Source organism: Zea mays, chromosome 2 (genome assembly GCF_902167145.1).
Source record: "Zea mays cultivar B73 chromosome 2, Zm-B73-REFERENCE-NAM-5.0, whole genome shotgun sequence".
In the NCBI taxonomy this organism is placed as follows: Eukaryota; Viridiplantae; Streptophyta; class Magnoliopsida; order Poales; family Poaceae; genus Zea; species Zea mays.
Genome location: NC_050097.1, coordinates 110,169,088 through 110,240,914, shown reverse-complemented (window position 1 = coordinate 110,240,914; position 71,827 = coordinate 110,169,088). Strand labels below are relative to the sequence as shown.

The following is a 71,827-nucleotide window of genomic DNA, read 5'->3' as shown; positions in this document are numbered from 1 at the left end:
CTCCGCTCCGCCCGACCCCAGGGCTCGGACTCTGGCTAAGACCCGGAAGACGACGAACTCCGCTCCGCCCGACCCCAGGGCTCGGACTCGGGCTAAGACCCGGAAGACGACGAACTCCGCTCCGCCCGACCCCAGGGCTCGGACTCGGGCTGAGACCCGGAAGACGACGAACTCCGCTTCGCCCGACCCCAGGGCTCGGACTCCGCCCTGGCCTCTGCCGAACGACCTCCGCCTCGCCCGACCCAGGGGCTCGGGCTCGGCCTCGGCCACGGAAGACAGACTCGACCTCGGCTTCGGAGGAGCCCCCACGTCGCCCGACCTAGGGCACAGGCCCACCACGTCAACAGGAAGCGCCATCATCATCCTACCCCGAGCCGACTCGGGTCATGAAGAACAAGACCGGTGTCCCATCTGGCTAGCTCCGCCAGATGGGCAATGATGGCGCCCCACAAGCTCTGTGACGACGGCGGCTCTCAGCTCTCTTACGGAAGCAGGGGGACGTCAGCAAGGACTCGACCGCTCCGACAGCTGTCCCTCCGCCAGGCTCCGTTGCTCCTCCGACAGCCACGACATCACGCCAGCAGGGTGCCAAGATCTCTCCGGCTGCCACATTGGCATGTACTTAGGGCGCTAGCTCTCCCTCCGCTAGACACGTAGCACTCTGCTACACCCCCATTGTACACCTGGATCCTCTCCTTACGCCTATAAAAGGAAGGACCAGGGCCTTCTTAGAGAAGGTTGGCCGCGCGGGGACGAGGACGGGACAGGCGCTCTCTTGGGGCCGCTCGCTTCCCTCACCCGCGTGGACGCTTGTAACCCCCTACTGCAAGCGCACCCGACCTGGGCGCGGGACGAACACGAAGGCCGCGGGATCTCCACCTCTCTCACGCCCGTCTCCGGACACCTCGCCTCTCCCCCCTTCGCGCTCGCCCACGCGCTCGACCCATCTGGGCTGGGGCACGCGGCACACTCACTCGTCGGCTCGGGGACCCCCCGGTCTCGAAACGCCGACAGTGCCCTTTTACCCTTACTTTTGTTATTTTTGCACAAGGAGTATCTGAATTAATTTCAACCTCAAATTTTTAGAATAAACCACAGAGGTTAATGTCTACCCACTGTAATTTTTGTAACATTTTTAGAAAATGTTAAATTGCCATGATAGTTCAAAGGAACTCAATAAGAAACATAATAGAAAGTAAAATGAGAATTATGGGGGAAATTAGTGGTGTGCAAATTTAAATCCTCCAAGAGCCCAAAACAAACATCTAAGGGATGACAAAAGTTTTAAGTTCATTCAAGACCCTAAAATAGGTATATGAAACCCTTAAGGCCGACAAAGAAAACCCTAGTGTACCCACTATTTTAATACTGTTTCACCATACTTAGTGTGTACAAATTGGCATATCATTAATATATATGTACCTTATTGCATTCGATAGATTGTAATCTCGCTGACGGAGAGTACATCCTCGTTCCGGAGCAAGGAGTTGCTCATGAGGTAGTCCAGGAGCCAGCACCAGAACCTGCCATCGAGGATCTGCCTGCCCCAGCTTTGGAAGGCAAGCCCCGGTCTTATGCATAACCATTATATATGCTATTTTACTGCACTTAATGTTTGTAGGCTTGTACTGTGCACTTAAGTGTAGGAGTTGACTGAAACCCTAGTTGCATGAATTCAGGATTCCCTTTGAGATGGATACTAGTATGCTAGGTCGAGTAGCTGCTTTACTAATTAGGGCTCGCGGTAGAAGTCGAGTGATTTTTCTAGCACTCGCGCGAGGTCAGGAATTGATTGTATCCATTTTTATATCGGAATGATGATGGTCTGTGGACAACGGTCCATGGGGATGCGTTGTTTACAAGACGAAAATTGGAATAAGGATTAAGGTGTGGTACCGTGTGTCAAGCGTTTGAACGTACTAAGCACATGCCGAGAAATATGGTAAATCGGTAAGCCTAGTACCTGAGTGAACCTGGCAACAGACTTTATCCCTCATGCGACCTGAGACGTGGTCTCCCATTCCGGTTATGGTGGGTACAAGTGCGGTCACTGCACGACGGCAGTCGGGGTCAGTGATGCATTGTACACCAAGGCGGTGAGCCCTGTTCTATTGACGGGGAATCGATGGGGACGGTTGATGTGTGTGGGGACGGAGTGCCTCGCCACGTCGTGTGTTTAGGTTTACCTTGCAAGGTTTAAAACTCGATTCGAATCGTCTGCTTCTCACAGCTAATGAGAATGCTTGATCCATGCTGCTACATTGAGTAACAAGTGGAAATGTGTTGATTTGGCAAAAGATGTTGATTGATAAAAATGTTTGATACCATGTATGAATAGCTAGATACACATTTAGTCTTAAGAGAGTCACACTAAAACTTGAAAAGCTAAAACTTGATTTTAGACTCAGCTAGTGCTTTTGGCAAACCAAACCCCTCAGCCAAACAGCTGCATGTCTAGAGGTAGAGGAGTAGACTCCTCACATCGGGTAAGTCTAGCTGAGTATTAGTATACTCAGCCTTGCTTGTGGCATAATTTTTACAGGTTCCCTGGAGGATATGGTTGCTGGAGTGACTTGGACGTCCATCTTGCCACCGGGTTGGACAGTCGAGTGGGACCCTACCTCAGCAGGGGATGAGCCAGACTTCCCCATCCCTCCGTTTATTTACCGTTAGTTATATTCCGCGGCATTCCGAACAATGATCACTAATTTTGCAAAACTTCGTGTGGCGGAACTGCCCGAATCATTCCAACTAAAGTGCCTAAGCCCCGCTTTAGAGGTTAGACCGCACTTAAATGGGAATAACCCGTCAATCCCTCGGATCTAGTCCGACACGGCCACTGACAGGATCAAGTACCACAATCTCACTCGATGGTGAGTCACAGAGCAAATACAATAAAGCATAAAACCATACATGCCAGAGTATTAAATTATTACATCGTCATCATCGTCGGAGTTTTTGCAAAAGTAACCGTCATTGTTCGAAGTGCAGCGGAAATAAACTAACGGTAAATAAATAGAAGGATGGGGAAGCCTGTCCCATCACTCCTCATGCTCCTCCTCAGCCGAGGCAGGGTCCCACTCGACAGTCCAACCCGGTGGCAAGGTGGACGGCCAAGTTATTCCAGCAACCATTTCCTCCAGAGAACCTGTAAAAAATTATGCCACAAGCAAGGCTGAGTATACTAATACTCAGCTAGACTTACCCGGTGTGAGGAGTCTACTCCTCTACCTCTAGACATGCAGCTGTTTGGCTGTGGGGTTTGGTTGCCAAAAGCACTAGCTGAGTTTCTAAGTCAAGTTTTAACTTTGTCAATTTAAGTGTGACTCTCTTAAGGCTAAAAGTGGACTATCTATTCATACATGGTAGCAAGCATTATTAGCAATCAACAGCTTATATCAACTCATCACATTTCCACTTGTTACTCAATGCAGTACGATGGATCAAGCAGTCTCATTAGCTGCGAGAAGCAGACGATTCGAATCGAGTTTTTATCCTTGCAAGGTAAACCTAAACACACGACATGCAGGAGCACTCCGTCCCCACACACATCAACCGTCCCCATCGATTCCCCGTCAGCAGAGAGGGGCTCACCGCCTTGGCGTACAATGCCTCACTGACCCCGACTGGCCGTCGTGCAGTGACCGCACTTGTACCCACCATAACCGGAATGGAAGACCTCGTCTCAGGTCGCGTGAGGAGGGCAATCTGCTGCCAGGTTCAATCAGGTACTAGGCTTACCGATTTACCATATTTCTCGGCATGTGCTTAGTACGTTCAAACGCTTGACACAGGTATCCGCACGTTAATCCTTATTCCATTTTCCCATCTCGTAAACAACCAATCCCCATGGATTGTTGTCCACCAACTAGTATCATGATAGTGTGAAAGTGGGTACAATCAATTTCCTGATCTCGCGCGAGTGCTAGAAAAATCACTCGTCTTCTACCGAGATCCTAATTAAATAAAGCAACTACTCGACCTATCATACTAGTATTCATCTCAAAAGGATTCCTGAGATCATGCAACTAGGGTTTCAAACAATTCCTACACCTAAGTGCACAATCAATCCTACAATCATTAAGTGAAGTAAAATAGCATAAATAACAGGTTATGCATAAAACCGGGGCTTGCCTTCCAAAGCAGTGGCAGGCAGGTCCTCTGGTGCAGGCTCGGGTGCTGGATCTGGGGCTACCTCCTGAGCAGCTCCTTGCTCCGGCACGAGGATGTACTCTCCGTCAGCAAGGTTACAGTCTATCGAAATGCAATGAACATGTATGTCATGATTATGCAAGATTTAATAACATTAAGCTAAAAGAAACTAAGTCAAGAATTAACTTAGGGTTTCCTGGTTATGTGGGGCTTCTAGTGGTATATATATACATAGACTTATTACCTTTTAAGCTTAGGTTTTCTTTTAGGATAACATAGTGGATTTGTATTGTCTTTATAGATTTCAGTGGACAAATTTATAAAGGTTTTAGGATGACATTAATTTCCATTATTCATTTTCCTTTCTTTAATTTCCATTTAGGGTTTCTAGTGTAGGTTTGAACTACGACAGTGTTTTAATAATTTCCAAAAATTCTGTAAAAATTACAGTGGGTTGTCATTTGCTATTCTAGCCTGTTTTAAGAATTTGAGGCTTAAAGTACAAAGGCTAGGCTTGAAACAAAAATAACAATAGTTATGCAAAATGGGCCACTTTACACTACATCTCTTAGTTAGGGGTAGGTTCTGTCCTAAAGGTTATTTTTGCTGGCATCCCATAGTAATAATAGGCTTCTGTGCTAAAAATCACAGAAAACTAAGGGGTGGTTATTTAGTTATGATTTTCTTAAGTTTAATGTCAAAAAGGCACTTTCCACTACATTATTATTTGAAAAATGTCAAACAGCAGATTTCATATTTTTCCTAAATTCTCCTTAATAAAACATTAGTTATCCCAAGGGTGGGGGTGTTTTTACCTTGGGGTTATTTTTGTAGAGTTTTTCTAAGTTTCACTTGTTTTATTAAAACAAAAGGTATCCTACTTATTTTATACTAAATCAGGGTATGATATATTTTTCCAGTGAACTACCTTAAATAAGTATCCTAACAAAAATAGAGGTGCTCTCTGGTTCTTTGTTTAAATTACATTTTCTATTTTTCTTACCCTTAAGCATATTATGAAATAAGGGATAAAAACTAACTTAATGGAGTGGACAGAGAGGCTTAACATTTTCATTTGGGTTAGTAGGTAGATACAAACTTCTCAAAATTTTCCTAACCCTAGTCAATTAGTGCAACTAATTTTTGCCCTATTATTAAGCTTTTGGTCAAAACTATAATTAAATCAGAGCTCTAAAGTTTTCTATAGTACATAAGGGGTTTTATATTTTTCTTAAGTAGGTTACATTATTTAGAGTCTGAAAAAATTGGTTTGACCAAATTTGGATGAGTTAAACAGAAGCTATGGATTTTCAAAGTTTCTGTTCAAATTAAAAACAGATTTCATAAAGGTTTTCTGGAAAAACAGTTTACACCGAGGTCCCTGGGTTTAAACTAAATCAACCTTCGCAAATCTACCCTCGCGCCACTATTCCCCTGTGTCTCTGACATTTCACAAAACCCCCTGACCTTCTCTCCCTCTCACCCGCAGTCCTTCCCCCTATGCAAACAGTAACCGCGGGAAAGAAAAGGGTGGCGCGGCTTACCGGCGGCGAGGGAGGTCCGGTGAAGGGTGGGGTTGGCTCGGGGAGACTCTGGTGGTCACGTCGAGGTACGGCTTGACGTCGGGGATGGCCGGAATCGCCCGGACCACGAGCGCAGGCGGGTGTGCTCGTCGACGGCGAGTGTACCGGCCAAACTACGGTGAACTGGTTCAATCCAAGGGCACGGTGAGCTTCACGGGGTGACGCAGCGACGGTGTGCACAAGGAATCGAAGGATGGTTGAGTGGTTTACCCGGTCCACGTACTCCGGCGGGGTTGAGAGCTCCGGCGAGCGTGGGCTGGCCTCTCCGGCGAAGCAAACTCCGATTCCTTGCTCGGGGAGCCTCACGGAGGTGTGCACAGTCTTCTCCGAGGGCTGGACGGGGTTGGGAATGGCTCTAATGGCCGGTCTACGGTGACAGGGGGATTAGGCGGCCGCGGACTCGCTGCGCACGGGCAAACGGCGACGAGCGAAACTCCGGTGAGGTTTGAGGGTGCGCGGAAGAGTGTAGTCGAAGCCTGGGAGGGCTTTATAGGCTCGGGCGCGGGCCACGGCGCTGGTTTGGCTCAGGCGCGGCGCTGGGCATGCGGGGGCGCGCGTGAGCGTGCTCTGGCGCGGGCAGAAAGCGTCGAACACGTGGAGGTGTGTTTCTTCCATTGTTCAAACGTCTCCAGAGATCGCAAACGTGCGAATCTTGCCATGAATCCGGCGCAGACCTCTTCCTGGCACCTAGGGCTATCTCACATGTGTGAGTTCCAATGGAGGATACGCCCTAGATCAGGAGATAGACGGGCGCCAAATCTGGCTTGTCTCACTGCCCACATTGCGACAAAACTTATGTCAAGAGCTGTCAAACGTCCGAGTCTCGGCTTCCACTTTTTCCAGGGGGTGCCTTAAGTGGTATACCACATTTTTGGTATAGAACCCAAGTGGTTTTGGCGCCATCTTCAAAGTGAACACGGTTGAACTTTAACTTAGGGTTAGAATTTGACTTAGAGGGAAATAGAGAGCTCTAGCTCTCTCTCCACTTGGAGATTTGAATTGGGGTCTCTCCAGGGGTCTTTTTGCAATATTTCCCTCCCCTAATTGATGGTTACAAGGTTAGTTAAGGTTTGGGTAAAACTACTCATGCTTTGCACACTTGTTCACTCTCTTTCCCCTCTTACCTAGGGTATTGGGAGATAGGGTTTAGGAGAAGTCTAGGGTCCTTCTCCCCTCTTATCCAAGGTAGTAAGTGAGCAAGGATTTAGAGTAATGCTCCTTATGTCATTGGCAACTTTATTAGCACTTGATCTCCAAGTTCTTATGTGTTGCCCTAAGCCTTTACCCCATATAATTCACAGTCCTTAGTGGCAAGGTGTGCTCTAGCCATGGTAACACCTAGGGTGTTACAGCCCTCCCCCCTTAAAGGAATCTCGTCCCGAGATTTTTGGTAGAGTCCCTTGGAGGGTGCTTGAAGGTGTGCTGGTGCTGTTTTCCCTTTATACTTAAGTTTCTCTTATTAACTGCTCTTCGAATGTCCTCCTCTTTGCAACTTCAGAAGGAAGCCCTTCTTAAGTTAAATCCAAAACTTAGACTATCCTTGTTATCTAAGTTTTTCTTATAATTGAATTCAAAGGGCAGGTGGGGGGTGGGGTTTTGGGGTAACATACCGACTCCTTTGGGCAGAAAGTCGGGGAAGCGAGAGCGTAGAAAATCCTCAGTCTCCCATGTAGCTTCTTCTGCTGAATGGTGACTCCACTGAACCTTGTACATTCTGACCGACCTTGCCCGAGTTGATCTCTCCTTTTGATCTAATACCTTGACGGGGTACTCTTGGTAGGACAAGTCTGGTTCTATCTCAATGTCTGGTTCCGGTAGCACTTCAGTGGGTAGACGAACACATTTCCGCAGCTGAGATACATGGAACACATTATGAATTGCTGACATGTGAGGGGGTAATTCCAATTGGTAGGCTACGGGTCCACAGCTTGCCTTGATCTTATAGGGTCCAATGTAGCGAGGAGCTAACTTGCCCTTGATCCTGAATCTCTGGACACCCTTGGTGGGTGATACCTTAAGATAGACATGATCTCCCACCTCAAACTGTAGAGGCTTCCGCCTCTTATCATGATAGCTCCTTTGCCTGGCCTGAGCAGCTTCCAAGTTCTTGGTAATAACCCTGACCTTTGCCTCTGCCTCGAGTACCAAGTCTGGCCCAAAAATTTCCCTTTCTCCTGCTTGAGACCAATTTAGTGGGGTCCTACACCTTCTCCCATATAATGCCTCAAAAGGTGCCATCTTCAGACTGGACTGATAGCTATTATTGTAAGAAAACTCTGCCAAAGACAGACACTTGTCCCAATCCTTCCCATAATGTAGTGCACATGCTCGCAACATGTCTTCCAAAATCTGATTTACCCTTTCTGTCTGGCCATCTGTTTGTGGGTGATATGCTGAGCTTCGGATTACTTGGGTCCCAAGTGATTCTTGCAGCTTCTCCCAAAAGCGTGCCACAAACAGTGCTCCTCTGTCAGATATAATGGTCTTTGGAATACCATGCAGTCTTACTATCTGATCAACATAAATTTCAGCGTACTTCTCTGTCTTGTGGGTGGTGTGCACTGGCAAGAAATGAGCAGTCTTGGTCAATCTGTCCACGATAACCCAAATAGAATCATGGTGTCTGGAGGTATTGGGTAATCCCACTATGAAGTCCATGCAAATGTCCTCCCATTTCCAAGATGGTATGGGAAGGGGTTGCAAAGGGCCTGCTGCCTTCAAGTGACTAGCCTTTATCCTCTGGCAAGTTTCACACTCGGATATGTACTTGGCAATTTCCCTTTTCATTCTAGTCCACCAATATAGAGATCTGAGATCATGGTACACCTTGTTGCTGCCCGGGTGCATAGAGAATTTGGAGAGGTGAGCTTCATCCAATATCTTCTTTTTGAGCTCAGGGTCCTTGGGAACAACCAATCGATCTCCAAACCATAGAATTCCCTTGCTGTCCTGTCGGAAACACTTGTATTTTTCTGCCTTTTGCTTGATCATATCCTTGATAACCTGAACACCCTTATCCTCAACCTGTGCCCTGACTATCTGTTCTTGCAACGTGGGCTCCACCGAGATATAGCTTAGGTCACCCGAAGAAACAACTTCCAGGTTCAATCTGCACAACTCATCACACAGGGTGGTAACTCCCACATCCATGCTCATACAATTGCACTGGGCCTTTCTGCTCAAGGCATCTGCCACAACATTGGCCTTACCTGGGTGGTAATGCACCTCCAAATCATAGTCCTTGATTAACTCCAACCATCTCCTTTGCCTCATGTTCAGATCTGCCTGAGTGAAGATGTATTTGAGACTCTTGTGATCGGTGTAGATGTTACAGTGAGCTCCCATCAAGTAGTGTCTCCATAACTTAAGAGCATGAACCACAGCTGCCAATTCTAGATCATGGGTAGGGTAGTTCTGCTCATGGGGCCTGAGTGCTCGGGAAGCATAAGCAATCACTCTGTTCTCTTGCATCAAGACACATCCCAATCCGGTACCAGAAGCATCACAATAAACTTCAAATGGCTTGGTGTTGTCAGGTTGGGCCAGCACTGGGGCTGTTGTCAAATGCTGCCTCAAGGTATGAAAGGCATCTTCACACTTTTGGCTCCACTCAAATTTGACTCCCTTCTTTAACAGTTCAGTCATTGGTTTGGCAATTCTGGAGAAATCCGGAATAAATCGTCGATAATACCCTGCCAATCCCAGAAAACTCCAAATCTGCCTCACTGTAGTCGGGGGTTTCCAATCCATTACCTCTTGTACCTTCTCAGGATCAACTGATATCCCATCCTGAGAAATTGTGTGACCCAAGAATTTAATCTCCTTCAGCCAGAACTCACATTTAGACAACTTAGCATAAAGATGATGATCGCGCAGTCGTTGAAGCACGATGTGCAGGTGCTCAGTATGTTCATCTTCATTCTTGGAATAGACCAGAATATCATCAATGAAAACGACCACGAACTTATCCAATTCTGGCATAAACACTGAGTTCATCAGGTACATAAAATAAGCCGGGGCATTGGTCAGCCCGAAAGACATCACCAAAAACTCATACAGCCCATATCTGGTAGAGAAAGCCGTCTTGGGAATGTCACTGGCACGGATCTTGATCTGATGGTAACCTGAGCGAAGGTCTATCTTGGAGAATACCTTGGCTCCTACCAACTGATCGAACAGAACATCAATGCGGGGCAGTGGGTATTTGTTCTTGATAGTCACCGCATTGAGAGGGCGGTAGTCAACACACATCCTCAAACTCTCATCCTTTTTCTTCACAAATAATGTTGGACATCCCCATGGTGAAGTACTTGGGCGAATAAACCCCTTATCCAACAATTCTTGCAATTGCTTCTTCAATTCTGCCAATTCCGCGGGAGGCATCCTATAGGGTCTCTTGGAGATAGGAGCAGTCCCGGGTTGCAACTCAATTGCGAACTCAATGTCTCGGTCAGGTGGCATCCCTGGTAATTCTTCCAGAAACACATCCGGGTAGTCACAGACCACTGGGATCTTTTCCACTGGGGACTCTAACATAACAAAGGCACAAGATCGGGTACAACCCTGGTTGGGTAAATACAAAACAGTCTCGCCATAAGCAGGGGAATGGATTTCAATGGCTCTGGCTGCAATGTCCAATACTGCTTGATGCCTGGTCAACCAGTCAGCTCCCAAAATAATATCCACGCTATCCAATCCTAAGATGAGAAGGGTGGTTCTAATCACCAGACCACCAAATTTTATAGACACTTGCCTGTTGATTTGATAAGTGGCAACTCTGCCTCCTGGTGTTGAAATTGTAATGCCCCCATCGGTATGGTGAAAGGGCAACTGGCATTTGGCACTAAACTTGGCACTGATAAAACTATGTGAAGCACCGGAATCAAAAAGAACAATAGCGGGAAAATTTAAAACTGTAAAGATACCAGTCATGACGGGTGCTCCCTCTGGAATATCAGCCATGGTGGTGAAGTTCAGCCTGCCCTGCCTCACTTGCACCTTCTGTCTCTTGCCTTGGTTCTGATTGACATTCTGCCCCTGCCTCTGCTGGTTCCTGGGGCAATTCTTGGCATAATGCCCAGTGTTGCCACATGTGAAGCACCTGTTGTCATTTGCCTGGCGGTACTGCTGCTGCTGTTGATTGCTCCTCTGAGCTGGAAATTGGGTGCGGTTGGGTGCCTGCTGCTGCTGCTGCTGCGGTCGGATCACCCATCGCCCTTGCTGCTGCTGGGTCCCCTGCCCTGGGTGTCGGACACAATCCTGAAGCGCTGTGGCTGAGCTGAGGGTCCTGCCACAGGGGTCTTCCTCTTCTTCTCTGCCTGTCTAGCTGTAATGCAGTCCTCTTGGGAGATAGCCATGTTGACCAACTCATTGTAACTGTTGGCCCTGACGGTGTTGAGACGGTCACGGAGCTTAGTGCTGAGCCCCCTCCTGAACCTATCCCTCTTCTTCTCATCTGTATCTGCATGATATCCCGCATACTGGCACAAGTCATTAAAAGCCTGGGCATACTGCAACACTGTCCTGTTGCCCTGAGTGAGTGCCAAAAACTCATTGAGCTTCCAGTCCATAATCCCGGCTGGTATATGGTGTCCTCTGAAAGCTGCCTTGAACTCCCTCCACTCCACCTCTCGGTCCTCTGGCTGCATAGCAAGAAAATGATCCCACCAAGTCCTTGCGGGTCCGCGAAGCTGCTGGGTGGCGAACCTGACTTTGGTGACCTCTGAGCAAGCTCCATGGAGCAGTGGGAATTTGGATTCCACCACTCGCAACCATACATCTGCATCAAGTGGGTCCTCTGCCCTTGTGAACAATGGAGGCTGGGTGCTGAGGAACTCCTGATAGGTAGCCGCCGCGGGGTGACGCTGATGGTCTCCACCACCATAGTGCTGAGGTGGTGGCTGACGCTGAGCCAGCTGTCTCAAGATCTCATTCTGCTGAGCCATGAGCTCCTGCAGAGTGGGAGGCGGTGGCGGTGGAGGAACGTGCTCATTCTGGCCACGACGCTGTCTCCCGGCCATCTGAAAAAAACCACATACATGCTCAACACCACATCTCCAAGTTCAAGATTTTATCGCGGAGAAAAAGTTAAGACAACACGATAGACTCCGGCTTCAACAAAAGGATTTTAAAAAGGCACAAATTCTTCCTTCCAAATTTAAACTGATGACAGCATCCATCAAACAAGCTTTCAAGAGAGTTTAGCATGATTACATCAATTGTCCCAGAATGACTCAACTCTATCTAGCCTAGTACCCCAAGGGTGCAAAAGCTAAGCTAGCTGCGAGGAGTCCGACCATCCAACTTCTAATCCTATCCTGAAACCTAGTGAGCGAACGAAGCAACACTCGACTCGGGGGAAGGTGGTCTTCCCGAGCCAGCAGTGTCCACACTAGAGGCAGGCTCATCTCCTCCCTCAATGTCGACATCCTCGTTGGCCTCCTGGTCCTGGATCTCCTGGTGATGCATGTCCAGGTGCTCGTTAGCCTCAGCAAGCTGCTGCTGAGTGTTAATGAGATGATCCTCTAGAACCTCGATGGTGTTCTCCCTGGTGCCCACCAGCTCCTCCAACTCCTGAATATCAGTGGATAGCTGCTCCACCTGCAAGTCCTTCTCCACCATTTCTTGAGACAAATCGACCACGAGTTCCTCTCTGTTATCCAATGTAATCTTTGTTGCCTCCAGCAGTGCCATCAGATGGGACATTGCCTCACCGCGCATCACCTGCAGACGGTACAGAGCATTCATGCACCGCACGGTCAAGTGCGCAGTCTGTCCTGGGTAGATGGGCCAGATGTCCTTGGCATGCTCCACCCGATCTTTCCACATTGGGTCGTCTTCCCTCTCAGCGGGGAATAAGCCAATGGGGTGGGTGGCCAGCTCCAAAGGATGGAACCCGCAGAAAGTGGTCAATCCATGCAGAGCGATCGCCTCGATCGTGTCCTCAGCACGGTATCCAAAAGACTCGGAGTCCAAAGAGCGCCAGCCTGGCTGTAGGGGATGAGGCTCCAAGGTCATCCTCACCCTACAACGGGGCACTCGGTGCTTCTCGAACTGCTGCACCGCGTACTGAGGGGGTGTCGTGTATCCGGCCCCCTGAAGTACCTCCCACAAAATGCGGGGAAAGCCCTCTCGTGCAAGTCCGTCAGTGTGGGTCAGTGCATTTCTGTCATCGGAGGATCCGTGGGAAGTCATCTGTGTACGATTAAGCGTAAGTAAAAGAAAAGAATTATAAAAAGAACAAGGAAAATAAAACTCAGCCTTTTTCTAGTTAAATGAAAAGGCACTGAGTTGTTATCTGGTTTTTAAGTCCTTTACTCAGTTATCCATTTGCTTAATTAAGAATGCATGCATGCTCGTCCTGAACGACCTCACAACAAGATAAAAGGAATAGGGAGGAATTCCCATCCTGTAAAAGTGGCCTATAGGGCCTAGTTACTTAGCCACCTAGCTACCCTTCTATTACCCTAAGGCTTCACGTCCTAGGTCTATCCTGCTCGTCCTACTATCTATCCAACATTGTTTCTATCAAGTTTTACTTTGGAAAAGGATGGTATTCATGTTTTATTGATTCCTCTGTGGTGGTACAAGCTCCGATACCAGCTGTGGCGGAACTGCCCGAATCATTCCAACTTAAGTGCCTAAGCCCCGCTTTAGAGGCTAGACCGCACTTAAATGGGAATAACCCGTCAATCCCTCGGATCTAGTCCGACACGGCCACTGACAGGATCAAGTACCACAATCTCACTCGATGGTGAGTCACAGAGCAAATACAATAAAGCATAAAACCATACATGCCAGAGTATTAAATTATTACATCGTCATCATCGTCGGAGTTTTTGTAAAAGTAACCGTCATTGTTCGAAGTGCAGCGAAAATAAACTAACGGTAAATAAATAGAAGGATGGGGAAGCCTGTCCCATCACTCCTCATGCTCCTCCTCAGCCGAGGCAGGGTCCCACTCGACAGTCCAACCCGGTGGCAAGGTGGACGGCCAAGTTATTCCAGCAACCATTTCCTCCAGAGAACCTGTAAAAAATTATGCCACAAGCAAGGCTGAGTATACTAATACTCAGCTAGACTTACCCGGTGTGAGGAGTCTACTCCTCTACCTCTAGACATGCAGCTGTTTGGCTGTGGGGTTTGGTTGCCAAAAGCACTAGCTGAGTTTCTAAGTCAAGTTTTAACTTTGTCAATTTAAGTGTGACTCTCTTAAGGCTAAAAGTGGACTATCTATTCATACATGGTAGCAAGCATTATTAGCAATCAACAGCTTATATCAACTCATCACATTTCCACTTGTTACTCAATGCAGTACGATGGATCAAGCAGTCTCATTAGCTGCGAGAAGCAGACGATTCGAATCGAGTTTTTATCCTTGCAAGGTAAACCTAAACACACGACATGCAGGGGCACTCCGTCCCCACACACATCAACCGTCCCCATCGATTCCCCATCAGCAGAGAGGGGCTCACCGCCTTGGCGTACAATGCCTCACTGACCCCAACTGGCCGTCGTGCAGTGACCGCACTTGTACCCACCATAACCGGAATGGGAGACCTCGTCTCAGGTCGCGTGAGGAGGGCAATCTGCTGCCAGGTTCAATCAGGTACTAGGCTTACCGATTTACCATATTTCTCGGCATGTGCTTAGTACGTTCAAACGCTTGACACAGGTATCCGCACGTTAATCCTTATTCCATTTTCCCATCTCGTAAACAACCAATCCCCATGGATTGTTGTCCACCAACTAGTATCATGATAGTGTGAAAGTGGGTACAATCAATTTCCTGATCTCGCGCGAGTGCTAGAAAAATCACTCGTCTTCTACCGAGATCCTAATTAAATAAAGCAACTACTCGACCTATCATACTAGTATTCATCTCAAAAGGATTCCTGAGATCATGCAACTAGGGTTTCAAACAATTCCTACACCTAAGTGCACAATCAATCCTACAATCATTAAGTGAAGTAAAATAGCATAAATAATAGGTTATGCATAAAACCGGGGCTTGCCTTCCAAAGCAGTGGTAGGCAGGTCCTCTGGTGCAGGCTCGGGTGCTGGATCTGGGGCTACCTCCTGAGCAGCTCCTTGCTCCGGCACGAGGATGTACTCTCCGTCAGCAAGGTTACAGTCTATCGAAATGCAATGAACATGTATGTCATGATTATGCAAGATTTAATAACATTAAGCTAAAAGAAACTAAGTCAAGAATTAACTTAGGGTTTCCTGGTTATGTGGGGCTTCTAGTAGTATATATATACATAGACTTATTACCTTTTAAGCTTAGGTTTTCTTTTAGGATAACATAGTGGATTTGTATTGTCTTTATAGATTTCAGTGGACAAATTTATAAAGGTTTTAGGATGACATTAATTTCCATTATTCATTTTCCTTTCTTTAATTTCCATTTAGGGTTTCTAGTGTAGGTTTGAACTACGACAGTGTTTTATTAATTTCCAAAAATTCTGTAAAAATTACAGTGGGTTGTCATTTGCTATTCTAGCCTGTTTTAAGAATTTGAGGCTTAAAGTACAAAGGCTAGGCTTGAAACAAAAATAACAATAGTTATGCAAAATGGGCCACTTTACACTACATCTCTTAGTTAGGGGTAGGTTCTGTCCTAAAGGTTATTTTTGCTGGCATCCCATAGTAATAATAGGCTTCTGTGCTAAAAATCACAGAAAACTAAGGGGTGGTTATTTAGTTATGATTTTCTTAAGTTTAATGTCAAAAAGGCACTTTCCACTACATTATTATTTGAAAAATGTCAAACAGCAGATTTCATATTTTTCCTAAATTCTCCTTAATAAAACATTAGTTATCCCAAGGGTGGGGGTGTTTTTACCTTGGGGTTATTTTTGTAGAGTTTTTCTAAGTTTCACTTGTTTTATTAAAACAAAAGGGATCCTACTTATTTTATACTAAACCAGGGTATGATATATTTTTCCAGTGAACTACCTTAAATAAGTATCCTAACAAAAATAGAGGTGCTCTCTGGTTCTTTGTTTAAATTACATTTTCTATTTTTCTTACCCTTAAGCATATTATGAAATAAGGGGTAAAAACTAACTTAATGGAGTGGACAGAGAGGCTTAACATTTTCATTTGGGTTAGTAGGTAGATACAAACTTCTCAAAATTTTCCTAACCCCAGTCAATTAGTGCAACTAATTTTTGCCCTATTACTAAGCTTTTGGTCAAAACTATAATTAAATCAGAGCTCTAAAGTTTTCTATAGTACATAGGGGGTTTTATATTTTTCTTAAGTAGGTTACATTATTTAGAGTCTGACAAAATTGGTTTGACCAAATTTGGATGAGTTAAACAGAAGCTATGGATTTTCAAAGTTTCTGTTCAAATTAAAAACAGATTTCATAAAGGTTTTCTGGAAAAACAGTTTACACCGAGGTCCCTGGGTTTAAACTAAATCAACCTTCGCAAATCTACCCTCGCGCCACTATTCCCCTGTGTCTCTGACATTTCACAAAACCCCCTGACCTTCTCTCCCTCTCACCCGCAGTCCTTCCCCCTATGCAAACAGTAACCGCGGGAAAGAAAAGGGTGGCGCGGCTTACCGGCGGCGAGGGAGGTCCGGTGAAGGGTGGGGTTGGCTCGGGGAGACTCTGGCGGTCACGTCGAGGTACGACTTGACGTCGGGGATGGCCGGAATCGCCCGGTCCACGAGCGCAGGCGGGTGTGCTCGTCGGCGGCGAGTGTACCGGCCAAACTACGGCGAACTGGTTCAATCCAAGGGCACGGTGAGCTTCACGGGGTGACGGAGCGACGGTGTGCACAAGGAATCGAAGGATGGTTGAGTGGTTTACCCGATCCACGTACTCCGGCGGGGTTGAGAGCTCCGGCGAGCGTGGGCTGGCCTCTCCGGCGAAGCAAACTCCGATTCCTTGCTCGGGGAGCCTCACGGAGGTGTGCACAGTCTTCTCCGAGGGCTGGACGGGGTTGGGAATGGCTCTAATGGCCGGTCTACGGTGACAGGGGGATTGGGCGGCCGCGGACTCGCTGCGCACGGGCAAACGGCGACGAGCGAAACTCCGGTGAGGTTTGAGGGTGCGCGGAAGAGTGTAGTCGAAGCCTGGGAGGGCTTTATAGGCTCGGGCGCGGGCCACGGCGCTTGTTTGGCTCAGGCGCGGCGCTGGGCATGCGGGGGCGCGCGTGAGCGTGCTCTGGCGCGGGCAGAAAGCGTCGAACACATGGAGGTGTGTTTCTTCCATTGTTCAAACGTCTCCAGAGATCGCAAACGTGCGAATCTTGCCATGAATCCGGCGCAGACCTCTTCCTGGCACCTAGGGCTATCTCACATGTGTGAGTTCCAATGGAGGATACGCCCTAGATCAGGAGATAGACGGGCGCCAAATCTGGCTTGTCTCACTGCCCACATTGCGACAAAACTGATGTCAAGAGCTGTCAAACGTCCGAGTATCGGCTTCCACTTTTTCCAGGGGGTGCCTTAAGTGGTATACCACATTTTTGGTATAGAACCCAAGTGGTTTTGGCGCCATCTTCAAAGTGAACATGGTTGAACTTTAACTTAGGGTTAGAATTTGACTTAGAGGGAAATAGAGAGCTCTAGCTCTCTCTCCACTTGGAGATTTGAATTGGGGTCTCTCCAGGGGTCTTTTTGCAATATTTCCCTCCCCTAATTGATGGTTACAAGGTTAGTTAAGGTTTGGGTAAAACTACTCATGCTTTGCACACTTGTTCACTCTCTTTCCCCTCTTACCTAGGGTTTTGGGAGATAGGGTTTAGGAGAAGTCTAGGGTCCTTCTCCCCTCTTATCCAAGGTAGTAAGTGAGCAAGGATTTAGAGTAATGCTCCTTATGTCATTGGCAACTTTATTAGCACTTGATCTCCAAGTTCTTATGTGTTGCTCTAAGCCTTTACCCCATATAATTCACAGTCCTTAGTGGCAAGGTGTGCTCTAGCCATGGTAACACCTGGGGTGTTACACTCCGATGATGTTGTAATAATTTTAAGTACTCCCTTAATGCATTGTTTTATGCTTTATTGTATTTGCTCTGTGCCTCACCTTCGAGTGAGTACGTGGTACTTGATCCTGTTAGTGGCCTTATCGGACTAGATCCGAGGGACTGACGTTTTATTCCTATTTAAGTGTGGTCTAGCCTCTAAGGTGGGACTTGGACACTTAAGTTGGAATAACTCGGACGGTTCCGCCACATCCTCCTCCCTCAAACTCTTGCAGCCACACCACCTAACCCTAGCCGCCCCCATCTCCTCCTGCCCAAGGTGCCATTCCTTGTCGCTTGGATCTACGTCGCGTGGTGCAAGTCTCCAATTGGTTTTGGTGGAGGGAGGAAGGAAAGGGGGAGAATCCAAGGTGATTTTTGTGTTTATCTCTTGTTTATTTGTGCTGCAATTCAATTGAATAGATGTTGCGTATGCGAATGGGTAGAGGTGCTGTCCAGAAATTTAGTGGGTGGGCGAACAGCAGTAGTTATAGCAGTTTCTGGGAATTTTTCGTGGGTAATTAATGGGAATCAGTATGAGAATCATGTAGAGCTTTGTCATACCTTTCCAATGAGTACTTATGCACTCAATTCGGAGTAATAAATTAGGAGATATCGCCGTTTGAATCCGGGTATGTGGCTGTCCAAAGAAACAGATTTCTGCAGGTGGGCGTACAACAGTAGTATTAGCTGTTTCTGGGGATTTTTCGTGGGTAATTAATGATAAACAGTATGAGAATTATGTATAGCTTTGTCATACCTTTGCAACAAGTACTTATGCGCTCAATTCGGAGTTATAAATTAGGAGATATCGCTGTTTGAATCCGGGTATGTTACTGTCCAAAAAACAGATTGCAGGATGTACCTTGTGGATGGTTTTGGGCTAATTAGATGTTGGGGTTTAATTATAAGTTGTATACAAAACTTGTGGGGAATTTTATGTAGATGCCTCTGGAGTTTTTGGTTGTTACCTCTACTGTCATAATTTTAAAGATATGAAATTGTTAAGCGGCGCCGCTGCAGTTTGGTGGGTGTGGGAAGAGTTGTTACCCGCGGCGGGGTTTGAAATTGTGCGTAGGTGCGGCATCGTTTATGAACATTGTTATGTGAAATTTGTGCACTGAGTTGTGTGTCAAAAACAGGTGATGGACTTCCGGATCGTGCTTAGGGCTTTGTCCAAACTCCCCGGTGAAGGTAAGTAAAATAGTGGTGGTTTATACCATTGATTGATTTATGTGTCCTATGCTTAATCACGTCCTTGTCAAATGTATTCATACTTGTACTCCATTGTTGGAAATGTGACTCGAAGTTATTCATGTTACATTATTTTTCTTATGTTGAAGATGTGGTTTGAGCATGTTACACGTGTTGTCTTATCATTTTGAGGAAGTGGAAGTTTATGTCTACCACATGTGGGTGGAGGATCTCATGTTGTTGTCATGCATACTGCATACATCATCTTTTGCATGGAAGTTTTGTCGTGATCATATGGTCCGACCGTACCGATACACTCAGCATCATACATTGCCTGAGGAGGGTATGATGTAGCTTCATACCCTAGTGGTATGAAGGCAGAAGTCATTACTGCATCTGTAGCCATGTGCATTCAAGGGTGAAGTGTGGAACCTGTTGTGGTCAAGTGGATAGTGTGGGTCTTTACTTGGTGATTCACTTCTTTGAAACTAAGTAATTGGTTACTTGTGTACTTGCGGCAAATTAATACTCAGGAAGGAAGTTGTGAATTACGTGGTTGTTTAAGCATGGTTTGGTTACATAGTCCCAATTGCTGTTTGACCTTTTTACTTGCTGAGATGTGTCATCTCACTCTTGCATTGTTTGATGCAGGCACTTGATCTTGCTTTTGGGAAAGGAGGGATGTAGCAGCACGGCCATTTCAATTTTAAATAAATGTACCACGTTTAGTAATGATGTTAAACATGGGTTCAAGTCCAGTGGATTAATATGTTTTAGGCTTCATGGTAGTCGAATTTGTTGGGTTGGCCGGGTTCCCTCTCTTTCTATTTGGTCATGAATGTTTATTACTGTCTCTGCATCCTGTTTATGTTTCATGGATTGTCTTTCCTTTACATTATGTTAAACTTTATGTCCCTCTCGTTTTGCTACTTACAAGAGAGGTGCTGCCAGATTTTGTTTTATTTTCCATCTCTATTACTTTTCTTATGTGGTATAAGTTTTTGTGGAAAGGGGTTTTTGGTAACATTCATTGTGTGGGATCAATGGGGTGTTACAGTTGGTATCAAAGGGATAGGATGCAGGTCCTAGCAAGTGGAATAATAATAAATTGACACACTGCACATGTAGGATGGGTTTCCTGCTTTACTATTGATATATTATGTTATTGTCTGTGCTGGTTTGTCATTATCTGATGAGGTGCTATGCCAATCTTATTTACTTATTTTTCTCACCCCTGTGGCTACAGCTATGCCGCCTCGTAGGGCTCATGGCAGCCCGCAAGTTCCTAGTGGGGACTCGATGAGTCCGGCGGCAATGCTAGCCGCGAGGCAGGCCATGCAGTAGGAGCTGGCCATTCTGAGGCAAGCTATTTCTGTTGCCCCTGCGGGTGCTGATGATGGAAGAGTGTCCGGGGGCGCTGTCCCCGTGGGTGCTGCTCCAGGTGGTGGGGCTGAGGTGCCTCTTCCCGTTAGTGGTCTTCCTCTGATGCAGTGCATGGGCATGAAGTTGGACACTTTTGATGGAAGTAGTACTCCGGTCGAGGCGACAGATTGGCTAACTTATGTGGAGGATAAGATGAATGTCTTTGAGATTATGTATGGTGATCGTGTTCGCTTTGGCACACAGCTGCTGAAGGGAGAGGCTCAAATTTGGTGGAGAGGCGTGCAGGCAGCACACTCCTCACCAGGAGTCCTGTCTTGGGATGTCTTCATCAGGCAGTTTGAAAGGAGGTTCTACCCGGTCACCTTCCTGGAGAAAATGAAGATTGATTTGCAATCCTACAAGCAAGAGAAGAAGTCTGTCACAGAGTATGAAGTGGGCTTCAACAAGATGGTCTGCTTTGTCCCTCATGTGGCTTATAATGAGTTGGAGAAGGCGAGCCAGTTCCGTCAGGGCCTGAAACCTTCTATCAGGCATGCCCTGGGAGCCTTTCCGTTGGTGGATTTATGTACTACAGTGGAGCAGGCACTGGGTGTGGAGATGCAACACCAGTATACCATGGAGTCACAGAAGTCCTTGGGTGTTGACCAGCCTCGTGGCCAGGACGCGAGGAGGGGCAACTCTGGAGGTCCATCCCACAAGAGGGGCAAGTCTCAGCACCAGCGCCACCACCTCTTCCATGGCAAATCCTCTGAATCGGGTGCTTCGGGAGGAAGTACTCAGAGGTATTGGGCTGTTCCTAAGCCCGGGCTGGGGCTAGTGTGTTTCTGTTGTGGTGATGCGCATCGCCGTGCTAAGTGTCAGTGGAGTGGCAGGTGTTCTATCTGCAGTTAGGATCACAAGGATGTGGTGTGTAGGAGGAATCCCAATGAGAAGCTCATATGGGAGCCAATGACTTCCTCCTCTTCTCAGGGCACTGTCAACATGATGTCAAGCGCTGAGCAGCAGTTTGTAGTTCCACTCCCTCCGCAGCAGTTCTATGTGCCTGGGACTTCTCAGTTCGTGGCGATGCAGGGTTTTCCTTAGTATCTGGCTGCGCCAACTCCTACACTGACTACTCCTATGCCGTCTCAGTTGGGAGCTCCGCGTCTGCCTCACCCGACGGCTCAGTGGGGTTCTTCTGTTAACTTCACTTCGAGAGCTTCCTCTTCTGCGGGTATTTTTAGAGCTTATGTGCTACCCTCGGCGGATGGCAGGGAGCAAGGAGACGTGGTGACAGGTACGATCTCAGTTGATTCGTTTGTGGCCCATGCTCTTTTTGACTCTGGCGCTAGCTATTCGTTTATTTCGGAGATTTTTGTGTCGTGGGCTGGTCTTTCGGTGCAGAGGTTGGGTCACCCAATTTTGGTTAGTTCTGCTAATGGCTCCATTAGTAGCTGTTCAATTTGTCAGGGGTGTTCCGCCATTCTTGCTGATGAGGTATTTTCGGCCAATCTTGTTGTGATTTCCTTGGGGGCATTCGATGTTATCTTGGGTATGGATTGGTTATCTCAGTATCGCAGTTATATCCTATTTTTGGAAGATAGTGTTATTGCAGGCGCCGTCGGGTAGGGAGGTGATATTTTTGGGAAGTTCTCCAAAGTTCACGTTATCCTTGATGTCGCAATTGCTTCTGGATCGTCGGTCAAGGAAGTCGGGAATTCTTTACTCCACGGTGGTGGAGGGTGAGGCTGCCTTGCGGGTGCAGGACATCCGTCTGGTGTGTGACTTTGCCGACGTGTTTCCGGCAGAGCTTCCAGGCATTCCTCCGGAGCACGATGCAGCTTTTGAGATCAAGCTGATTCCGGGTATGCAGCCTATTCATAAGGCCCCGTATCGGATGGCCCTATAGGAGCAGGTTGAATTGAAGCGACAATTGGATGATCTGCTGGCTAAGGGTTTCATTAGGCCTAGCAGGTCTCCATGGGCTTCCCTAGTATTGTTTGTTGAGAAGAAGGATAAAAGTAAGAGGCTATGTGTGGATCGCGCTTTGAATCAAGTGACAATCAAGAATAAATATCCGCTACCCCGTATTGAGGTTCTCTTTGAACAGTTGAGGGGTGCCTAGGTGTTCTCCAAAATTGATTTGAACTCTGGTTATCATCAATTGAGGATTCATGAGGAGGATATTGAGAAGACTGCCTTTTGCACTAGGTATGGGCATTATGAGTTCATAGTCATGTCTTTTGGCTTAACTAATGCCCCTGCTGCTTTTATGGAAGCAATGAATAGGATGTTGCATGAGTTCTTGGACGACTTTGATATTCTGATTTATTCAAAGACCGAGGCTGAGCATGAGCAACATCTCCATCTCATTCTGGGTGCCCTTAGGAAGAATCAGTTCTATGGCAAGTTGAAGAAGTGTGCCTTTTGGCTGTCTGAAGTGGCTTTCATGGGCATGTGATTAATCAGTAGTGCATTGCGGTTGATCCCAAGAATGTTGCGGCTGTGGTGGAGTGGAAGAGACCCTCTAGTGTCTCTAAAATTCGAAGTTTCTTGGGGCTCGCTTGATATTATCGGTGCTTCATACCAAATTTTTCCAGCATTGCTAAGCCTTTGACTAAACTCTTGGAGAAGGGTGTTCTTTTCATCTGGTCCAGCGATTGCGAGGTTAGTTATCAGACATTGAAGAACAAGTTGGTGGACGCCCCTATCCTAGCTTTGCCTGAGAGCGGTAAGCGTTTCACAGTTTATACAGATGCTTCTCGAATTGGTCTTGGCTGTGTGTTGATGCAGGAAGGCAGAGCGATTGCTTATGGCTCAAGGCATTTGAGGAAGCATGAGGGGAATTATCCAATTCATGATCTTGAATTGGCCGCGGTGGTTTTTGCTCTAAAGTCGTGGAGGCATTATCTTTATGGCGAGTCTTGTGACATTTACATCGATCATAAAAGTCTCAAGTATATTTTCACTCAGAAGGAGCTGAATTTGAGGCAGCGTCGGTGGTTCGAATTGATTAAAGATTATGATTTGTCCATTCATTATCACCCGAGGAAGGCAAATGTGGTGGCTGATGCCCTTAGCAGGTCCGGGGTTCCAAAAGTGGCCTTGCCGTTGATCGCTGATCTAGACCGTTTGGGGATCGCTTTGTGCTATGTCGGCACCGCTAGTGAGGAGATTCGTATGCTTATTCAATCTTCCCTCATGGAGAGAGTGTGTGCAGCTCAGCAGCAGGATCGTTTATTGCAGGAATCTCGAAAGAGGGTTGGCGATGGTAAACCCCGGGAGTTCTCCATTGATGAGAATGATTTGGTTCGTTTCAGGGGCCGCCTTTGTGTGCCTCAGAAATCAGAGGTGAAGATAGATATCTTGAGAGAAGCTCATAAAACACCTTACACTGTTCACCCTGACGAAACCAAAATGTACCGAGATCTGAAGCAAAACTTCTAGTGGAGATGAAGGTTGGTGTTTCTATGTACGTGGCCACCTGTGAAGTATGTCAGCGCGTGAAGGCCGAGCATAAGAGGCCTGCAGGTTTGCTGAAGCGTGAAGCGCGTGAACTACAGGAAACTGGTTAAAGAACGTGGGTGACAAACCGTCGAACTTAATGTAATAAGCCGTCGAACTTACCGTAAGAACGTGGGTTTACCGATGAATATAGCCGACGGCGATTTTTGGACAAACTTACAGAAGTAAGTTCGACGGGGCCGTCGAACTTAACATTAAGAACATGGGTACCGTCGAACTTAACATTAAGAACGTGGGTACCGTCGAACTTAACATTAAGAACGTGCGTTTTTAAGTTCGACGGGGGTCGTCAAATTTTTTCCCATAAGTTCGACGGCACCCACGTTCTTACGGTTAAGTTCGACGGGGCCACGTGGCCGTCGAACTTATGTGTCCTGCGTGGGTCTGCGAGGACTGCACAATAAGTTCGACGGTACCCACGTTCTTAACATTAAGAACGTGGGTACCCACGTTCTTAACCCTTTTCCAGAAAAAAATAAAAAATACAGAAATTAAAAATTAGACACACATAATATCACATGCAACACAGAATATCACAAACAATACAGATTTTAAACATATTGATATATGTTCATATCACAAATTCACAGTCCAAACACATAAGTTCACAAGCATTGGAGATTGTACCAGTAGTAATACAACACACAGGAATTGAAGATGCATGCGCCCATCAATCCCTCAAGACTCTGTTCCTACCTAGACAGTATCCACCTATCACTAAGAGAAACATGTCAAGAATGGACACCCTAGCTCTAGGTGATGTCTGACTTCCCAGCTGTGGTTTACATCAAACAGCCAAGGACTACAAGCCATGGCTGCTTTTGGGCCAACAAGATGTCGTGAAGGGACTGTCTGCCATGCTCCGCACAAAGATTAGCTCGCCTGTTTTGATGCTCCAAATGCGAACTGTGCAGTCCTCCCCACCTGGCAACAAATGAACATGTTTTCTGAAATGAGGATTTCATTCCCTCCCTTGAAATAATCTTGCTAACTTCACATATATGAACCAACTAGCACACAGACAATTCTGTAAATCAAAACTCAACCTGTACAATATGTAATTCAACGTTAATCTATACTTCTTGGTGCGGCATTTAGGCTATCAAGTAAGAACACAAACAAACTACTATGTAAGTTTTTACTGGTAAATAACCACTTCAAAGAGCATCCCCTAGCGTTAAATGCCAAAAGAAAAGAACATTTATTTATTTGCATATAGCCAAATACACAGCTAAAATGAACATTTATTTATTTGGTCTTCAACCCTAGCAATTTTTACATATTTTTGTGAAGAAAAAAGCTTACCACCAAACACAAGCAGCACTGAACATCCCCTTTCCATCATAAACTACTATCCCATCTTTGTTGTAGATGCCAAGAGCAGATACAGCAACTGAAAATGCCTTTTCAGATGGCAGCATGTGTGGTAACTGAACAAGGAAAAAAATATATAACCAATGGATGTCAAATTTAATTGCAGATTCTTACCAAAGAGAGAAAAAGCAACTAGTTATATCAGACAGTATTAGTATCATCAATATGCAACAAAAAGAATGCAGGTACTAAATAGATATTAGTATCATCAACAAGCAACAAAAAGATTTTGTGATCAGCAACAATAAAGGGTACAAACTACAGAACTCAACTTACACTAGATGTTCTGTCGGATATTCCATCAACATCAAAGAACAAAGCACCAGGGATATGGGCCACCTAGAAACAAGATTGAATCATTAGAACATCCGCATTATACTTTCAGTTATGCACTAGGGATACTCCATCAACATCAAAGAACAAAGCACCAGGGATATGGCCACCTAGAAGCATCATTTGCGTCTTCATTTTGCAGATTATCATTAGTGCTGTTACTGTTCCCTTGCCAACCCATGCAGTGCGCCCTGGGGTCGGTGATCCAGTAGCAACTGTTTGCCTCTTGGCAGCCTGCATTTCTGCATGTTCCACACTAGTGGATCTGTTCAGAAAGAAGAGGCCTACGGACACCTACAACTAGATGTAGCTCTCATCTATTAAACAAACAATTTTTCAGGAAAAATGGCAGGTGCTCTGAGACCTTGTTGCCGTTTAATTTAAGCAGGGAAAAGGCACAGAGCTGTTGTTCCAGAAGCTGCGATTAAACTAATAACAGAATAAACATTTCAGAACTGAATCTCCCTCCCTCCGTCCTCCTTGGGTTTGAACTAAGTAAGTTGAATTGAACGGTCCAAAAGATGAGACTGTTTTGAGGTAGACGACGGGCATGTGATCTAACGAACTGCTGCCAGGCAGGGAACACATTCAATTCAAACTGTCTCCCAAATTTAAAATCATGGCGTAAGTAAAAAAAAAAATCAGTAAAAAAAATCAAGCAGCCTGCAACATCCAGCGTGCCAATCATTCACGCGATGCAAAGCTGCTACGCGTAGCAGCAGACCGCCAAACCTGAAAGATGGTAACCAGGCAAATGCAGAGCTCGATGGTAACTGAGCGAGCGGTTTGTCTATCTGATGATGAAACTGATAGAAATTTTTATGCACTCACGATGGCAAGTCGAGCAAGCGGACGCAATTGCTGTTGTGGAGGGAGCAGAAGAGAACTGGTGTCTTCCCAACTCGGTGCATGCCGAAGAGTGTGCGCAAACCCTGCAAAATAATCGGAAAGCTTAAGCGGTAGGGGAACAGTCTAGAGCTGTTGAGGAAACCAATGTAAAAAGAAAGGGGAAACACAACACACTCATCGCAGTTGCACATCTCATGAAAAAGATTAAATATATTATTTTTTGAACTTGTTCCAAGTCAAAAGTACTGAAGAGAATAATACAGTCAGGGGAATATTTTGAAATACAGGTAGAGTAGAAAGTAAAAGAAAGAAAAAAATTGCTGCTGGGCTAGAACAATGGCCAAGAAATTCCATTAGTTCTTCCTGCCGAATGAAGTTTTTATGTTTATGATAGGCAATTAGTTCAAACATAATGCTCTAGATGTTGTTTTCGTAATTCTAAGATACTTAGTACTCAAGCGCTTCAAGTCTTTGAGACAAATAGATGAACTGAGCAGACAATCTAAAGTCTCATCCAATAAGGCTTATATCAGTATATAGAAACTCCAATCACTAGGTTATCCAGGTTCATCAGATAAACTCCAGTCGACCAAGACCAACCAGACAGGCCATCTCCTATATGCAAGCAAGAAGACCCGATGTTGAGAGGTTCTAGCATGCCTATACCAACATCTACTTCAGAGACTACATTTATGAATCATATTTCTTGGCTAAAAGCAAACATAGTCCCAACAATTAACACCATGAGACGTGCAGAAGTACAGAGGAAAACTAATTGCAGCAACAAAAAAACTCTTGTGAACAGATTTGCTTGATTTTTATAAGTATTTGCTACATAGGCATACAGAGCCATTGAAACGGATTTCTGTATCGGGCAGGTTATTACTATACGCAATAAATTGTATTGTCAGTTAAGAATATACAATAGACTTAAGCTGATCAATGGAGTAGCACACAAAAAACAGAATTGATCAATGAACCTAGGAGGACAACAAAAGGCACAAATGCTGTTGCCAATATTCATCAAAATACAATAAAAAAATCCAAGGACTACAAGAAGAAAAGGTAACTGTTGCTCTTAACTCTGAACCTTAATGGTAAAACTTAGTTACTACACCAATAAAAATGATGTTGCCATAAACTATTTAGGTATAGACAGTCTGCAGCATCCAACAAAACAAAAATAACGCATGATCGGCAGGAGTGCAGTTCTTACATTCTCCTCGGCATGGGCATATTTGACTTGAAGGTTTCCAGACTCTGACAGAGTCTAGAGTTTTACAGTCTTGTCAAGGGAGCAAGATAATAACTTCTCATCCCAACAAAGCACAGATGTTACAGAAGCTTTATGCTCAGAGAGTGTTTGGACACACTGCCGAGTTGTAAGGTCCCATGCCTGGTAAATACAGAGAATTGAAGAATGTGTCAGAATGAGCATAACTTCTAACTGCCAATTGAGCAATATCTTGAAGAAAAATCCATACTTTGATGGACTTGTCAAGTGAGCCAGAGTAAAGTCTTCTTGCCAAGATAGACAGTGAAATCACTGGCCGTTGATGGCCACTGAGGATCAACACTGGTTCAGTGTTACTATCCTTAGCAGGAAATCTCCAGGCCATGATGCGACCATCTCCAGTACCAGCAAACAACATCTCATTCGTGATAGCCATGGAACAAACTAGACTAGAAGGCCCTTGAAATCTTAGTTTCATCCCTGTCTTTGTGTTCAATGCCTTGTACCAAGCAAAGTCACCCCTCAATGTCACCATACATAATACAAAATAAAGGTGTACTCTCACTAGAATCAGAATGTCACCTCCACAAACTTTGGAATTCCAATGAGTACCCATGGGCCATGGGTGATCATGCAGCTAACCTTGCCTCCCATCTTGATGACATCAACACACTATTGCAGAAACATTAAGAACAAAAATTGTAATATGATAACAAATTATATTTTTTCCATCCTCTTGGATATACTCCCACATATCTCCATCTATATTTTCTCTTTTTCTTTACTTTGTTCCTTTTTCTCATTGCTATATTTTTACATAAATGCATGACTATCCACTAATGAGATAGTTGTAATCTCTGAAGATTCACTTGCAGATCATGCAATCATATGTATCAACCAAGTGACAACCAACCAGATAGCGCCACAAACTGATCCCAGGCAAACGGGTAACCGAATCAGGCGAAGAGCCTCCAATATATAGCAACAAGGCTAGCCTGACAGATAACATCCAATCCAAACCAGGAGCACAGGATCACCCAACTAATCATAAGAAATCCGCTGACGATTGGTGATTTAGGCACAACCAATCAGAAAAAATTAGGAGTCACCATTCGGTTATGGTTGGTTCCATAGGGTGCACACATTGCTAATCAGCACATGAACCACCACGAACAATGACAACCTCCTCACTGGAACCTCCGTGGAAGCAGCCCGTTACTCGTCCATAATCAAAGAGATTGTTGGTAGCCTGTGCATATCAGAGATATTGTTGGTAATCCATGCATAATCAGATACATCGTCGGGAGCCGAGAACCAAGCTACCTTGCCGGAATTGTAGTCCCAGATGCGAACAGATCCGTCGACGCTGCCGGAGTAGAGCTTGTTCGAACCAGACGGCATAGAAATCCCACCGATAGCCTATCAGATTTTATGATTACTGTAAGACTCCACCACAACTGCTAGACAGAAATTGGCGATCGCGTCGAGATAGAGAATTTTCAGAGAGATGGGGGAAGCGCGCACCTCGGTGTGTCCAACAAGGGCGCAGAGGAAGATGAATCCGCCCTCACCGCTGCAGCGGTGCTTCTCCTCAAGGGGCGGCCTATCATCGTCGTCTCCGAGCGCCAGTTTCGGCTTTGACTCAGCCGCGCGCGCGTCGGGCACATTGGGCTCGGCACGGCGACCCAAACCGGATCGCACCGCCTTCTGAGAGGGTTCGAGAGGTCTCGTGCACGAGGGCACATCGGGCGGCGGCTGCGGCGGCGGTTGGGGTGGCGAGGGCGGGCGACGTGCTGGGCGGCGCGCTAGCAGGTGCGCGATGGGGCGGCGGGGCGCGCACGGCTAGGCGCTGGCGGCGGCGGGGGGCCGCGGGGTGGCGAGGGTGGGGCGCGCGTGGCTAGGCGCTGGCGGCGGCGGCGGGGCCGCGGGGTGGTGAGGGCGGGCCGCGCTGGGTGGTGGCGTGCTGGGTGGCGCGCGGTGGGGCGGCGGGGCGCGCGCAGGGCGGCGGCGGCGGGCAGGTAGTGGCGGGCGCGCACGGTAGAAATAAGAGAGACGCACGCGGCGAGAGATTTAGGTTTTTGGGTTAAATTCGACGGTGTCCACGTGACCCACGAATTTAATATAAGAACGTGGGTACCCACGTTCCTAATACGATAAGTTCGACTGTTTTATCACGGGCCCACGAATTTAATTTAAGAACGTAGGTACCCACGTTCTTAACATAACCCATGAATGTAACTCAATTAAGAACGTGGGTACCCACGTTTTTAAATTAACCTACGAACATTTATTAGTTTCTTGTAGTGATATCACCATGAATTTTGTGGTGGGCTTACCTCGTTCTCCTCGGGGCAGGGATGCTATTTGGGTGGTAGTGGATCGCTTAACTAAGTTTGCACACTGTATTCCCATGAAGACCACCAATTCAGCTTCACAATTGGTTCCCTTGTATATGAAGGAAGTAATCAGGCTCCACGGGGTTCCTAAGTCCATTTTTTCTGATCGAGACTCCAAATTTGTATCCAAATTCTGGGAGAGTCTTCACAGTGCATTGGGTACCAAGCTTTCGCTTAGTGTCACATTTCACCCTCAGACTGATGGTCAGTCGGAGTGAACGATCCAAACCTTGGAAGATATGTTGCGTGCTTGTGTTCTGTCATGTAAGGGCAGCTGGGAGGATCATCTTGCATAGGCGAAGTTTGCTTATAGCTGTTGGAACTGTATTAGGGTTTGGGTACATTTACACTTTTGCCCCTCTGTAATGGGCCAGGCCTAACTCATGGTTATTAATATACTGCGCCACCTATCCTAGGGTTAGGGTTTCCTCACTTCTACATGGTACCAGAGCCTCCCAGCCGTCAGTTTTTTTCCTCCCAGCCGCCGGCTGCCTCTCTCTCCCTCCCTCCTCCCAGCCGCCGGCTGCCTCTCCCCCACCCTCGCCAGCCGGCCGGCCGCTGCCCTCTGCCGCGCCCGCCCGCCCCAGGGCACCGCCCAGACCCGCCGCTAGAGTTCCGGCGCCCCTGCTCCGACAGGGCTCGCGCCGCCCCACTGCAGGCCACACCCCCTCCCCCGACAGCCGCGCCCTACGCCGCCCCCTGCAGGCCGCGCTCCCTGCCTCTCCCCCACCCTCGCCAGCCGGCCGGCCGCCGCCCTCTGCCACGCCCACCCGCACCAGGGCGCCGCCCAGACGCGCCGCGAGAGTTCCGGCGCCCCTGCTCCGACAGGGCTCGCGCCGCCCCACTACAGGCCGCGCCCCTCCCCCGACGGCCGCGCCCTGCGCCGCCCCCTGTAGGCTGCGCTCCCTGCCTCCTTCCCTCCGACCCGGCGTCGAGCGGATCCGGCGCGAGCGGATCCCAGGCGTCGCCAGGAGCACCCGCCAGGAGGCCCGCGCCCCTGCCTCGCCTGTGCCGTGCTGCGCCCGACGCCACGCACCCGGCCCTCCTGCATCGGTCCCTACCCACCGGATCTTCGTCGTCCACCGCCGGCCGTCGTCTGGTCCCGGCGCCGTGCCCGCTCTTCCCAAGCCGTGCCGCAAGTGGGTTGGCCTCGCTGGAGCAGCCTGCTCCCCCTGCACGCCCTTCTGCCCTGCCGCAGTGGGTCGTTTCTGTCGGAATGGCTGTGCGCGTCCTTCTCAACGATGGCCAGCTTGTCCGAGGCACCTTCGTGCACTTCGATCCCACCATGAGCCCTGTCCTTTGTGACTGCGTCGAAATCCACCTCCAGGCCGGCAGTCACGTGTCCGGACCCCTTGTCTTCCCCCGTGCAGTGATCGCCTCCCTGGCCATTAAGCCCTCGTTCCCTCCCTCCCCTCCTAGTAACCACATCAGCGCTCCTCCTCTGGCTCTATCTGCGCACCCTACGGCCTCCCCACTGTCTCCCTCTCCCACCGATTGAGTGGTCGACTCTGGGGCCTCCTTCCACACCACTCCCACAACTAGTTCGTTATTCCACTCCCATCCACCACACCCCTCACATCCTTCCTCCATCGTCGTAGGCAATGGTTCCACTCTCCTGGTCACCTCATTAGGTGCATCAGTTCTTCCTGGACCATTCTGCCTTAACGACGTCCTTGTTGCTCCCGGTCTGACTCATCCCCTCCTCTCGGTTCGTCGCTTCACTAGTGACAACCACTGCTCTATGGAGTTCGACCCCTGGGGTCTCACCATGCTCCACCTTCCCACACATGTTGTGCTCGCTCGCTGTAACAGCTCCGGCCCCCTCTATTCTCTTCACTTGACCTCCACTCCCCCCACCCGAGTAGCCTCATCTTCTGCACTTACTACTACCACCACCTCCTCCGCCATTTGGCACCGTCGCCTCGGGCACCCTGGACCTGACGTCATGTCCCAACTTTCCAGCCACTCAGACATATCCCATACTCGAGGCTCTTCTGAGCGCCTCTGTCATGCTTGTCAGCTCGGCCACCACTCTCGTCTTCCTTTTTCCACTTCCACGTCCAGGGCTGTTCAGGCTTTTGATCTTGTCCACTGTGATCTCTGGACGTCTCCTGTCCTTAGCCTCTCCGGCTACAAATACTACCTGGTCATTCTGGACGACTACTCCCATTTTCTTTGGACTTTCCCCCTTCGGCTGAAGGCCGACACGTTTACCACCCTCACTCACTTCTTCGCCTGGGTATCTACCCAGTTCTAGTGCCCGGTCCGTGCTTTGCAGTGCGACAACGGCAGCGAGTTCGACAACCATGCCTCTCGGTCATTCTTCCTCACCAGTGGCGTTCAACTGCGTCTCTCGTGCCCCTACACCTCCGCCCAGAACGGCCGGGCAGAGCGCATGATTCGCACCACCACCAACATGATCCGCTGCCTTCTCTTCCAGGCGTCTCTCCCTGCCAGCTACTGGGCAGAGGGCCTGCACACCGCCACCCACCTCCTCAACCGTCTTCCCTCCAAGGCGGTGAGCCTCCCTACTCCCAACTTCGCCCTGTATGGCACAACCCCCACCTACGACCACGTTCACGTGTTCGGCTGTGCCTGCTACCCTAACACTTCCGCTACTGCCCCTCATAAGCTTTCTCCTCGCTCCACCCGCTGCCTCTTCCTTGGCTACTCCTCTGACCACAAGGGGTATCAGTGTCTGGACCTCGCCTCCCACCGCATCATCATCTCTCATCACGTCGTCTTCGACGAGGATGTGTTTCCCCTTGCTGGCCCTCACCACCCACCAACCTCGACTCCCTCCTCGAGTCTGATCTGGTCTCCTCCTCCTCCTAGGCGCCCCGCCTTGCGCCATTACCCGCACCCTGTGCGGCCTCGACGCCGCGGCTCGCGCCTATTCCCGCGCCACGCGCGGCCCCGTCGATCACGCCTGCGCCACGCGCGGCCCCGGTTACCACGCCTGCGCCTCATGTGGCCCCACCGACCCCCCCGTCGATCATGCCTGCGCCACGCGCAGCCCCGTCGATCACGCCTGCGCCACGCGCGGCCCCGTCGACCACACCTGCGCCTATTACCTCGCCATGCGCGGCCCCGTCGACGCCCACGACTCGCTTCGTGGACCCCGCGCTCGTCTACCACCACCGCCGCCACGTCACTACCTTGGCTCCTGCTGACCCGGGCCCGTCAACGAGCCCGATGCGGTTCGCCGACCCCGCCGTCGTCTATCACCGCCGCGAGTCGGCCACGCCCGCGGCCCCCGACGTCCCGGCAGACCGCCTCGAGCCACCGGTGTACCACCCGGTCGCCATCCACCGCGACCCTGGGCACGTCCACCCGATGGTGACCAGGCGCGCCGCCGGTGTTCTTCGACCTGTCGACCAGCTGATCTTGGCAGCTGATACGACTACCACTCCACCGGACACCTCCCCGGTCCCCTCCTCCGTTCGCACCGCCCTCGCCGACCCACACTGGCGACGCGCTATGGAGGAGGAGTACGTGGCCCTCCTGGCCAACCACACCTGGGACCTAGTGCCGTGTCCACCAGGCACCAATGTGGTCACTGGCAAGTGGCTATTCCGCCACAAGCTTACCTCGGACGGCTCCCTCGACCGCTACAAGGCTCGTTGGGTCCTTCGAGGCTTCACCCAACGCCCCGGAGTGGACTACGACGAGACCTTCAGCCCCGTCATCAAGTTCGCCACTGTTCGCACCGTACTCTCCTTCGCCCTCTCCTAGGACTGGGCGATCCATCAGCTTGACATCAAGAATGCCTTCCTCCACGACACTCTGACGGAGACTGTCTACTGCAGCCAGCCCACCGGTTTCGTCGACGAAGCTCATCTGGATATGGTCTGTCGGGTGAACCGCTCCCTCTACGGCCTCAAGCAGGCGTCGCAGGCCTGGTACAGTCGCTTCGCTTCCTACTTGGCCTCCATCGGCTTCATCGAGGCCAAGTCGGACACGTCCCTCTTCATCTATCGCCGCGGCGATGACACCGTCTTCCATCTGCTCTACGTCGACGACATTGTGCTCACGGCATCCACCGCCGACCTCCTACAGCGCACGATCGTCGCCCTACAGCGAGAGTTCACGATGAAGGACCTGGGGCCCCTCCACCACTTCCTCGGCATCACCGCCGAGCGTCGGCCCCATGGTCTCTTCCTCCATCAGCGCCAGTACGCCATCGACATACTGGAGCGGGCTGGCATGTCCGACTACAAGCCCTGCTCCACGCCTGTGGACACTCAGGTGAAGCTCTCAGAGGCCGACGGGCCCCCGGTCGCCGATGCGACGTCCTACCGGAGCCTGACCGGTGCGCTCTAGTACCTCACCTTCTCCATGCCTGACATCGCCTACGCCGTCCAGCAGGTGTGCCTACATATGCACACCCCGCGGGAGCCTCATCTCACCGCTCTCAAGCGGATCCTGCGCTACCTTCGCGGCTCCCTCGACTACGGCCTTCTTCTCCGACCATCCCCGACGTCAGAACTCGTGGTCTACACCGACGCCGACTAGGCTAGCTGTCCAGACACACGTCGATCCACCTCCGGTTACGCCGTATTCCTGGGCACCAACCTTGTCTCCTGGGCCGCAAAGCGGCAGCCCGTCGTCTCTCGCTCCAGTGCTGAGGCCGAGTACCGCGCCGTGGCCAACGGCGTGGCAGAGGCCTCCTGGCTGCGACAGCTCCTCCACGAGCTCTACAGTCCCCTCCAGCGCGCCACCCTCGTCTACTGCGATAACGTTAGCGCAGTCTACCTCTCCACCAATCCCGTGCAGCATCAGCGCACGAAGCACGTGGAGATCGACATGCACTTCGTCCGCGAGCGTGTCGCCGCCGGTGACATTCGGGTTCTCAGCGTCCCCACTACGCTGCAGTTCGCCGACATCTTCACCAAGGGGTTACCGTCGAGTGTATTTTTAGACTTTCGCTCTAGTCTCAACATCTGTACAGGATAGAGTTGTGACTGCGGGGGGGGGGGGGGGTGTTGGAACTGTATTAGGGTTTGGGTACATTTACTCTTTTGCCCCTCTGTAATGGGCCATGCCCAACTCATGGTTATTAATATACTGCCCCACCCTATCCTAAGGTTAGGGTTTCCTCACTTCTACAATAACAATAGCTACTAGGCTAGCATCAAAATGGCACCATTTGAGGCTTTATATGGCAGGCGGTGTATCTCCCCTCTGTGCTGGGAGACCTTGGGAGAGAGATCCCTGGTTGGTCCTGATTGGGTTCAGCAGACTTTTGAGAAGGTTCAGGAAATTCGTTAGAATATTTTGGCCGCTAAGAGCCGTCAGAAGAGTTATGCTGATGTGAGGAGGCGGGACATGGAATTTGCAGTGGGTGACCAAGTCCTCCTCAGGGTATCACCTACTAAAGGAGTTGTTTGGTTCGGTGTCTCCGGAAAACTCAGCCCGAGATACATTGGACCGTTCACTATCTTGGCCCGAGTGGGCAGCCTGGCTTATCTCTTGCAACTGCCGGATTCCATGGCAGGGGTACACCCGATATTTCATGTCTCTATGTTGAGTACGTTCTTGCGGGATCCGGACCATCAGATTGAGATGGAACCAATTGCTGTGCAGCAGGATCTGACTTTGGAGTGTCGTCCGGTGCGTATCTTGGAATCCTCGGAGCGTGTTTTGAGGAAGAGATCAATTAAGTATGTCAAGGTCTTATGGACTAATCAGTCTGAGCGCGAGGCTACGTGGGAACTTGAGGAGCTGATGTGGCAGAAATATCCAAAACTTTTCGTTGTGAGTAAGTGTTGTTGATTCATTAATCTTTTCTTTTGTCGTTCCGATAGAAGCGTCAGAATTCGAGGTCGAATTCTTTTTAAGGGGGGTAGAGTGTGATACCTGGTTTGCGAAGAAGAGAAGTTGGAGGTTATTCTTTTTTTGTTTTTTCTCTCATTCGGGTGATGCGCTTTGGGGATTTAGAATTTTTGGAAAGCATTCACCAGTAAGACAGTACAATTTCTTTGGTTAGATGCGTGCGACGGGGTCGGGAGCTGTCGCGTGGGCGAGTTGGGCCGTGAATCTCGATCCGGCCCACTAGCCTCCCCTTAACCCTAGCCACCCTCCCCCTAATCCCCTCCCCTTGTGCAGCCCCCCCATTTCCCCTAGCCCTTGGCCGCCGCCCCCTCCCATCTCCTCCTCCCTCAAACTCTTGCAGCCACACCACCTAACCCTAGCCGCCCCCATCTCCTCCTCCCCAAGGTGCCATTCCTTGCCGCTTGCATCTACGTCGCGTGGTGCAAGTCTCCAATTGGTTTTGGTGGAGGGAAGAAGGGAGGAAGGAAAGGGGAGAATCCAAGGTGATTTTTGTGTTTATCTCTTGTTTATTTGTGCTACAATTCAATTGAATAGATGTTGCGTATGCGAATTGGTAGAGGTGCTGTCCAGAAATTTAGTGGGTGGGCGAACAGCAGTAGTTCTAGCATCTTCTGGAAATTTTTCGTGGGTAATTAATGGGAATCAGTATGGGAATCATGTATAGCTTTGTCATACCTTTCTAACGAGTACTTATGCGCTTAATTCGGAGTTATAAATTAGGAGATATCGCCGTTTGAATCGAGGTATGTGGCTGTCCAAAGAAACATATTTCTGCAGGTGGGCGTACAGCAGTAGTATTAGCAGTTTCTGGGGATTTTTCGTGGGTAATTAGTGATAAACAGTATGAGAATTATGTAGAGCTTTGTCATACCTTTCCAACAAGTACTTATGCACTCAATTCGGAGTTATAAATTAGGAGATATCGCTGTTTGAATCCTGGTATGTTGCTGTCAAAAAAACAGATTGCAGGATGTACCTTGTGGATGGTTTTGGGCTAATTAGATGTTGGGGTTTAATTATAAGTTGTATACAAAACTTGTGGGAAATTTTATGTAGATGCCTCTGGAGTTTTTGGTTGTTACCTCTTCTGTCATAATTTTAAAGATATGAAATTGTTAAGCGGCGCCGCTGCAGTTTGGTGGGTGTGGGAAGAGTTGTTACCCGCGGCGGGGTTTAAAATTGTGCGTAGGTGCGGCATCGTTTATGAGCGTTGTTATGTGAAATTTGTACACTGAGTTGTGTGTATAAAAAGACTATTCCATTTGTTTGTCTAGACATGGTAGAGACTTGTATTCCACCTTTTTCTTTCGTCCACCAGTTTTCGGCCCTACAGAGCGGAGTAGAGCAGTTTGGTAGCTCACGAGGCTCATAACCTTGAGGTCACGGGTTCGATTCCCGTCTCCGCACTTAGCAGTCCGTATAAATGGACTATTCTATTTGTATATATATGATAGAGGGCTATATCCAACCCTTTTTTTTTATTTAGCAGGCATGTCAAAAACAGGTGGTGGACTTCCGGATCGTGCTTAGGGCTTTGTCCAAACTCCCCGGTGAAGGCAAGTAAAATAGTGGTGGTTTATACCGCTGATTGATTTATGTGTCCTATGCTTAATCACGTCCATGTCAAATGTATTCATACTTGTACTCCATTGTGGGAAATGTGGCTACATTATTTTTCTTATGTTGAAGATGTGGTTTGAGCATGTTACACGTGTTGTCTTATCATTTTGAGGAAGTGGAAGTTTATGTCTACCACATGTGGGTGGAGGATCTCATGTTGTTGTCATGCATACTGCATACATCATCTTTTTCATGGAAGTTTTGTCGTGATCATATGATCCGACCGTACCGGTACACTCAGCATCATACGTTGCCTGAGGAGGGGTATGATGCAGCTTCATACCCTAGTGGTATGAAGGCAGAAGTCATTACTGCATCTGTAGCCATGTGCATTCAATGGTGAAGTGTGGAACCTGTTGTGGTCAAGTGGATAGTGTGGGTATTTACTTGGTGATTCACTTCTTTGAAACTAAGTAATTGGTTACTTGTGTACTTGTTGCAAATTAATACTCAGGAAGGAAGTTGTGAATTATGTGGTTGTTTAAGCATGGTTTGGTTACATAGTCCCAATTGTTGTTTGACCTTTTTACTTGCTGAGATGTGTCATCTCACTCTTGCATTGTTTGATGCAGGCACTTGATCTTGCTTTTGGGAAAGGAGGGATGTAGCAGCACGACCACTTCACTTTTAAATAAATGTACCACTGTTTAGTAATGATGTTAAACAGGGGTTCAAGTCCAGGGGATTAATATGTTTTAGGCTTCATGGTAGTCGAATTTGTTGGGTTGGCCGGGTTCCCTCTCTTTCTATTTGGTCATGAATGTTTATTACTATCTCCGCATCCTGTTTATGTTTCATGGATTGTCTTTCCTTTACATTATGTCTAAACTTTATGTCCCTCTCGTTTTACTACTTACAAGAGAGGTGCTGCCAGATTTTGTTTTATTTTCCATCTCTATTACTTTTCTTATGTGGTATAAGTTTTTGTGGAAAGGGGTTTTTGGTAACATTCATTGTGTGTGATCAATGGGGTGTTACAGTACGCCATCGTGATCCCTGGAGCTCGATACTGCTTTCCCGATCATCTCCGAGCTCTTCTGGTCCTCTACCTTGCCCAACTGTGGTACCCCGACCCCGTTGGAGTTTGTCGCGCTGCCACCGCTTGTCGCCGACCTCCTCTGCCACCCCAACCCTCTCGGTGAGGCCTTGACCATGTTTGCCTTCATACAAGCTCCGTCCCGAACCATTTACCTGGCATGTTGGACCCCCGCAGCGTCATTCCAGCCATCTTTGGTGAGGTGTCTGTCGTGCATCGCCGCACGTCATGCCTCCCCTACTGCGCACCTTCTTCTTGACTCGCTGGCCGCGGAGCCGCACGATCTGGTCTGTTGGATCAAGATCGAGCAATCGATATTAATCTAGCCGAGCCGGCTTGCCCTTTTAAATCATAGCACTTAGATCTTAAGCAAATGGCCACTGATGGCCGATACCCTTCGCCTGAGCCGGACCGTCTGTTTTGTAAATAACCCCCTAATTTAATGTCTTTTTACCAACCAATTATCATAGTTCAAAGATCATTACAGATAGGTCCTGAATCTTATGGTTTAGCCCCTACACTTTTGGATAATAGAACCTACCGTCCGCCCCTATCTTTTTAGCACCTGAACCCCTTATCTTTTAATTAAAACCAGCAGGCCCCTGAATTTTTCATATCAGCCCGGGAACTCATTTTTCTATTACAAATAGGTCTTTGCAGCATCGTTTTCTTTATATTTTGATCATTTTATATCCAAACAAGTTGGATTTTATTTTGATAATTTCCTATAACCATCCCAAAGCTTTTAGGATAGTATTTATAGCAGTTTTACCTTTACTAAAATTTGAGTTATTTTGAGATAACTATTTATACCTTCTTTTGTTTACTCAATGTTGTATGTTTTATTGAATGGTGTATGTTTTCTTTATTTTGTATACCTGCTATTAAAAGCCACTTATGTGATAGAGAATCATGATTAGTTTGAAAGCGAACCTTAGGACTTTTCTAGAGAAGGCAAGTTGACTTTCTCCCCCTTCATATTCTATTTGATCCCAATTGCACCATGATAACTAAGTTTACTTTTGGTGATATGCATAATTTGATGGGATTACCTATTAGCAATGCCTAGTCTTTACCAACCCTAATACCTTGTTTAACCTGGGAGTTATGCTTTACATTAATAGTATGCTACTGCTTTAACTAAGTTTAATGATGACACTCTCTTTAATGACGCTTATGTTCCAAAGTATATATTATGTTGCTATTGTTAATTTGATAGTTAAGAAGATCATATGAGTTAATTGGAACATGGAGTGACCACCCAGGATAACAGTGCAACCATAGATGGTATTATGGCTCTGGCTTTGGTAAATAACAAAATATGCTTAGTGCTTAGCAACCCTACGTGAAATATGGGTAAGAGTGGACGACAGTGGTTTGGTGGCAGCTCGCGTTTACATGGGGTGGTATTCTTGGATAATGTACCTCACCCAGAGGGTCACCAATATTGACGTGGGAACCTTAGCGGGTGGCTTTTTACTAAGTATGTTTTGTGAAAACCCTGCGATGGATCCCTAGCCATTCACCTCAATAGTTAATACAAGTCTTGCAAACCTAGGCTAGAAGGGATACACAACTCGTGGGTAAAGTTGTACCACCTCTGTAGATTGTCAAACTTATATATCAACCATGCTCATGGTTAAGAGCAGTCTAGACCCTCACATGATAATTGAACTTAAAGATGGAGATTAAATTGTGATCTTTGGATTCAAGTGGTTCACTTAAGTGTTTTTCTTAAGTGGTTTTGAGGTGATGAATACTGCTAATGATTAAAGGGTTTCGTAAATACTTACACTTAGTAAATAGATGTTGCTAATAAAAGTTTGATCAACTGAAATGCTAACTGCATAAACACTCAGCCTATCCTTGCTAGCTATGCACCTTTCCCCTGCCTACTGAGTACCCACCGTAAGTGTACTTATCCTTGCTTAATTTTGATTAGAAGGTTTTGAAGAAGAATACCTTGTCGGAGATATCGACGAGTTCTAGATCTAGCAATGCGCCTATCATCTTCCCGTGGGAGATTGACCATGAGAACAGCTGTGTCGTGACAGAATAATGTTTCAGACACTTATGTCATCAAGTTGTAATAAAGTACTCTACTCTTATTTACGTTTCGAACATTGTCTTTCGATATATTACACTTGTGACATCAACATATGTGTGGAAAATGGATCATGGCAGATAAAAGCTATGCATTCTGTTTTACCCCTAAACCAGGTGTGACAAGGTCGGGACGGGATTTTACCCATCCGTTTTCAACCATAGCCCTGGTCATTCTAGGAGAGGAAATAGGTGAAAACGAACTACATTGTAGCATTTCAGTCCAAAATATATCAATGATTCTTTATTCATTCTAGTCTAGGTCACTTTAGGAGAGACGAAGGAAGAGGTGAAAATATGTCAATGACTAGCAATTCAATGCAAATTCGTAAAAAAATTTAAGCCAACTGAACAACACTGCATCAGTTTAAATTGAAGTCGAGTTGACGATTCTGCAGAATAGTAGATTATATTATATTAAACTGAAATAAATTTGGGCTAGTAGAACTAGAAGAGGATAAATGCGAAGTACTTAGTCAAAGCATGCATGCAGGGAGAGCAAAAACATGCTGCATGTTTTGACTGTTTGCATGCATTTGGTCAAAGCCACTGGATTTAAGTGAGGAGATACTACGCATGCATGTGGCTAGCCATAGCGTGACTGGATTTTTGTTGTTTCACTGTGATAAACGAAAAAGTAGTAACTAATAACTGCCAGTACATGCATAGGAATTCATCCTCTCACTCGTCGTTATCCTAGAGAAAGAAGCGGTCGCTGATCCCATTTCCCTCTCACGATCAGCAGGGCATGTCCAGCTATAAATATGTGCTCTCATTTGCACCTCCTCTATACTTGTGACAGTTTCTCATACATCACAGACAATGAATACCAAGAAGAATGTTGTTCTTTGCTGCCTTCTTTTCGTGCTCGTTCTGCATGCAGATCACGCTCTAGCCAGTTCGTCCTCCTTTGAATCTACATTAATTTTCTTTTTTGTTTCCTAGTTTTTTGTTTATTTATCGATTTTGTCTTCAGTCTTCAGACTTCTCATTTAAGGAAGGGAAAACTCATCTATGTACTCATTTTCTCCTGACGAACACTTTTTTTACATTTCCATGTGATCAGTATTATCACATACTAATTATGACATATGGATATGCATGCATGTGTTTGATTTGTTTCTTTTTTCCAGAGTGTGGCTATACAACTCCTTTAATTCCATTCTGCAAAGCGTGGATGTGCAAGGCGGAGTGTTGGACGGAGGCTAAGTTAACTGGAGGCAAAGTCACGCAACAGAAGTGCATGAGAGGTGGGATCAAGGGCTGGTGTTACTGCGAATTCTGCATTTAATTTTGCAAAGGAGAAGGATCACCATTTCTTTGCTTGGTCTTGCCTTGGTCAATAACTTAGTGTAATAATGCTAGTTAAGTCTCTAGGCAGACTAGGCTAGATCGAGTTGTTTGTTGTTGGTAGCTAGGCATTGCTAGCGTCTGCTATTGTTTTAAGATATTTTATTGTTAGTTGAACAATTATGTCAATGTCCATCTGTCAGAGATTAGTTTCTTTGCTCGTTGATAGATATTATTATTATATCCTCATTTTTTTCATGTGACATGTGCATTTTAGATTGTTGGGCAACAATAACGCAAGAGCAAGAAACTAGAGTAGGAAATGTACCTCGTAGAAATACTGCAGCCAATTTATAGATGCAGGTAGAATAATCTGCGCATGGTACGTACCAGACAACAGTCTCCAAGATAGTTTATATATGCCCATGAAGCATCCCTTCTAGACCCGTGAAAAACAAAATGTTCATTTCTCTTCTCCTCTCTTCTGTACTAGCACAGGTTATTTCACCGAGTGAATATGTGCATGAGAACATTCATATGAAAAATTACAAAGATCAGGCTGCTAGAAAGCCATTAGACTGGATGGAAAAGAAAGCTTCACATAAGAGACAACCAGAGTATACAATGAACAAGAACACTTGTTTCAGAACATTACCATCTACATAGATGCTCACTGCTCCATCTCGTTTCAAAAGAACTACAACAACAGGAGCCTAGAGCATGCGACTGACAAGTAATTAACGTTTGTTCATATGCACTGTCAGCAACGTAACTAAATCTCTAAGAATAATGTCATCAGCTCAATCTCCCAAGTGAACTATTGACCTAAATCAGCTTCATAAACTACAACCAACAACTACTCATCAAGGTCCATCGAGTTGTAATAAAGCCCTCTACTCTTATTTATGTTTCAAACATTGTCTTTCAATATATTACACTTGTTATGTCAACATTTGTGTGAAAAATGAATCCTAACACACATATGCTATGCATTCGGTTTTGCCCCTAAAACCGAGTGTGACAAGGTCGAGATGAGATTTTACTCGTCCGTTTTCAACCCTAGCCCATGTCACTCTAATAGAGGAAAGTGGTGAAAACGAACTACATTGTAGCATTTTAGTCCAAAATATATCAATGACTCTTTATTCATTGTAGCCCAGGTCATTCCATGAGAGAGAAAGGAAGAGGTGAAAATATGCCAATGAATGACAATATAATGCAATTTCGTTAAAAATTTAAGCCAACTGAACAACACTGCAATATTTTAAATTGAAGTCCAATTGATGATTGTGCAGAACAACAGATAATATTACACTAAAATAAAGTTGGGCTAGTAGAAACAGAAGAGGATAAATGCGAGGTACACAGTCAAAGCATGCATACAGGGAGAGCAAAAATATGATACATGTTTTGACTAGTTGCATGCATCTAGTGAAAGACACTGGATTTAAGCGAGGAGATACTACGCATGCATGTGGCTAGCCATAGCATGAGTGGATTTTTTGGTGCTTCGGTGGGATAAACGAAACGGTAATAACTAATTACCACCGGTGCATGTATAGGAATTCGTCCTCTCATTCGTCGTTATCCTAGAGAAAGAAGCAGTCGTTGATCCCATTTCCCTCTCATGATCAGTAGGGCATGTCCAGCTATAAATATGCGATCTCATTTGCACCTTCTTTGTAGTTGTGACAGTTTCTCATATATCGCTGTAACACTTCAAAATCTTATTCTGGGTAAATTATAAAAACTCATTTCATGATTTAAATAAATGTGTTTTCAAATATAGATTAACTAAAAGATTCTTAGGTGAACTATCATTTGTGTTAAAGATCTATTCTTTAAAAAAGAATTAAGTTATACTATCTCTTAATCTAGATATGTAAAAATTGTAGATTTATTTTATTGTACTTCTAAAATGTGGCTATGTGTTTAAATTATTTTCTTTAATAATTACTATGACAAAACATCTAACATGAATTATTTCTACTGAGTTTCATTTGCTTAAATGAATAGATTAATTAATAAAAAATGTTCTGCATTCATGTCGAGTTTTTGTTTGTTGCAATTTATACTTGAATTAAATTTTTTTAACTTATCTCTACATTAGACTGAAATTTTAAATTTAAAATAAAAAGCAGAAAGCATAGAATCCCCTTGCATAATCATAAATGTGTTCTTGTTATAAGTGTCTTGACTATGTTGTAAAATTCATATCTACTTAGTGTACAAGTTGTGACCTATCCAAAGGATAACTTTCTGCCTCCTCGGATTACAAGTCTTTATCTTTATATAGGCACTATCACCTAGAAGCAAGTATGGATGGCTATTTAGGTAAAGTCGAGACAAATTAGGATATCACAATAAGATATTTAAGAAAATACTCCTTTCAACTCGCGTGTAACACCCAAAAATATAATTTAAAACTTAAATAGAAATATATTCTAAAATTTATTTAAATTGGAGGTCCAATATGATTACTACAAATTGACAACAATATTATTAGAATAAAATAGACAAGTTAGAGTTCCAAACGGATAGGATAGGATTCTAACAAATAAGTACAATATTAGATCCGTCACGTAATCGCCCACTTCCTGCCTATATAAATACGTCTCATCATACCACCTCAAGCCATCAACCATAGAATCATCTCCTTTATAGCCTCGCAGCAGTGTCACCGTCATCCAAGCCACATCAGTCCGCCGCCAGCTAAGCTTGCAGCCATAAACCACCATAACCATCTCGTTGAAGTTCGAGTTTCTCCCTAACTCTAGCGACAACTCCGACGCGAATTTTTTATCCATCCGTTCAACTTTCGGAGCAACCCAGAACATCGCCATGACCAACTTGACAAGAGCTTCGTCACCACGTTTTCGGTTCGTCGACCAGATCTTGGGTTCATCGTCAATCTGCGAAAAAACCGAGAAGTCCAGCAGCATCGCAAGAACGAAGTGCAGGTTAAGAGTCTTTCCCGCGTGATAGGTTTGGCACTTCCCACATGATAGATAATCACCACCACATACCCTTTTACATGCAAGGCTGTCATGCAACATGAATTTAACAGTAGGTACAATCATGATAAGTTGGCAACAGTTGGGTCATGTATTTATAAACAAACATTTACCATCTTTAATAAATCGATCTAACCAATCAGAACGCGGTATCTTACCTATTTCTGTGCAGCCCCACTTATTCATTAAAAATACGATATCTTGTAGGTCAAATAATTTTTTTAATTGGTTCAAATTATGTTAGGTTCATATTAATTTTGCGTATGTAGTAATAACATTGTTTTAATTAAGCCACATGATTTAAATAATTAGTCAATTGAATACTTGTTTAATTAATGTTAATTAGCTAGATGATCTAGTTGATCTAATTTATAGTTCTAACCTATGCATTTTATAAATAATTGTTAAAATGATTAATGCCAACTCAAATATTTTGATTTAGTACCATCTAAATTTAAATGCAACATCTATTAGATTTATTGCGCCTAAAAATATTGTTTTACCCATAACTTCTTTGTTTTAACTTTGATTTTAATGGTTCTCGAATCTATGATCTTGTAGCGACACACTGAAAATTATTGTGTGTTTTGTTTACATCTTCGGTGTCATGTTACCATATCCATTATTTGCTTGTTTATATGTATTGCTACGCATAGAAGCGATGTGACGAGAAAACTAAAGCCCAACTTTTGGGACATGATATGGACTAAAAGGTTATCGCAAGTATAAGGCAAGTTGTGCCCTTGATCACTTTCTTTACCTAATAATGATTATGTTAATCACCGTGGCACTGTTAGGTTAAGCTGATGAGACCTAATAGGTAATGTTGGGGGCCTTCGGCTTCCGAAGGTCCTCAAAAACATGATTTGACAATGTCTTCCAAGTGAAATATGTAAACAGGTATCTTCAAAATCGGGTTATGAATATACAAGAGTACGGTCAGGACGAAGCTTGAGTGAGACGGAAGACGATTATGACGAAGAATAAGATGATCACGAAGCTATGCGCAGAAAAGCTTCGGCATGACAACAGAAAAGGGGAACCGACTTAAAGATGAAAAGGCAAATTAGACCCCGAAGAATTACTATAGAGTTATTGATAAATGTAAAGGGCATTAATGTAATTCTACGAGGGCTGCGTCCCTTGCCTATAAATAGATGAACAGTACTCCCGTACTGTTCACGCTAACTTGGCATTACTCGCATCACGCCTGTACCTTTACTTTCCGTTAATCCGAAGGTACATTTATAATTTGTTATTATAAATTTGATAATGAAAAATAAAAATAAATGGATGATAATATCTGTATTATTATTTGTATTTCATATACGAATTCTTCTTTATCATCTATCGAGCTTACGAAGGTTTTTTCCTTCATAACCTTCGTCCGGAATTCATTATATCCGAAGGGACATAATGACTTGAAAGGCGAAGGACTTTAACATTTAACACTTTTTATGTTGCCTTGTTCTTAACTCTTAGCATTTGGGAACAAGTCCCCAACATTGGCGCCCACCTCCGGTGAACTCACTTCCATTTTTTGAGTTTTGAACACCTTCGGCAAGCATCACCTTCGTCATGCCGCCGAAGAAAGCTTCAGCAACAAGGGCTGCCACTCTGCAGCCGCTGGACCCCAATCAGGATGTCCTTTCTCTTAGGGAGGCCCGAAGCCAAAAGAGGAAGGCCACCAGCCCAACGCCTCCGGAGGACGACTTGGATCAAGAAATCCAAAACTTGGAGATGCTCCATCAACAGGTCCAACGGAAGAAGGAAAAGATGGCTCGTCTAGCTGACCTGCAAAGGCAGATAGACGAAGCCTCTGAAGAAGTTCGTCATCTTGCTCAAGATGACCAGAACCGAAGGCCTCCGCACAGAAAGCTTCATCAGGAGGGCTTCAACAACGAGGACGACTGGTATGAAGATTTCCATCATGGAAATTTTTCTTTTGATGATACTTCTCCTCTGTCAACAGAACTGCAGGCTACACCTTGGCCCCAGTCTTACAAGCCACCCCAGCTCCCCATGTATGATGGTCATTCAGACCCGAAGCAATTCTTGATGAGTTATGAAGCAACCATATCTTCATATGGTGGCAATACTGCAGTCATGGCAAAGTCTTTTGTCATGGCTGTCAAGAGTGTTGCACAAACCTGATACTCCTCTCTTCGGCCAGGAACAATCACCTCATGACAAAAGCTGAAGGACATGCTGATAACCAGCTTCCAAGGGTTTCAAACGAAGCCGGTCACCGCTCAAGCTTTATTCCAGTGCACCCAGGACCACGAAGAATATCTTCAGTCGTATGTCCGAAGGTTCCTGCGTCTGAGGGCACATGCATCAATAGTGCCCAATGAAATTGTCATTGAGGCCATGATTAAGGGGCTTCGGCCGGGACCTTCAGCTCAATACTTTGCCAGGAAGCCTCCTCAGACTTTGGAAAAGCTGCTCCAGAAGAAGGACGAGTATATTCGAGCTGACAATGACTTCCGCCAAAGAAGGGAGGAAGCATACAGGTTCTCTGAAATGACCAGGGGCTTCGGATGAAGATTCCATCCGAGGCATGTCAGGTCAATTCACAACTCTACTCAGAGTGATGATAGAGGGAGTCAACAGCAAAGGCCACAGCACTCCTCGCAAGCTTTGGGGCAGCAGCAAAGCTCTTTCCAGCCGCTAGCTCCAAGGGGCAGAGGCGCTAGGGGCTTCGGAGGAAGATTTGGGGATCATCCAAGGAAAATTTATTGTCTATTCTGTGGTGAGGACAAGGGCCATACCACCAGGATGTGCCATGTTACCATCCAGAAGCAAAAGGAGATAGCAGAAGCTGCAGCACAACAGAGTCAGCTGAAGCAAGTCATGCATACTGCTTCGTATCATTTGCCTTACATTCCAGAATATGTAGGCAACCACCCTGCAGCTTCTGTTGCTTCGGCAAGCCAACCCCAAGCATCTTGGCAACCACCTCCACCACCAACGCAACGAGGCCAGCAGCCAGAGGGGAGTCAGCACACTCACCTCCAATGGTACTTCAGAGAAGAGTCCGAAGCTCGCACAGTCAATAGCACTGTGCCAGAGTCGAAGCATATTTACTGACAAATATCCTACCACGACAGCAGTTTTTCGCATTCAGTATTATTTTCTTTCTAATAAGGAACACTTATGAGAAGCTTAAGTACTTTTTGTCGTTTTTAATCTCTTGTAACAGCTTTTCTTTTTACCATAATGAAAATATATCTTCTCCATAGGCTTAAATTGCTGAAGCTTAAGATTTTATGGTGGCAAGGAGGACCTTCAAATTATCAAAAATTTATTCTAAAGAAACGCAGTGTAAATTCTTCAACGCAACAAAAAGTCGTTCCTAAGGGAGCGCAGTGTAAGTTTTTTGCTCAAAAGTCATTCCGAAGGGAATGCAGAGCTTACAGCGAAAAATAAACGCTGATTCAGCTGAAAGTAAAAGGCGAAGAAGCTCCTAAGGGAGTCTTACAGCGAAAAATAAATGCTGATTCCGCTGAAAGTAAAAGGCGAAGAAGCTCCTAAGGGAGGCTTACAACGAAAAATAAACGCTGATTCCGCTGAAGTAAAAGGCGAAGAAGCTCCTAAGGGAGGCTTACAGCGAAAAATAAACGCTGATTCCGCTGAAGTAAAAGGCGAAGAAGCTCCTAAGGGAGGCTTGCGGTGAAAAAATATTCGGCAAATATCATTTTTCATAACATCACATCATTACATCATTTGCATAGCATAACATCATACATCATATTGCATCAACAACGCAAGAAGGGGGTCTTGATATTGATATTCGAAGATTGTTTTGAAAGAAATAGTGACAAGGCACAAAAATAGCTATTGAAGAGTTACACCTTCGTCAAACTCTAAAATGGAAAGATCTATTGATTATTGATTTTACGAGGATTGGTTATTGATTTTATGAGAACACGGATATTATTTACGAAGCATGAAAAGAAGGGAAGGTGTTTTTTTGCCGAAGGCTCAAAAATGGTATGTATATGATGTTTCATGCATCGTAAAGAATAGAACTATAAACAGCTAATATATTACATTCAAAGTTACAAAATATTACACACAACAAATGTTACATTCTAAATGTTTTTTACAATAACAGCTAATCTTCCCTTAGAACTATCTCTGCAGCTTCGCTTAGTAGTTGATCAACAACTTTATCCATGATGGCTTCGGCCATTTTCCTAATTTCGTCGTCCCCCTTCGCGTGGGGGTCCGCAGATGGCTCGGCAGGTTCTGAGGGAGGAGAAGATACGGCTATATTACTATTACAAACTATGAATATTACAAACCGTGAACAAGTTCGAAATCAAAAAATTACAACAAAGAGTCAAAAACCACTAGTCAATACCTATTTGCCCTTCAGGCTCTGCACTTTTCTCAGCGGCCTCTGCTACTTTTCTATCATCATGAATGCCTTTTTCGCTTTTTCGAATAATTTCTTGGGCCATTTCCCGGCCACCATTGTCCCAGATGTCGGTGAAAAATTTGCCACCAACCAGGCTTGCTTCGGCCGAGGGGTCTTTTGTATCTTCGAAGGATAAGGCGGCTTCGGATTGTGCCAAAAATTTCACATGCTCACAGCCTTTCCTCTCCAAAATGGCAGCAATCCCCCTGGCACCTGAGAAGGCGCATATGTCTCCGCGACTATTCAAAATTTCTTCAAAGGCCTCAGCTTCGTGGCTGATCCATTCGATTGGGCCTTCGGGGTTACCCCTTAGGAAGTTCTCTTCGCTTGAAAAAGCGCCAACGCTGGCGAAGCTGGTTTTTACTTTTTTAACACATTCCATAGATTTTTCATAGCATCTTTTCTTAGATGCGCGAAGCTCTTCAACATTTTTCTCCAAATGATTTGCCCATTGTTCACTGATTTCTCGTTTTGCTTCTTCAAGTGTGCGCTCCTCTTTAGCTCTGGCTAGTTGTTTTCGAAGATCTTCAATTTCACGCTTCTGAGCCTCAGCTTGAGCATTAAAAGTAGCTTTGTCTTCTTTTATTCTATTTATCAATGAATATAATATTTTATCTTTTTCGAGACCTTCGTTCCTTAGTTCAATAACTTCGGAACGAAGGTTGCTCAGGGCCATAACACACCCTTCGTCTTCAGCATCTTTCTGAGCCCTGAGGGCATTGCTAAGTATAAGACCCTACAAAAAGTTTGGTTTCAATAAGTTAAATAAACAGAAAATTTTGATTTCAAGAAATAATACAAAAATCTCATTTTCGCACCTTTAAGCTATTGTACGCCAAGCTATCGGTTAGCTCGTCTTTTGATAACACCGAGAGCCCGTTTTCTAGTGTTGGGAATCCGAAGCTCTTGCTCATCTCCCGACAGACATAAATTTCCTTGTTGTCAGGGAGACAATACAGGAAGTCTTCTTCTCCACTGTCGTTGAATATCAACGCCCCCTTTGGATATTTCAGTTTTTGGGCGTAAAACTGGGCTTCTTGCTTTTCTTTTTCATTCAGATTTTCCCCCGAAGCATGCCGTAAAATATAATCGAAGGCTTTGGAGGATGCTTCGGGGGCAGCAGTGCTAGTTTCTTCATCCAAAATTGGCTCTGCTATTTTTGTTTCTTCGGCTTCCAAGGATTTCACCTTGGTGGGCTCTGAAGGCCCAGCTTCAGTTTCAGATTGTTGCTTTGAAGCTTCGGCGACAAAAGCTTCAGTGTGCACTTTGGAAGTTTCAACAATTTTCTTCGGAGTCGTGCTTGAAGACTTAATTGTCTCCAAAACATCCAGCACATTAACCATCCTTTTTCTTTTGGGGGTCACTGCTGGACCCTTTTGGCTTTTTGCTGCCTCAATTTTTGCTGAAGGACTTAAAACTTCTGATGTCTTTGTTTCTTCAGCCCTCAGTTCTTCTATTTTTTCCGTCACTGGCACTTCGGCCAGCTCTTCAACATGTGGCAGGGGAGTTGGCTCTTTAGCTTCGGTGGCCGAAGAGGTCTCACCGACAAACTCAGGCACTGTGGCCAGTTCAATATAATGTGGCCGGTGTGTGAGAACCTTTACCCTTTTCCTCTTCGGCGCCGGCTCGCTAGGAGCGGCCGAAGCAGCTTCCTTCGCAGAAGATGTATCCTTTCTTTTTTGACCCCGTGTTGGATAACGGTAGTCAGGGTAGACAAACCCAATTGCATCAAACACTCGGTTGAGTCTCTTCTTCTTTCGGCCTCCGAAGGCCGCTGATAGTGCAGTGTCTTCGGCCTTCGAGTATAATCCAAGCAATTCATCACTTATGGCCTCAATACTTTTTAGCCAGTCGTCATCTGGCTCGACGAATTTATCTCCATATTGGAATGTGTATTTTAGGCTAACTAATCCACCTTCGTCAGTTTCTCTAACGGTCTCCTTCGACATTTCCCACTTTTCTACAAGTGGCCATATTCTGAAGGCAATGTGTTCTTGGACCAAATCCCTTGTCCCAATAAAAGAGAAAACCACACCGAAGGCTCTCTGGCATTCTTTGGCTGCTTCATTCATTTCCACCTTCGGCCTCCGAAGGCCGAAGCGTTGCCAGATAGGGCGCATAATGATATCTTTAATATCTTCCCATGTTTTCAAGTCATTCTTCACATAAAACCATTCCATCATCCAGTCGTCGGGCCACCTCTTTCGAAAGGTTGGCACGGGACAGCTTGACCCAGACAGGGCGCCGAAGCTGTAGCAGCCAAAATTGTTGTGATACTGCTCTTTACCCCAGGGTTTTGTCTCATACAATAGCTCATGTATGTTGCAAAAACTTTTTGCATTTGGTTCTAAACCTTGGCTCCTCATGGCCCAGACGAAGATGCCCATTCTTATGATTGCTTCGGGAGAAAGTTGATGAAAGTAGATTTCAAATATCTTCAGCACTTCCATGACAAAATTGCTCAAGGGAAACCGCAGTCCTGCCTTTAAGAAGCTTCGGAAGATTATGACTTCATTCTCTTCGGGAGTAGGCATAGTCTTCTCCCCGTCATATGCCCTCACAATAGACATGTCTCGAAAATATCTTCCCCTCATGTTATCAAGATGACTCTGTTTAATGCTCGATTTTCCGAAGGCTGTGTGACTTGGTCGCCACGGTCGATCTTCGGAGTCTTCACCCCCACTTTCTACATCATAGCTATCACTGTCACTAGTGTCTTCAGATAAGCCCTCCAAGGTCTCCCTAGTGATCTTCTCTGTATTGTTCTTTGCTATTGACTGAAGAAAGCCGAGATGCATCTCCTCAGAAAGGCTCAGCTTTGATTCAGCAACGGCTTTCTTATCTTCAGACATCATTGCAAACACTGAGAAAGTGCTCCCAAATCCGAAGCTTAAAAATCTAAAAAGCCAAGCAAGCGTTGTTGCGCACAGGCTAAAAGTCGAGTGAGCAAGAGCAGATGGCAAGAAAGCGTGCCAAATAAACTCGTGGTGAGCTCTTATTTATATACCTAGTGCGCTGAAAACTGGAGGGTCCCGCTTGTCAATGACTTTTGCTATTCTAGCAAAGGGAAGGTGTTTTTTCGGACCTTCGTCTTAAAGCCTTCGTCCATGTCGTAATATGAATTTATCATTCCAGCAAATTAATATTGCGAGGGGCTACTGTTGGGGGCCTTCGGCTTCCGAAGGTCCTCAAAAACATGATTTGACAATGTCTTCCAAGTGAAATATGTAAACAGGTATCTTCAAAATCGGGTTATGAATATACAAGAGTACGGTCAGGACGAAGCTTGAGTGAGACGGAAGGCGATTATGACGAAGAATAAGATGATCACGAAGCTATGCGCAGAAAAGCTTCGGCATGACAACAGAAAAGGGGAACCGACTTAAAGATGAAAAGGCAAATTAGACCCCGAAGAATTACTATAGAGTTATTGATAAATATAAAGGGCATTAATGTAATTCTACGAGGGCTGTGTCCCTTGCCTATAAATAGATGAACAGTACTCCCGTACTGTTCACGCTGACTTGGCATTCGCTTTTCGCATCACGCCTGTACCTTTACTTTCCGTCAATCCGAAGGTACATTTATAATTTGTTATTATGAATTTGATAATGAAAAATAAAAAAAATGGATGATAATATCTGTATTATTATTTGTATTTCATATATGAATTCTTCTTTATCATCTATCGAGCTTACGAAGGTTTTTTCCTTCATAACCTTCATCCGGAATTCATTATATCCAAAGGGACATAATGACTTGAAAGACGAAGGACTTTAACATTTAACACTTTTTATGTTGCCTTGTTCTTAACTCTTATCATTTGGGAACAAGTCCCCAACAGGTAACCTAGTTTTGTTTACCCTACACCTTGCAAACAAATGAACTATTGGGTAGTTTTGCTATTGCTCTACCTAGTTTTGGGATAATATTATATATGAATTATAATCATGCTCTATTATTACTCTTGGATTATTTATTGTTCATGGTAGGATTATTTTGTTAATTGGAACATGGAGAACCACCCGAGAAAACAATGCTACCACAAGGGTTCAATGGGACGCCCTTGGCTAAGTAATTAGAAAAGCTAGGGAGACATTACCTTTCCCGAAAGGGGCAAGCGGGGAGTGCGTCGCTGCAGAGTATAGGGAGGTTCTTGGGTTGAACTGTCTGTAATAGATTTTCGGACGAGGGATTCTGATGCTTCCTTCTTCCTAAAACCATAGCGGGTTTTCTCAAACTAGTGGAACTTTCGAAAGGCCTCGTAGTGCTGCCATGCCTCGCCTCCTCGGTAGAGGTGCATGGGATTCATGAGCCCATGGCAGATGGGTATTGTCACACCCAGTTTTGGAAGGCAAACTGAATGCGAATCATGTACGTGCTAGGATCAGAAACTCACGTACACAGTGATTACATAGTTGGACATCATCACACATTGCTCAAAATAATAGCGGAAAAGGTACTTTATTACATCAAGATTTCCAAGACATCTACAGAGTAATTAACTTAACATAGTCATAAATGTAGTCAAAGTGCGGAATACGAAACATAGAAGATAAGGCCTTCACAGGCAGCTGACTGGGTTTTGCCACTAAACGCGACTAGAACTCGTCGTAGTCCTGAAACTCCTCAAAGTCCTCCATGTTGCCTACATCTCCTCTTGAGCACTGATTACAGTGGGGACAACCTGGGGTTGGGTGGTTTTTAAAGCAAAGGTGAGTACACATCAACGTATTCAGCAAATGTCCCGTTTGGCTAAAGTGGACTAGTTGTATGTGGAGTTAAGGTTAAAGCAGTTGCTTTTAGTTGGCCAAATATTTATTACTAGTAGTAAGCCAAGTTTTAGTAATAAACCCATTTATTACCCAAAAGTACTCCCTCCAAGAGAAAATTCCAGAGACCATAGTTATGATCATCACCATTAATCATCATCATAAAGTAACTAGAGTTATTCTAATCAAAGATGATCCCAAGGCTGCTCTTGACCATGAGCACGACTGATATACCAGTTTCTAACACTCTGCAGAGGTTGCAGACTTTACCCACGAGTCGTGATCCCTTTCCAGCCTAGGTTTGCAAGACCCAATCTTCACTACCAAGGTGAATGGCTAGTGATACACTATGTAGCCTTTACAAAGATTCCACAGAGGTCATACCCGCCTGTTAGGAAGGGTGACTAACAAAACCAAATCAAAAGAACCTCGGCAACCAGCCTCGGCAGAGCAAGTACTGTGCCCGGACCCCATTGATGGCCCTATGGCGAAGCCGACTACACCTCAAGTTCCTCTAATTAATCAGCTAAGGGCGTCCCATTCCACCCTCATGGTTTTACTGTTATCCCGGGTGGCCTCTCAACGAACAGGTCCTTACGGAGAGGTACTCAGGAAACAGCCTGAGTCCCTAAAGTGTCACTGTTTATCATCATAACCAAGATAACATCATCGTATCCTAAATATTCTCATCATGTTCATTGATTGAAGTAAAGCAATAGCATGAAACTAACCATAATAACCCAAAAAGGTAAACAAGGACAAGGTAAATACAGACTGGTCAATCCTTAGGTTTCAATTAAGTAATGCGGGATAGTGAATTATAAATTAAGTACAACATAATGGATCAGAGGACACTTGCCTTCATCTGGTTGCTGCTCAGGGAAGTCTCTGGCAACACACTCAGGAACCATGGACTTCTTGTTGTCTACGCAAAGCGATCATGCATTCAACACATTTGGTAAATGACTAGGAAAATAGCACACCAAACATGCACAATTAAGTGAATACAAGCTCAAAGGAAAAGTAAAACACAAGAGTGAAATCTAGGTTCTTGGCTGGACTAATACACCTAGAGGTGTGTGGTTCTCTAAGTACTGCCTATCTCTGGGATCACATAACTTAACTTCATTTATCTTAATGAATTACTAAAATTATACCAGGGATGGGTTCATACCTTACATGAGATTACTTTAACAAAGTTAATCACCTAATTACCATTAGGGTTTTCCTTCTATTTCCTTTTAAATAATGAACCATTACTTTAAATGCACCTATATCCTAGACATAAAATTAAGACATGCGGACAGTGAAAGACTATAAGTTAAACATGTAGATAATAATTTTATGAACATTTTGCAATTTGAACCACCCAATTTGGAGTTCATATGCTAAATATATGAAATAAACAAGTTTTGGAATTCAAAATACAAACTAGGCCTATTTCTGTGATAAACTTAAAGGTCAGGGGCTTTTATGCAAAAACTAAGGGCCTACACGTGAAAACATGGGATGCCGGGTTGATTTCTGAAAAGGCGAGGGTCTCTTTAACAAAACAAACATGCGAAGGGGTACGAGGAATTTTGAGTTGTTCAATCGCAGATCTATGGCCGAGATCAAATCTGAGCGCGAGCATGCGCACGGATGCGTGGAAGAGTGCTGACAGGCGGGCCAGGGTTGCCAGCGACTAGGGAGGGAAGATAGGCTGACCAGTCGGGCCCAATGCCAAGGGGCGTAGGCAACTGACGGGTGGGACCATGGGCAGGGCGCGCTCACGCAAAGCGGTATCCGTAGATCCGGACCGCTGGATCAGAGATGGGCAGTTAGGATCTAGCGCGCAAGGGTGAACAGCATGGTGACCGGCGTTGCTCCATCCGCGGCGGCGAAGTCACTAGAGATGGGGCGGATGCGACCTCCGGGGGGTTTGGGGTTGCCGGTGCTGGCTGGAATTGGTGAAGAAGGTCCGACGAACTCGCTGGCAGGACTCCAGTTACGAGAACGGGACCGGAGGTGGGAGAACGACGGAGGGAGGACCTTAGGCAGGTCGGGTAACATCGACGAGGAATCCTGGCCGCGGGGAAGGGGAATCGGGCACGCTAAGGCCAGGGCTAGCTCCAGCGAGGGAAGTAGACACTATGGACCAAAGCAAGGGCTCGAGACAGGGCTAAATCGACTAGACGCCGCATGGGCAAGGCGAACTAGCGCATCCGAACTCCGGCGAGGCTGAATTAGCTTAGGTAGGGCGGAATTAAGAGAAACCAAGCACGGGAGCGAGTTTCTCACCTCGGGACAGTGCTCGGTACGGCTCGGTGTGGCTTCTGGCTGGCTGGACGGCTGGCACGGCGAGCGCGGATCTCCAGCGAGCATGGGCGTCAGTGGTAGAGCGCGAGAGAGTGTGAGAGTGGGCGAAATGAGGCAGGGGAGAGAGAGCGGGTGCGGGCGGGGCTCAAAAGGAGCAGGGGCGAGTGGGCAGGCGACGTGACCGGGCCTCTCAGCGTGCGTCTGCACTGGTCTACAGCGGTTGAGGAGAAGACGAGACTGACAGGGCGGGTCCACGCCGCAGAGGCATGGGCACGCGGAGGAAGGCAACTGGCGTTGACGAGGCGGGCCCGCAGCGTAGAGGGAGAGTGTCACCCGGTTCTGGGGGCAAAACCGAATGCATAGCATATGTGTGCTAGGATCCATTTTCCACACATATGTTGACGTGACAAGTGTAATATATCAAAATACAATGCAATAAAGGCGTAAAGAGAGTAGAGTACTTTATTACATCATCTGAATTATTGTATCTTTAACAAGTATCAACATCAAAGTAGGGCGAAATTAAATATGGGTAATCTCCCACACGAAGATGACCGGCGCATCGTTAGACTCAGTATTCATCGAAATATCCATCAATGTCTTCTTCATCACCCTATGATCAAAATATTAGCAAGGGTGAGCTCACTTATGGTCGGGGCTCAGCAAGTGGGGGAAAATCAATGCAAGTTTAACAAGGTGAGGCTAAGGTTAAGCAGTAAGCATTTTAGTTGGTCAATATTTTATTAGCAACACATGTCTTACTAATAAGTGTATATCCCAAGTATCCCATTTAAACAAAGGTATAGGAGTATATCAAAAACACTTAAGTGAAACCACTTAAGCAAACCATTGGCAGATCATCAGATCTCGATTTATTGTACATCTTTAACTTCAATTATCATGTGAGGGTCCAGGTTGCTCTTAACCGTGAGCACGACTGACATATCGGTTTTACACTCTGCAGAGGAGGTACAACTTTACCCACAAGCCATGTATCCCATCTAGCCTGGGTTGATTAGACCCATAAACACTACCAAGGTGAATGGCTAGGGATCCATTATGAGGCTTTCACAAAATACACTTAATACAAAGCAACCCGCTAAGGTTTCTAAGTCAGTGTGGAGGCCCTCTTGCGAGGTACCTTAGACAAGAATACACCCCCGTGTTAACATGAGCTGCCACCACTACCGCTCCCCCTCTTGCCCATATTTCAGGTAAGGTTGCTAGGTACTAAGCATATAAAGCTAATTACCAAAGCCAGAGCCATGATAGCACTCGTGGTTGCACTGTTATCCTGGGTGGTCACTCCATGTTCCAATTAATATGAAACAATCTTGTTTAACCATCGGGTTAACACCATGTTGGGGGCTTGTTCTCAAATGCTATGAATTAAGAACAAGGCAACATAAAATGTTAAATGTTAATGCCCTTCGTCCGCTAAAGCATTATTTCCTTGCGGATTTAATGAATTCCGGACGAAGGTTAAAAACGGCACAATTACGAAGGTTGAATCTTCGTAATTGAACTTTCAGAGATTATATAAAACAATGCGAGATATGAAGTATTAAAGACAATTAAATTATAAATGAACAATATCATTTTCCTATTATATAAACTTGATGTATTCAAATATTAAATACATTTATACCTTTGCCTTGGCAAAGAATGATTTCCGAATGATGCGATCGCAATTACCGGAATGCGTGAACAGTAAAGGAATACTATTCACTATTTATAGACACGGGACACAGCCTGTGAGGAATTACAATTATGCCCCTCATAAGGGATTACAACAGCGACTCAAACATTTATGGACTAAAAGGTCATTCTTTTTTTATGTCGGTTTGTAACTCCGAAGCTTCATGAAGAGGAACCTTCGATCATCACATGTGGACAGCTTCAGCCGAAGCTGTTTCTTCCTACCAAACCTTCGGCGACGAAGCATAGTCCCAACAGTAGCCCCTTCGCGGTGCTAGATCGTTTTTCGTAACGAGCTTGATCCGTGAAAAAAGTATCTTAGGCTTCGAGAAGCCGAAGGTCCAAAAAACACCTTCCCTGAGCTCGTTGTCGAGAAACGATTCAGTTTCCGAGCGCGTAACGGTCCCACCTTGAAGAGTTACTATTTGGTCTCTGCGGTCCACCGCGCAGCGGGAGCAAGCAGCTGTTCGCCTGGTGCAAAAAACCTGGCGATTCACCTTCTTACCTGCATCACTATATGTCGGCGTTTTGAGACCGAGGGGTCCCTAAGCCGACGAGTGAGTGTGCTGCGTGCCCCAGCCCAGATGGGTCGAGCGCGTGGGCGAGCGCGAAGGGGGGAGAGGCGAGGTGGCCGGAGACGGGCGTGAGAGAGGTGGAGATCCCGCGGCCTTCGTGTTCGTCCCGCGCCCAGGTCGGGTGCGCTTGCAGTAGGGGGGTTACAAGCGTCCACGCGGGTGAGGGAAGCGAGCGGCCCCAAGAGAGCGCCTGTCTCGTCCTCGGTCCCGCGCGGCCAACCTTCTCTAAGAAGGCCCTGGTCCTTCCTTTTATAGTCATAAGGAGAGGATCCAGGTGTACAATGGGGGGTATAGCAGAGTGCTACGTGTCTAGCGGAGAGAGAGCTAGCGCCCTAAGTACATGCCAATGTGGCAGCCGGAGAGGTCTTGGCACCTTGCTGGCGTAATGTCGTGGCTGTTGGAGGAGCAACGGAGCCTGGCGGAGGGACAGCTGTAGGAGCGGTCGAGTCCTTGCTGACGTCGCCTTGCTTCCGTAGGAGAGCTGAGAGCCGCCGTCGTCACAGAGCTTGTGGGGCGCCATCATTGTCCATCGGAGCTAGCCAGATGGGACGCCGGTCTTGTTCTCCATGACCCGAGTCGGCTCGGGGTAGGATGATGATGGCGCTTCCTGTTGACGTGGCGGGCCTGTGCCCTAGGTCGGGCGACGTGGGGGCTCCTCTGAAGCCGAGGTTGAGTCTGTCTTCCGTGGCCGAGGCCGAGCCCGAGCCCCCGGGTCAGGCGAGGCGGAGATCGTTCGGCCGAGGCCAGGGCGGAGTCCGAGCCCTGGGGTCGGGCGAGGCGGAGTTTCGTCGTCTTCTGGGGCTGAGCCCGAGTCCGAGCCCTGGGGTCGGGCGGAGCGGAGTCCGCCGTCTTCCGAGTCTTAGCCCGAGTCCGAGCCCTGGGGTCGGGCGGAGCGGAGTTCGCCGTCTTCCAGGTCTTAGCCCGAGTCCGAGCCCTGGGGTCGGGCGGAGCGGAGTTCGCCGTCTTCCGGGTCTTAGCCCGAGTCCGAGCCTTGGGGTCGGGCGGAGCGGAGTTTCCTATGGCGCCTTTGGCAAGGCCTGACTGCCTGTCAGACTCACTCTGTCGAGTGGCACTGCAGTCGGAGTGGCGCAGGCGGCGCTGTCCTTCTGTCAGACTGGTTAGTGGAGCGGTGGAGTGACGGCGGTCACTTCGGCTCTGCCGGGGCGCGCGTCAGGTTAGAGGTGTCAGGCCACCTTTGCGTTAAATGCTCCTGCAACTTGGTCAGTCAGTGCGGCGATTTAGTCAGGGTTGCTTCTTAGCGAAGCCAAGGCCTCGGGCGAGCCGGAGATGTGTCCGCCGTAAAAAAGGGGGGCCTCGGGCGGGACGGAAGTCCCACGAGGTCGGCTGCCCGAGTCCGAGGCTAGGCTCGGGTGAAGCGTGATCGAGTCACTCGTATGGACTGATCCCTGACTTAATCGCACCCATCAGGCCTCTGCAGCTTTATGCTGATGGGGGTTACCAGCTGAGAATTAGGCGTCTTGAGGGTACCCCTAATTATGGTCCCCGACAGTAGCCCCCGAGCCTCGAAGGGAGTGTTAGCACTCGCTTGGAGGCTTTCGTCGCACTTTTTTGCAAGGGGACCAGCCTTTCTCGGTTGCATTTTGTTCCGGTGGGTGCGCGCGAGCGCACCCGCCGGGTGTAGCCCTTGAGGCCTCGGAGGAGTGGTTTCACTCCTTCGAGGTCTTAATGCCTTGCGTAACGCTTCGGCTGGTCTGGTCGTTCCCTCATGCGAACTGGCCGTAGCCCGGGTGCACGGTCGGGGCCCAAGCTCTCGGGCTGGTATGCTGACGCTGTCAACGGTTCGGCCGGAGCCGGGTTTGCGAGAGCAGCCCCCGAGCCTCCGCACAGGGCGAGAGGACGATCAGGGACAGACTCGACTTTTTACATACGCCCCTACGTCGCCTTTCCGCAAGGAGGAGGGGGGAGTGCGCCATGTTACCCTCGATGGGCACCGAACATGGTGTCTCCGGTGAGCTGCAAGCGGGTAATCCGAGTGGACGTCCGTGCCCCGTTCGTTGGGGGTCGGCTAGGGGCCCAGAGGCACGCCCAAAAGTACCTGCGGGTGATCTGCCGGACCCGGTCCCCTGGCGACGGGGTCCGAGGGCTCGATGCCTCCCTCCGATGGGATTCCGTTACAAGATCGCTCCCGCTGGTCTCGGAAATGTCCTAGGGTACCTCGGGAGCGCAGCCCGAGCCTCGGTTATGTATCGAACGTACCCCTGGTCATCCCTCGCTCGGTGTCTGAGGCGACTGTGAACCCTTCGGGGGCCAACCTTCGAACCTCTAATCAGTAATGGGCGCGGAGCCCAAGTAGCCTGAGGCGGCCATGGAGCCCTTCGGGGGGCTGGCCTTCGAACCCCTGACCAGTAGTGGGTGTCGGGCCCACGCGATCTGAGGCGACTGTTGAACCCTTCGGAGGGCCAGTCTTCGAACCTCTGATCAGTAGGGGGGCTCGGAGCCCGGTTCCTTCGCGGAGAAGGATCCTTTTCGGGGTATCCCCCTTTCCCGGTCCCTGTCGCAAGAGATAGAGAAAGAGGAAAAAGGAAAAGGATACGAAATCGAACGACGTGGCGTACCTTTTTTGGCGCGGTTGTTACGGCGAAGGCGAAGCGTCGCCCGCTTCTCCTGCCAGAAGCGCCGCGTGTCCCACCGCGGAGTTAATGCGACGGGGCGAGTGGTTGGCGGGGCGACCGTTGCGTGTGCGCGAGCCGTTCGGGGAACGGATCACGGGCGCACCGTCATCACGCCGTGGGAGGAGGCTCTCCCGCTGTCCCCGGACGGGACGTGAGCCTGGCTGACGACGTGACTGCTGCTCCCGCCTGCCTGCCACTGTCATTACTGCCGGCCCACTTTCGGCCGCATTGACCGTCGCGCCAGGCTGGCGCCGCTGGGTCGTGCGCTGGTCGCCTCGAGTCGTGGCATAGGCTCCGCAACCGAAGAGGCGCGACAGGGGCACAAGTGGTGGCGTGGTTGCTTGCATGCAGCGACTGGCGCGCCGGTTGCGTGACGCGTGGGCCTGGGCCTCCAAGCTGGCGTGTCAGAAGTCGGTGAAGCGCGTCCACCTGGCGAGGTTGCATGCCGCCTGCATGGCTGCCCGCCCCTTCCGCCCGTTGGTCTGAGCAAAAGTGGGGGGTCGCTTGTAACCGCTGGGCGGTTGTGCGCACCACGCGCGGCGGTTTGGCTCCTTCTGCTCTGAGCCGGTTTGCATGACATGCGGGACCCAGCCCCCGAGTCGCAGGGGAGGGCCTTGGAGCGTGTTGGAGAAGACTCAGCCCGTGGCGTTTGGGGGCATACGTAGGGAGAGTTGCCTTTAAGAGGAGGGAGACTCCTTTCAGAAGGCAACCATGTCTTCTTCCTCCCTTATGCGTCGTGTCTTTCCATCTTCCAAGCCCCCGGATGGGGGGTATCCGCCGCCTTTCCACCTCCTCGTTGGAGGAACGCAACTCCATGGGAGTTGGTACCTCTCAGCCATCGTTCGGCTTCAAGGATTTTCATCAGCCGGCCCGGTCGCACCCCCACGTCGGCGGTCACCCAGGATGGTGACCACCAGTTCCTGGGTGGGGAAGAGCAAGCCGGGCTGCGATCTTGGTCCCACCCTCAGCTTCAAGGATGTTCATCATCCTCGCTGGGGTGGGGGCCAGGCTGAGCCGGCGCTCTACCTCCCATGCGGGCCTGCGGGTCACCCTCTCCCGCGGCGTTCGGGGGTGGAGGCGCTCACTGGCCCTGCGAGCGGCGCGGACTTAGACAACGTGGGGCTGATCGACGGCGGGCGTCGTCACCTCCAGCGTGTCGGAGTCGTCGGCCGAACTCCCGGCGGCCCCTCCTGCCGGAGGGCGGCTGCCGCGCCGTGTGCACGGGAGGACCACCCACGATACCGCGCGCTGCTAGGGCGGCGTTCGTGTTCTGGGGTGGCCCTGCTTTTGCACTGGGACGGCGCCCTCGCGCAGAGGCCGGTGCCCCACTCGTCTGGGAGGATTTGAGTGGGGATCTGCCGGGGGGCTGGTGTCCCCTGCCTTCGGCGCCGAGGCGGAGGCGGCTCGAGAAGTCCTCGTCGCCGAAGGGATCACTGCCACCATCCGCGCCCCGGGCCTCTGGTTCTTCGTACTTGTCCTCGCCCCTCGAGCGTCGGCGTGGGCGAGGGCAAGATTGCAGCAGCGCCCGCCCTGAGGCCCGCACTGCTGCGGCTCGGCGATCCGGAGCGGGGGTTGTTGTCGCCGTAGTCAGAACGGGCGGCGGCGAGCCGCTCGTCAGTCTTCTGTTGCTCCGCAGGCCTTCCCCCTCGGAGTGGGGTTGTTCGTACCTGCGGAGGGGGAACCGGAGTCCCGTTTGTAATGGCACTTCGAATGCCAGTGTTTTTTGTTCATTGTGGCTGTCGAGGCCTGAACATGTATGTAATTTTGGCACGGAGCCGTGTTTTTTCCTCATTTTCGAGCACTAAGTCTCGCCTGTTGATTATCTGAATCGCTTCACCAAGCATGAGTCGCCCCGTGTCAAGGTGACGAGTGAGGTATCCGTATCCCGGAGGCGTAGGAATCCCTCGGCTCGATCGGCCTTGTTGTCTGAGGCTCCTCTAGCTTAGTTAAAGAGACCCCTCGGCCGCTCTTCGATGAGCCGAGGCCAGGGGTAGCGATATCAGTACGAACAGAGGCAGAGTTGGCTCGAAAATGGGAACCTGGTTGGCCGGAGCCCAGCCGGGTTGTCCGTCAGCGGAGCTGGCGCCGGAGTCGATCAGCCGAGGCCTCGGGTCGGGCTGGCGCCCTTGGAAAATGGTTGGCCGAGGCCCCAGGGGTAACCAGCCGAGCCGCCTGCTCGGGCCGGATTCCCGGAGAAGTCCCTGACCGCGCCGCCGTCCGAGGCTGGGTCGGACCTTGCTGAAGACGTCGTCGATGCCGAGGGTGCTATGGCCCCCTTCAGCGTGAAGACCCGAGCCTGCAGGATCAGATTGTCTTGTAGCATGTGCCTTCTGCGGCCGCCGAGGCCAGAAAACACGCCCTCGCCGCGCTTGTAAAGCTGCGTCTTTTTTCCTCTTGTTTCGAGCATCTGGACTTTCCGTCGGTAACAGGGATGTTTGTGTGGGCGAGAGTTGCTTCTTGCGGAAGGTGATGAGTGAGGTATCCGTATCCCAGAGGCGTGGGAATCCCTCGGCTCGGTCGGCCTTGCCGCTTACACGTACTTTCGCCCGTCCATGAGGCCCTGTCCCCGACTTAGTCGAGAAAGCTCGAAGTACCGCTTTGGCAGAAGAGCTTCCGAACGTGAAAACTTGTTCGGTCCACGGGGTCGCTTTATCCGAACGCGAGTTACTTATCGCAGAAGGTGACGAGTGAGGTATCCGTATCCCGGAGGCGTAGGAGTCCCTCGGCTCGGTCAGCCTTGGCTGCTTACGTGTACTCCGTCGTTTCCAGGATCCGCTTTCCGAAGTAGTCAAGAAGCACGAAAGAAATTCTGCTAAAGAGAGATCTTTTTTTTTCGAGGAAAAATTCGACGCAGAGGGGGTCTCCCCCCTTTTAGCCCCCGAGGAAGGGTCGGGCTTTGCCAAGGCGAGGCCGACCCTTCCTTGATGACTAAACTTTGCGTGGGTGCGAGGTGTATGAATAACTTGAAAACATCTTAAGGGTAGAAGCGACGTAGCTGTTTGATGTTCCAAGCGTTGCCGTAGATCTCGCCTTGATTGTTGGCCAGCTTGTATGTTCCGGGCTTCAGCACTTTGGCGATGACGAATGGCCCCTCCCAGGGGGGCGTGAGCTTGTGCCTCCCTCGGGCGTCTTGCCGCAGCCGAAGCACCAGATCGCCCACATGGAGGTCTCGGGACCGGACCCCTCGGGCGTGGTAGCGTCGCAGGGACTGCTGGTACCGCGCCGAGTGTAGTAAGGCCCTGTCCCGAGCCTCTTCCAGCTGGTCCAGCGATTCTTCTCGGCTAGCTTGGTTGCTTTGATCGTTGTAGGCCCTCGTCCTCGGGGAGCCATATTCCAGGTCAGTGGGCAAGATGGCCTCGGCCCCATAGACCAGGAAGAACGGCGTGAAACCCGTGGCACGACTCGGCGTCGTCCTCAGGCTCCAGACCACCGAGGGGAGTTCCTTCATCCATCGCTTGCCGAACTTGTTGAGGCTGTTGTAGATCCGAGGCTTGAGCCCTTGTAGAATCATGCCGTTGGCACGCTCTACTTGCCCATTCGACATGGGATGAGCCACGGCGGCCCAGTCCACCCGGATGTGGTGATCCTCGCAAAAATCCAAGAATTTTTTGCCGGTGAACTGGGTACCGTTGTCGGTGATGATGGAGTTTGGGACCCCGAAGCGATGGATGATGTTGGTGAAGAACGCCACTGCCTGCTCGGACCTGATGCTGTTCAGGGGTCGGACCTCGATCCACTTGGAGAATTTGTCGATGGCGACCAGCAGGTGCGTGTAGCCCCCGGGCGCCTTCTGCAAGGGACCGACGAGGTCCAGACCCCATACAGCAAAGGGCCAGGTGATGGGTATCGTCTGCAGAGCCTGAGCAGGCAGGTGGGTCTGCTTCGCATAGAATTGGCACCCTTCGCAGGTGCGGACAATTCTAGTGGCGTCAGCCACCGCCGTCGGCCAGTAGAAGCCTTGCCGGAAAGCATTCCCGACAAGGGCTCGGGGTGCCGCGTGATGGCCGCAAGCCCTCGAGTGTATTTCTTGCAGTAGTTCCTGACCTTCGGCGATGGAGATGCACCGCTGGAGGATGCCCGAGGGGCTGCGGTGGTAGAGCTCCTCCTCATCGCCCAGCAAGACGAACGACTTGGCGCGTCGTGCTACCCGCCGAGCCTCGGCTTGGTCGAGGGGTAGCTCTCCTCGGCGGAGATATTGCAGGTACGGGGCTTGCCAATCTCGATCAGGCGTGGCCTCGCTCTGCCCCCCCTCGACGTCCAGTGCCTCGCCCTCGGGGGCCGAGGGTTCCTCGGGCCGAGCCGAAGGCGCCTCGGGCTGAGCCGAGGGTGCCTCGGGCTCGGGCGCGTCGTCGATCTTGACGGAGGGTTGATGCAGATCCCGGGAGAAGACGTCCGGGGGAACCGTTGTTCGCCCCGAGGCTATTTTAGCCTGCTCGTCCGCAGTCTCGTTGTAGCGCCGAGCGATGTGGTTGAGCTCGAGCCCGTAGAACTTGTCTTCCAGGCGTCGAACCTCATCGCAGTAGGCCTCCATCTTCGGGTCGCGGCAGTGGGAGTTCTTCATGACTTGGTCGAAGATGAGCTGCGAGTCACCGCGGGCGTCGAGGCGTCTGACCCCTAGCTCGATGGCGATCCGCAACCCGTTGACCAGAGCCTCGTACTTCAGCCACATTGTTGGACGCCGGGAAATGGAGGCGTAGCACGTAGTGTAGGTGCTTCCCGAGGGGCGAGATGAAGAGCAGGCCCGCGCCGGCTCCCGTCTTCATCAGCGACCCGTCGAAAAACATGGTCCAGAGCTCCGGTTGGATCGGAGCCGTCGGCAGCTGGGTGTCGACCCATTCGGCCACGAAGTCCGCCAACACCTGGGACTTGATGGCCTTCCGAGGGGCGAACGAGATTGTTTCGCCCATGATTTCCACTACCCACTTTGCGATCCTGCCCGAGGCCTCTCGGCACTGGATGATCTCCCCCAGGGGGAAGGATGACACCACAGTTACCGGATGAGACTCGAAGTAGTGTCGTAACTTCCGCCTTGTCAGGATCACAGCATACAGCAGCTTCTGAACTTGTGGGTAGCGGATCTTGGTTTCGGACAGTACTTCGCTGACGAAGTAGACTGGCCTCTGAACGGGCAATGCATGCCCTTCCTCTCGCCTCTCGACCACAATCGCGACGCTAACCACCTGAGTGGTCGCGGCGACGTAGACCAAGAGGGCTTCTCCATCAGCTGGGGGCACCAAGACAGGCGCCTTTGTAAGGAGCGCCTTCAGGTTCCCGAGGGCTTCCTCGGCCTCAGGGGTCCAAGCGAAGCACTCGGCCTTCCTTAAGAGGCGGTACAGAGGCAGACCTCTTTCGCCAAGGCGTGAGATGAAGCGGCTCAGGGCCGCGAGGCATCCCATGACCCTCTGTACGCCTTTTAAGTCCTTGATGGGTCCCATGCTGGTGATGGCTGCGATCTTCTCTGGGTTGGCTTCGATGCCTCGCTCGGAGACGATGAACCCTAGGAGCATGCCCCGGGGCACCCCGAAGACACACTTCTCAGGGTTGAGCTTGACTTCTTTCGCCTTGAGACATCGGAATGTCACTTCAAGGTCGGAGAGGAGGTCGGAAGCCTTCCTTGTCTTGACTACGATGTCATCAACGTAGGCCTCGACTGTGCGTCCGATGTGTTCGCCGAACACATGGTTCATGCACCGCTGGTACGTCGCGCCCGCATTCCTCAAACCGAACGGCATGGTGACGTAGCAGTACATGCCGAACGGCGTGATGAAAGAAGTCGCGAGCTGGTCGGACTCTTTCATCCGGATTTGGAGATACCCTGAGTAGGCATCGAGGAAGGACAGGGTTTCGCACCCAGCAGTGGAATCCACGATTTGATCGATGCGAGGCAGAGGGTAGGGAACCTTCGGACATGCTTTGTTAAGACCAGTGTAGTCTACGCACATCCGCCATTTCCCCCCTTTCTTCCTCACAAGCACAGGGTTGGCAAGCCATTCGGGATGGAATACCTCTTTGATGAACCCTGCTGCCTGGATCTCTTCGCCAATCACTCTGCGCTTCTCCTCGTCGAATCGGCGCAGAGGCTGCCTAACGGGTCGGGCTCCGGCCCGAATTTCCAGCGAGTGCTTGGCGACATCCCTCGGTATGCCGGGCATGTCCGAGGGACTCCATGCAAAGACATCGGCGTTTGCGCGGAGAAAGTCGACGAGCACTGCTTCCTATTTGGGGTCGAGCCCGGAACCGATCCGGATCTGCTTGGAGGCGTCGCCACTGGGGTCGAGTGGGATGGCCTTAACCATCTCCGCTGGCTCGAAGTTGCCGGCATGGCGCTTCACATCTGGGACCTCTTTGGAGAGGTTGTCTAGGTCGGCGATGAGGGCCTCGGACTCGGCGAGGGCCTCGGCGTACTCCACGCACTCCACGTCGCATTCGAACGCGTGTTTGTACGTGGGGCCGACGGTGATGACTCCGTTGGGGCCCGGCATCTTGAGCTTCAGGTAGGTGTAGTTGGGGACGGCCATGAACTTCGCGTAGCATGGCCTTCCCAGTACCGCGTGGTAGGTTCCTCGGAACCCAACCACCTCGAACGTCAAGGTCTCCCTTCGGAAGTTGGAGGGCGTTCCGAAGCAGACGGGGAGGTCGAGTCGCCCGAGGGGCTGGACGCGCTTCCCAGGGATGATCCCGTGGAAGGGCGCAGCGCCTGCTCGGACGGAAGACAGATCGACGTGCAGGAGCTTGAGGGTCTCGGCATAGATGATGTTGAGGCAGCTGCCCCCATCCATCAGGACCTTGGTGAGCCTGACGTTGCCGACGACGGGGTCGACGACGAGTGGGTATTTCCCCGGGCTCGGCACATGGTCGGGGTGGTCAGCCTGGTCGAAGGTGATGGGCTTGTCGGACCAGTCCAGGTAGACTGGCGCCGCCACCTTCACCGAGCAGACCTCCCGGCGCTCTTGCTTGCGATGCCGAGCCGAGGCATTCGCCGCATGCCCACCGTAGATCATGAAGCAGTCGCGGACCTCGGGGTACTCTCCTGCTTGGTGATCTTCTTTCTTGTCGCCGTCGTGGGCCCTGCCACCCTCCGCGGGTGGCCCGGCCCTGTGGAAGTGGCACCGAAGCATGACGCGCTCTTCGAGGGTGTGCTTGACGGGCCCCTGGTGATAGGGGCACGGCTCCTTGAGCATCTTGTCGAAGAGGTTTGCACCTCCGGGGGGCTTCCGAGGGTTCTTGTACTCGGCGGCGGCGACAAGGTCCGCGTCGGCGGCGTCGCGTTTCGATTGCGACTTCTTCTTGCCCTTCTTCTTGGCGCCGCGCGGGGTAGACGCCTCGGGAGCCTCTTCCGATGGGCGGCCCTGGGGCTGCTTATCCTTTCGGAAGATAGCCTCGACCGCCTCCAGGTCACGGCAGGTAGTGCCGGCGAGGAACGCGCCGATGACATCCGAGTCGGTGATGTTGGGCAGCTCGGTGCGCTGCTTCGAGAATCGCCGGATGTAGTCCCGGAGCGACTCTCCCGACTGTTGCCGGCAGCTTCGAAGGTCCCAGGAATTCCCGGGGCGCACATATGTGCCCTGGAAATTGCCGGCGAAGACTTGGACCAGGTCGTCCCAGTTGGAGATCTGCCCCGGAGGCAGGTGCTCCAACCAGGCGCGAGCAGTGTCGGAGAGGAACAGGGGGAGGTTTCGGATGATGAGGTTGTCGTCGTCCGTTCCACCCAGTTGGCAGGCCAGGCGGTAGTCCGCGAGCCACAGTTCCGGTCTCGTTTCCCCCGAGTACTTCGTGATAGTAGTCGGGGGTCGGAACCGGGTCGGGAATGGCGCCCGTCGGATGCCCGACTGAAGGCCTGCGGACCGGGTGGTTCGGGCGAGGGATTCCGATCCTCCCCGCTGTCGTAGCGCCCCCCACGCCTGGGGTGGTAGCCTTGGCGCACCCTTTCGTCGAGGTGGGCCCGACGGTCGCGTCGATGGTGCTCGTTGCCGAGGTGGCTCGGGGCCGCAGGCGCGGTGTTGCACGTGCGCCCGGTGTAGACCGAGGCTTCCCGCATGAATCGGGAAGTCGCGGCATGAGGTTCCGAGGGGTATCCCTGCCTTCGGGAGGCAGTGCTCTCGGCCCGTCGGGCCGCAGCGCCTTCCAGGAGATTCTTGAGCTCTCCCTGGATTCGCCGACCCTCGGTGGTCGATGGCTCCGGCATCGCGCGGAGAAGCATCGCTGCGGCTGCCAGGTTCTGGCCAACCCCGCTGGATGCGGGCGGCGGCCTGACCCTGACATCGTTGGCGACGCGGTGCTAGAGTCCTTGGGGCAGGTGACGTATTTCTCCGGCCGGGGGTTGGCCCGCCCATACCTGCCCGACGTCTCGACGGATCGGCTCAAGCGCTCCTGTTCCCTCGTTGAGCCTGGCCTGCGCCTCGCGGACTTGCTCGAGTTGTGGGTCGTAACCCCCCGCCGGAGCGGGGACCACAGCTAGCTCCCGCGGGATGTCGGCGCGAGGCACCGGCCTAGGAAGATCACCATCCTCCGGCATGCCGAGATGGTTGCCTTCGGAGGGATCCCCTAGCTCGATGTGGAAACATTCGCGGCTTGGGCCGCAGTCCTCGTTGTCAAGGCTGCGGCTTCCGTCGGAACAGTCGGAGAGGCAGTAGTCACATGCGGTCATGAAGTCCCGCATGGCACTGGGGTTGCCAAGTCCAGAGAAATCCCAACAGATGCTGGGATCGTCATCTTCCTCGGACCCAGAGGGCCCGTAGGTTGAGACGTCCGTCAACCGGTCCCAAGGCGACCGCATACGAAACCCCAGTGGGGTTGCACTCGCCTCAATGAGAGTACCCACCAAAGCAAGGTTGCTAGGCGGGTTGAGGCCGAGTCGAAACGACGTAAGATGGGAGTTAGTCGGTACCTTTCGGTCGACGAGGAGCGACGTAGTCACATCGGGGACTGGTTGCACCGTCATCCCAGGTACGAGGGCGACGTCCTGCAGGCTTTCCGCGAGCGCGCTGGCATCGTCTTCTTGCTCGGGATCGGCGTGTCGCGGGGGGACGGCGCTTGCCTTCGTCTCGAACGCGAGGTCGACGCCCGGCGTGCCTTCCGTCGGGGCGTTGAGGGCGTCGATTCGCTCGACGGCCGACGAAGCGCGGCCTCCCGCTTGGCCTTGGTGGCCCCGCCTCCTCCTCCGTTGGCGGGGGAGAGGACGGAGCAAGCTCGAATGTTGTTCTTCCACCACGCGGGGAAGGTGTCGTCGATTCCGCCGCCGGCGGGCGGGTTGTCGGCCGCCATTGTCGTTGTCGCGCGGCGGTGGAAGGAGTATCATGTCGTAGCTGCCATCGAAGGACATGAACTCAAGACTCCCGAAACGGAGCACCGTCCCGGGCCGGAGAGGTTGCTGGAGACTGCCCATCTGGAGCTTGACGGGAAGCTGTTCATCAACACGCAGCAGGCCCTCTACCTGGCGCGCCAACTGTCGGCGTTTCGAGACCGGGGGGTCCCTAAGCCGACGAGTGAGTGTGCTGCGTGCCCCAGCCCAGATGGGTCGAGCGCGTGGGCGAGCGCGAAGGGGGGGAGAGGCGAGGTGGCCGGAGACGGGCGTGAGAGAGGTGGAGATCCCGCGGCCTTCGTGTTCGTCCCGCGCCCAGGTCGGGTGCGCTTGCAGTAGGGGGGTTACAAGCGTCCACGCGGGTGAGGGAAGCGAGCGGCCCCAAGAGAGCGCCTGTCTCGTCCTCGGTCCCGCGCGGCCAACCTTCTCTAAGAAGGCCCTGGTCCTTCCTTTTATAGTCGTAAGGAGAGGATCCAGGTGTACAATGGGGGGTATAGCAGAGTGCTACGTGTCTAGTAGAGAGAGAGCTAGCGCCCTAAGTACATGCCAATGTGGCAGCCGGAGAGGTCTTGGCACCTTGCTGGCGTAATGTCATGGCTGTCGGAGGAGCAACGGAGCCTGGCGGAGGGACAACTGTAGGAGCAGTCGAGTCCTTGCTGACGTCGCCTTGCTTCCGTAGGAGAGCTGAGAGCCGCCGTCGTCACAGAGCTTGTGGGGTGCCATCATTGTCCATCGGAGCTAGCCAGATGGGACGCCGGTCTTGTTCTCCGTGAACCGAGTCGGCTCGGGGTAGGATGATGATGGCGCTTCCTGTTGACGTGGCGGGCCTGTGCCCTAGGTCGGGCGACGTGGGGGCTCCTCCGAAGCCGAGGTTGAGTCTGTCTTCCGTGGCCGAGGCCGAGCCCGAGCCCCCGGGACGGGCGAGGCGGAGATTGTTCGGCCGAGGCCAGGGCGGAGTCCGAGCCCTGGGGTCGGGCGAGGCGGAGTTTCGTCGTCTTCTGGGGCTGAGCCCGAGTCCGAGCCCTGGGGTCGGGCGGAGCGGAGTTCGCCGTCTTCCGGGTCTTAGCCCGAGTCCGAGCCCTGGGGTCGGGCGGAGCGGAGTTCACCGTCTTCCGGGTCTTAGCCCGAGTCCGAGCCCTGGGGTCGGGCGGAGCGGAGTTCGCCGTCTTCCGGGTCTTAGCCCGAGTCCGAGCCCTGGGGTCGGGCGGAGCGGAGTTTCCTATGGCGCCTTTGGCAAGGCCTGA

At 49.1% G+C, this 71,827-nt stretch overlaps 2 long non-coding RNA genes, 1 other non-coding gene and 1 pseudogene across 3 annotated transcripts; 3 read left to right on the top strand and 1 right to left on the bottom strand.

The window, feature by feature from the left end:
- Positions 1 to 18,830: 18,830 nt before the first annotated feature.
- On the top strand, positions 18,831 to 38,325 carry LOC109944014 (uncharacterized). The gene is made up of 2 exons (XR_002267232.1): positions 18,831 to 18,912; positions 38,013 to 38,325. It is a non-coding gene; the product is annotated as an uncharacterized lncRNA (long non-coding RNA).
- Positions 24,331 to 29,631, bottom strand: LOC103648840 (zinc finger CCCH domain-containing protein 17-like; annotated as a pseudogene).
- Positions 37,154 to 37,227, top strand: TRNAM-CAU (transfer RNA methionine (anticodon CAU)). The gene has a single exon. It is a non-coding gene; the product is annotated as a tRNA-Met (tRNA).
- A 3,043-nt stretch (positions 38,326 to 41,368) lies between the features above and the next one.
- Positions 41,369 to 42,124, top strand: LOC103646821 (uncharacterized). The gene is made up of 2 exons (XR_562459.1): positions 41,369 to 41,477; positions 41,713 to 42,124. It is a non-coding gene; the product is annotated as an uncharacterized lncRNA (long non-coding RNA).
- Positions 42,125 to 71,827: the final 29,703 nt, after the last annotated feature.